The sequence below is a fragment of the Schistocerca cancellata genome, chromosome 3 (assembly GCF_023864275.1).
Source record: "Schistocerca cancellata isolate TAMUIC-IGC-003103 chromosome 3, iqSchCanc2.1, whole genome shotgun sequence".
Classification (NCBI taxonomy): domain Eukaryota; kingdom Metazoa; phylum Arthropoda; class Insecta; order Orthoptera; family Acrididae; genus Schistocerca; species Schistocerca cancellata.
In genome coordinates this window covers 693,622,627-693,694,715 of record NC_064628.1, presented here as the reverse complement: position 1 = coordinate 693,694,715, position 72,089 = coordinate 693,622,627, and the positions used below count along the sequence as shown (strand labels likewise).

Here is a 72,089-nt window from a genome sequence, read left to right as displayed (position 1 = left end):
ATACTGATGCAGTGTTTCGTGACAGTTTAAGGAAAAGTTAGTTTTCATTTATCTCAAAACTTTATTACTTTGTGAGCGATTTTGTTTGTCTTTGTATGTTGTAGGTACTCACAACACCATGATGTCACTGTCAGAAATGGCATTGCTTTGTCCTTTAACTTGTTGAACCTACATCATTGTAAAGGTTCTGATATTTGACTCATTGTATCAGATTTGACAAAATCCATATGAGGGAAGAAAAAAAAGCACAAGATAATCTTGCTGCCATATGATCCATTCTTAATGTGTTTGTCTTCAACTGCAGTGCTCCGTCAGAAAATGTTACTTCGGACGAAATGCTCGTTCAATACAGAGGCAGATGCAGGTACAGGATGTATATCCCAAATAAAACTTCAAAGTATGGGATCAAGGTTTACATTCTGGTTTATGCTAGAAAGGTTCTATGTAAAGCATTTGGAAGTCTCTGCAGGTGCACAACCACATGGAGCATACAGAGGCAGTAATAAGCAGACGATGTTGTTTTGCATCTTGCACCCAGGAAAGGAGTCTGGAACAATTCTGACAATAGACAATGGGTTTACGTCTTGCTGAATCGTCAAAAAAAGAAAAGTATATTACTGTTGTTGGTATGTCAAAAAAAAGAGTGCTCAAATGCGTTTGGATTTCAGGAAGACATGACATTACTTTCATATGTACCAAAATGAAACAAATCAGTACTATTTATTTCGTGAGTGCATGATGATGATGAACCAGACAGTGACAGAGGCGAAAAGAAAAGTACAAGTATAATAAAGCAATATAACAAAACAAATAGTGGCGAAGTTATCGTTGACACTATCTGTGCTGAATATACTGTTGCTAGATAGACAAGAGAATCCAGCCGCTGTCTGCTTTTTCAGTTGTTGAACATTGCAGCTCTCATTGGATACATTGTATTCAAAACAAACAAAAACGTTTCAGTTAGAAGAGAATACCTCAGAACTCGAGGAAAGTCTCTCATAACACCATATTCGACAATGTGTGCAACTCAGCCAAACCTCCCACACGGGATTGACAGGCTTTTCTCTAAGCTCACAGGCACCTAACGACGAGGAATAGTTGCAGATACAGTATCAGGGAAAAGGGGAAGTTGCGACAAATGCAATGACAGTGCAACTAAATAGTTTCGCAACATTTCCAAGGTGTGGTTATGCTTTGCTTGTGCTGAAATGATTTGCAGTGACTGTTTTGAAAATTGATAATTTTAGAGGACTACATCTCACAAACTGTTCATTATATTCACAATTTCTATTTACATAATGGGAATTCAGAATGTTTGCTTCTTAGTTACAAGTCTTATTTACATTTGTATTTCAATCAAATTTATTTGTGTTATCAAATTTACTTGTATTTCCAGTTCACTTACATTTAGTTCTACAAAAAAGTATGTTTTCAGTTTTTTTACAATTATTGTATAATTCATAAAGTAAAAATAAAATCACTATAACATTTAATATTACCTGAAGGAAATAAAAATACGTCATTTGATGTAAATACACTGTTTGTCATTGGTTATAAGTGTTCTATTTATTGGGTCCCACAAACCTGCCCAACCATTCTTGAAAGTATTTTTCGCCTGACCTTTCTAGGGTTAGAAAAAGCTGGTACTCACATTAGAGATGCAGTAGTTACTGGAATGAAATGGCAAGTGACACTTTGATATGATAATCTGTTATCTCACCAACATTTGTACCATATCCTCAACACTACAATTGCAGTGTTTTGTTTGTGGTGCTTTTTACAGTGCCCTTAAGACTCATTTTAAAGTTAATATTTTCACTCTTACACCCGAGGTGACTTGAATAAGACAAAATATAAAAATTATTCTCACTGAATTTTGGAGCTACTCTTTGTAAACGTGCACTAAAAGATAGAACAATATAGTTTATTTCCTGTTACAAAAGCGACACTGAATCTGAAATTGTACTGCCACCAAAAACCTAGTTATGTTCTTTCTCAAATCCAAGTGTTAAAGAGCACTGAACTTGGCAGTAAGGCTACTAGAATCTGAATATACCGTCACTATTGCATTAACTCCTACCCCCATGAACCATGGACCTTGCCGTTGGTGGGGAGGCTTGCGTGCCTCAGCGATACAGATGGCCGTACTGTAGGTGCAACCACAACAGAGGTCAGACAAACGTGTGGTTCCTGAAGAGGGGCAGCAGCCTTTTCAGTAGTTGCCGGGGCAACAGTCTGGATGATCCGGCCTTGCAACACTAACCAAAATGGCCTTGCTGTGCTGATACTGCGAGGGCATGCAGCTTTACTGTATGGTTAAATGATGATGGCGTCCTCTTGGATAAAATATTCCGGAGGTAAAACAGTCCCCCATTCGGATCTCCGGGCGGGGACTACTCAAGAGGACGTCGTTATCAGCAGAAAGAAAACTGGCGTTCTACGGATCGGAGCGTGGAATGTCAGATCCCTTAATCGGACAGGTAGGTTAGAAAATTTAAAAAGGGAAATGGATAGGTTGAAGGTAGATATAGTGGGAATTAGTGAAGTTCGGTGGCAGGAGGAACAAGACTTTTGGTCAGGTGAATACAGGGTTATAAATACAAAATAAAATAGGGATAATGCAGGAGTAGGCTTCATAATGAATAAAAAAATAGGAGTGCGGGTAAGCTACTACAAACAGCATAGTGAACGTATTATTCTGGCCAAGATAGACACAAAGCCCATGCCTACTACAGTAGTACAAGTTTATATGCCAATTAGCTCTGCAGATGATGAAGAGATTGAAGGGAGACGAAAATTTAATAGTCATGGGTGACTGGAATTCCAGAGTAGGAAAAGGGAGAGAAGGAAACATAGTGAGTGAATATGGATTGGGGGAGAGAAATGACAGAGGAAGCTGTCTGGTAGAATTTCGCACAGAGCTTAACTTAATCACAGCTAACACTTGGTGCAAGAATCATAAAGGAAGGTTGTATACATGGAAGAATCCTGGAGATACTAAAAGGTATCAGATATATTATATAATGGTAAGACAGAGATTTAGGAACCAGGTTTCAATTTGTAAGACATTTCCAGAGGCACATGTGGACTCTGACCACACTCTATTGGTTATGAACTGTAGATTAAAACTGAAGAAACTGTAAAAAGGTGAGAATTTAAGGAGATGGGACCTGGATAAACTGACTAAACCAGAGGTTATACAGAGTTTCAGGGAGAGCATAAGGGAACAATTGACAGGAATGGGGGAAAGAAATACAGTAGAAGAAGAATGGATAGCTCTGAGGGATGAAGTAGTGAAGGCAGCAGAGGATCAAGTAGGTAAAAAGACGAGGGCTAGTAGAAATCCTTGGGTAACAGAAGAAATATTGAATTTAATTGATGAAAGGAGAACATATAAAAACGCAGTAAATGAAGCAGCCAAAAGGGAATACAAACGTCTCAAAAATGAGATCGACAGGAAGTGCAAAATGGCTAAGCAGGCATGGCTAGAGGACAAATGTAAGGACGTAGAGGCTTATCTCAACAGGTGTAAGATAGATACTGCCTACAGGAAAATTAAAGAGACCTTTGGAGAAAAGAGAGCCACTTGTATGAATATCAAGAGCTGAGATGGAAACCCAGTTCTAATCAAAGAAGTGATAGCAGAAAGGTGGAGCGAGTATATACAGGGCCTATACAAGGGCAATGTAGTTGAGGACAATATTATGGAAATGGAAGAGGATGTAGATGAAGATGAAATGGGAGAAACGCTACTGCGGGAGGAGTTTGACAGAGCACTGAAAGACCTGAGGCAAAACAAGGCCCCGGGAGTAGACAACATTCCATTAGAACTACTGATGGCCTTGGGAGAGCCAGTCCTGACAAAATTCTACCATCTGGTGAGCAAGATGTATGAGACAGGCAAAATACCCTCAGACTTCAAGAAGAATATAATAATTCCAGTCCCAAATAAAGCAAGTGATGACAGATGTGAAAATTACCGAACTATCAGTTTAATAAGTCACAGCTGCAAAATACTAACGCGAATTCTTTATAGACAAATGGAAAAACAGGTAGAAGCCAACCTCGGCGAAGATCAGTTTGGATTCCGCAGAAATGTTGGAACAGGTGAGGCAATACTGACCCTACGACTTATCTTAGAAAATAGATTAAGGAAAGGCAAACCTACATTTCTAGCATTTGTAGACTTAGAGAAAGCGTTTGACAATGTTGACTGGAATACTCTCTTTCAAATTCTAAAGGTGGCAGGGGTAAATTACAGGGAGCGAAAGGCTATTTACAATTTGTGCATAAACCAGATGGCAGTTATAAGAGTCGAGGGACATGAAAGGGAAGCAGTGGTTGGGAAGGGAGTAAGACAGGGTTGTAGCCTCTCCCCGATGTTATTCAATCTGTATATTGAGCAAGCAGTAAAGGAAACAAAAGAAAAATTCGGAGTAGGTATTAAAATCCATGGAGAAGAAATAAAAACGTTGAGGTTCGCCGATGACATTGTAATTCTGTCAGAGACAGCAAAAGACTTGGAAGAGCAGTTGAATGGAATGGACAGAGTCTTGAAAGGAGGATATAAGATGAACATGAACAAAAACAAAACGAGGATAATGGAATGTATTCGAATTAAGTAGGGTGATGCTGAGGGAATTAGATCAGGAAATGACACACTTAAAGTAGTAAAAGAGTTTTGCTACTTGGGGAGCAAAGAAACTGATGATGGTCGAAGTAGAGAGGATATAAAATGTAGAATGGCAATGGCAAGGAAAGCGTTTCTGGCGAAGAGAAATTTGTTAACATGGAGTATAGATTTAAGTTTCTGTAAGTATTTTTATGGAGTGTAGCCATGTATGGAAGTGAAACATGGATGATAAATAGTTTGGACAAGAAGAGAATAGAAGCTTTCGAAATGTGGTGCTACAGAAGAATGCTGAAGATTAGATGGGTAGATTACGTAACTAATGAGGAAGTATTGAATAGAATTGGGGAGAAGAGGAGTTTGTGGCACAACTTGACAAGAAGAAGGGACCGGATGGTAAGACATGTTCTGAGGTATCAAGGGATCACAAATTTAGCATTGGAGGGCAGTGTGGAGGGTACAAATCGTAGTGGGAGACCAAGAGATGAATACACTAAGCAGATTCAGAAGGATGTAGGTTGCAGTAAGTACTGGGAGATGAAGAAGCTTGCACTGGATAGAGTAGCATGGAGAGCTGCATGAAACCAGTCTCAGGACTGAAGACAACAACAACAACCTTGCATTAACTTACACCATTGGCAGAATTAAGTTAGCTGCTGTGAAACTGCAAATCTAATTACTCAGTGAAACACTTGCTTACTTACACACAAATCTTGTATACATGAATTCTGTAATAGAAACAATATATTTCCATCACATAAATCAACAATTATGTGCCCATGAAGGTTTTTCATACTGAAGTCACACTTCCTTCCTCTGTAGTACAGCAAACCATATTAAAAACGACGCATTTTGGAGATATCTTTAAGGTGGTGCATCATTGAAACAGCATTTTTCACAATATGAATGTTTTCCTTTGTGGACACTGAAATGAAGATGGTGGCTGCTCTATTTGCTTCTGACGCTGATTAGTGGTGTGAGAAGGTAAGTGGCCTTACAAGTTAAAACGACTATTGTAGTAAGGCTACAAATGTCACAACAGGAATACTCAACTTCATTAACGCCACTCGAGTCGTGACCAAGTGGCGTCACTTTTGTTACTTGTGAAACCAGGCTTAAGTTCGTCGACTGAAAGCTGCACAAGCATGTCAACTCTTGTACGAGGGGAGAGATGAGTGTCACCCAAATATTACTTGTAAGGATTGCTTACTTGTATGTAAGGGTAGTGCTGGAGGCATGCCGATGGGGGCAAAGCCAGGTTCACACATGCAACTAAATCGATGCCACGGCTCACGGCATTCTATGGTAGCATTGTGAGTTACCATGAACACAGGACGCGACAAATTCTAAACACTTGCGTAGATATTAGTTATTGTATCATGTGTACTCATATTGGCAGATACTACTGTTAATACTAGAGGTTATGGTATATCCCATTTGAGCCGTGACAGGAGTTAACAAGGAAAACAATACGCAAATGTTGGATCTGACAATAGATTTCAAACAAGAATAAAATGGGGACAGCAAACATATTTATAAAAGAATAGCACAAAAAAGCAGAAACGCTGTCTGGTATGGCAAACCAACCAACAGATGGTAAGTTATGGTCAATAACATTTCGTTAATGTCGGCATTTCGGATACAGTATCTCAACATCTTCGTTTCACAGCAGTTACACATCACTTGGGGGGCCATTTCCTACATAAAATGCACAATGTTTACGGTGTTTTCTAACTACAAGATTTATACAATTCGCATTTTTGGTTACTGTATATGTTAAGGTAATTTATTTATTCATTCATAAACCTTTAAAGATTGTGAGATATATCATTCATTTGCAGATACTGTGTATGTGGGCACACACACACTGACACACACACACATACATACACACACACACACACACAATTGTTCTTGCTACATAAAATTAGATTATAAAAGGTGTTCATTTTAACTGAAGAGACTGAAATATCTCAGAAACTGCACTTTGGATCAAAAAAAGTTATAATTCCAATACGTTTGTCTCAGAGGGGTACATCCAATGATACCACACTCGAATTGCCACCCTATCCCATGTGTGAGAGGTGGGGGGCAACTATGAAATCTTCAGTGGGAACCCACAATTTTTATTGCAGATTACGATGCTACAAAAAAATGTACGTACGTTTTGCCTGAAGCATTTTCTTCGGTTCTACATCTACGTGACATCTACATCTACATCTACATGACTACTCTGCAATTCACATTTAAGTGCTTGGCAGAGGGTTCATCGAACCACAATCATACTATCTCTCTACCATTACCACTCCCTAACAGCGCGCGGGAAAAACGAACACCTAAACCTTTCTGTTCGAGCTCTGATTTCTCTCATTTTATTTTGATGATCATTCCTACCTATGTAGGTTGGCCTCAACAAAATATTTTCGCATTCGGAAGAGACAGTTGGTGACTGAAATTTCGTAAATAGATCTCGCCGCGACGAAAAACGTCTTTGCTTTAATGACTTCCATCCCAACTCGCGTATCATATCTGACACACTCTCTCCCCTATTACGTGATAATACAAAACGAGCTGCCCTTTTTTGCACCCTTTCGATGTCCTCCGTCAGTCCCACTTGTAAGGATCCCACACCACGCAGCAATATTCTAACAGAGGACGAACGAGTGTAGTGTAAGCTGTCTCTTTAGTGGACTTGTTGCATCTTCTAAGTGTCCTGCCAATGAAACGCAACCTTTGGCTCGCCTTCCCCACAATATTATCTATGTGGTTTTTCCAACTGAAGTCGTTCGTAATTTTAACACCCAGGTACTTAGTTGAATTTACAGCCTTGAGAATTGTACTATTTATCGACTAATCGAATTCCAACGGATTTCTTTTGGAACTCATGTGGATCACCTCACACTTATCGTTATTTAGCGTCAACTGCCACCTGCCACACCATACAGCAATCTTTTCTAAATCACTTTGCAACTGATACTGGTCTTCGGATGACCTTATTAGACGGTAAATTACAGCATCATCTGCGAACAACCCTAGAGAACTGCTCAGATTGTCACCCAGGTCATTTATATAGATTTGAACAAGTATTTTAGCCAACATATCGAGGGAAAGTTGAAGTCCCCACCAACTATAACTGTATGAGTGGGGTATTTATTTGTTACGAGACTCAAGTTTTCTCTGAAATGTTCAGCAACTATATCATCGGAGTCTGGGGGTCGGTAGAAGGATCCAATGATTAACTTAGGTCGGCTGTTAAGTATAACCTCCACCAATACCAATTCGCACGGAGTATCTACTTCGACTTCACTACAAGATAAACCACTACTGACAAACACAAACACTCCACCACCAATTCTGCCTAATCTATCTTTCCTGAACACCATCTGAGACTTCGTAAAAATTTCTGCAGAACTTATTTCAGGCTTTAGCCAGCTTTCTGTACCTATAACGATTTCAGCTTCTGTGCTTTCTTATAGCGCTTGAAGCTCAGGGACTTTCCCAGCACAACTATAACAATTTACAACTACAATTCCGACTGTTCCTTGATCCAAACACGTCCTGTATTTGCCATGCACCCTTTGAGATTGCAGCCCACCCCATACTTTCCCGAGGCTTTCTAACCTAAAAAACCGCCCAGTCCACGCCACACAGCCTCCGCTAGCCGTGTAACCGCCAGCTGAGTGTAGTGAACTCCTGACCTATTCAGCGGAACCCGAAACCCCACCACCCTATGGCGTAAGCAAGGAATCTGCAGCCAACACGGTCGCAAAACCGTCTGAGCCTCTGATTCAGACCCTCCACCCGGCTCTGCACCAAAGGTCTGCAGTCGGTTCTGTCAATGATGCCGCAGATGGTGAGCTCTGCCTTCATCTTGTAAGCAAGACCGGCAGCCTTCACCAAATCAGATAGCCGCCGGGATCCAGAGAGAATTTCCTCAGATCCAAAGCGACACACGTCATTAGCGCCGACATGTGCCACCACCTGCAGCTGGCTGCACCCTGTGCTGTTCATGGCATCCGGAAGGACCCTTTCCACATCAGGAATGACTCCACCCCGAATACACACGGAGTGCACACTGGATTTCTTCCCCTCCTTAGCCGCCATATCCCTAAGGGGCCCCATTACGCGCCTAACATTGGAGCTCCCAACTACCAATAAGCCCACCCTCTGTGATTGCCCAGACCTTGAAGGCTGAGAATCATCCTCTGAAACAGGGCAGGCAGCTGCATCTGGCTCAGCCAGAGACAGTGCCTGAAACCTGTTTGTCAGACGCACCGGGGAGGCTTTCTGATCAGCCTCCGGGGACGTCTTTCGCTGCCTGCCACACCTTGGAACGACCTCCCAATCAACCACAGGCGAGGGCTCAGCCCCACTGCGAGCAGCAACCGGGGAAACCACAGCGGCAGACCGATCTGGGGACAGACGGGACGAAGTTGACATCCCCTTGATACCCAAGTCCGTCTCCCCACAGTGGTGCCCATTGGCAACACCCTCAAGCTGTACGACCGAAGTCAGCGCCGCTTGCAGCTGTGAGTGAAGGGATGCCAACTCAGCCCTCATCCAAACACAGAAATCACAGTCCCTGTCCATTCTAATCGATGTTGAACAACAGTTACTGAAACAAGAGTCCGTGCCTAGAAAACGCAAGGGAAACACACAAAGAATGTATTAACTAACCTGTACAAATGCCTAACGACTGCGCTACAATCTGCCTGAATTTACGGTTACAGTAACTAAAACTCGAAATTACACCTCCTATGCGAAACTCACGCGCAATTTAAGTAAGAATCTACGAAGTAAACACTAAAGCGCGATGCTACAACTCTCAAATACTATAATACGCCCAAAAATTATGAATTAAACAATGCAAGTACCCAAAAACACGCAAAGAAATTAAGAATTAAACTATGTAACAAATAAGTAAGCTAGGGGTATACGACTTGCTGCTGCAGCTGCTTATCCAACGGTGGCAGGAAGCACACTCCACAGATGATGCTGTTATCTGAGAAACAGAAATAGTACACAATCATAATTTTCGACATGCTACTCAGTGGCCCTTGAATAGCCAATGGCCCCTGGGGTTCCCACCTCCATGCTGCGACGATGTCTTTACAGCTTGTTGGCACTTGAGCAATCGCTGGTACACCTTATCTTTTAAATATCCCCACAGAAAGAAATCCGGTGATCTAGCAGTCCAGTTAATATGGCCATCTCTTCCGATCCACTGACCAGTGTGAACATGGTCTAATACCTTCCTTGCTTAGATATCGTAATCCTCTGGGCAACCATCATGCTGAAACCACATGTATTGTAGAACGTCCAGAGCAACATCCTGCAGTAATACCGGTAGTTCCTGTTCCAGAAACGTTCGATATTTGCGTCCATTCAACATGCCGTCGATAAAATACGACCACTGAATTTTTTTCCGTGATGCCACACCATACAGGGTGATTCAAAAAGAATAGCACAACTTTAGGAATTTAAAACTCTGCAACGACAAAAGGCAGAGCTAAGCACTATCTGTCGGCGAATTAAGGGAGCTATAAAGTTTCATTTAGTCGTACATTTGTTCGCTTGAGGCGCTGTTGACTAGGCGTCAGCATCAGTTGATGCTAAGATGGCGACCGCTCAACAGAAAGCTTTTTGTGTTATTGAGTACGGCAGAAGTGAATCGACGACAGTTGTTCAGCGTGCATTTAGAACGAAGTATGGTGTTAAACCTCCTGATAGGTGGTGTATTAAACGTTGGTATAAACAGTTTACAGAGAATGGGTGTTTGTGCAAAGGGAAAAGTTCTGAAAATGTAGCACGCATCCAGCAAGCATTTGTTCGCAGCCCAGGAAAATCGACTCGCAGAGCTAGCAGAGAGCTGCAAATTCCACAATCAACTGTATGGAGAGTCCTACGAAAAAGGTTAGTTATGTACGTCAACTACCCGAGGCGATGGATCGGCCGCCAGGCAGCCCGTGACAGAGCACTTCATCACTGGCCTCCAAGAAGCCCTGATCTTACCCCCTGCGATTTTTTCTTATGGGGGTATGTTAAGGATATGGTGTTTCGGCCACCTCTCCCAGCCACCATTGATGATTTGAAACGAGAAATAACAGCAGCTATCCAAACTGTTACGCCTGATATGCTACAGAGAGTGTGGAATGAGTTGGAGTATCGAGTTGATATTGCTCGAGTGTCTGGAGGGGGCCATATTGAACATCTCTGAACTTGTTTTTGAGCGAAAAAAACCTTTTTAAATACTCTTTGTAATGATGTATAACAGAAGGTTATATTATGTTTCTTTCATTAAATACACATTTTTAAATTTGTGGTATTCTTTTTGAATCACCCTGTATATTAACCGACCAAGGACTTTCTTTGGTGGTCAACTTGCCGTAACCAGCGCGGAGTGTCTACACTTAATTAACGCTAGTTACGTCGGTTAACGCTACTGTCGTTTGTGGTATCTGTAGATTCATCGGAAAATAGTATCCTGGCAAAGAACGTGTGGGTCGTTTGCAGTTGTTGACATGCCCATTCACAAAACACTACCCGGCTATGGAAATCGGCGCCATGATGTTCTTGTTGAAGTGACATGTGGTATGGATGTTACTTATGATGATGCTGTACTCTCATAACACTACCTACAGACATACCGGAATCGCTTATTCATGGTGCACTGCTGCTAGTACAACTATTTCATTAGCTTCTCCTGCAACATGTTTGCTTCATTTCCTTTTTCCAGTCTATACACTGCCATCAAACATAAAAGCATTCACGATCTTGTAAAATAACGAACGAGAGAGAGATTTCTCTGGAAAACATTCTGCATACGAGGCAAGACAGCCTCGCCATATCTCATGCATTCTTCGCAAATCAGGACCATTTCAGTTTTGTTTTCTGTGGTTGCAGCATTCATTGTACATTTGCACATCTTTTCACAAAATAATAGATAAGTGTGCAGGCATTAAAGACTGCGCAATTCTAGCAATGTTTAGCTGCTATCTGTCCTATGTCTGTACAATACATGAGCTCCCGTTACAGTGTACTGCCTATTAAGAAACGTCGTAGCTCGCTACATGGCCACAGTGGCATGGCGAGTAGTCCCCTGTTCGATATGTCGGTGGAATTCAACGTTGCGAAATGGGTTTCCAATTAGAAGTTCTGAAATACTCGTCTGTCCTACCCTCGTAGCAGGGATGTGGGATACCACATGCCATTGGATATTCAAGGGCCATTGAATGGCATGTCATAAATTACGATTGTGTACCCATTTCTATTTCTCAGATTATAGCGTCATCTGTGGCGAAATAAAGAAAATGCTTGAGACGAAATTATGTATATTTTGCTGTAGTATCGCAATTTGCAATAAAAAACGGGGGTTACCGTTGAAGACTTCCTGGTTGCTCACCACCCCGCGGGGGACGGGGTGAGGGTCGAGTGTGGTAAAGTTGAAGGCCCCCCCACCCCTCCCCCCCCAGAGACAAAAAAAATTGGAATTATAACTTTTACTGATCCGATATTTCAATATCTTCATTTTAAATGAACACACTGTATATCACATTGTTATTATTGTATTTTCAGAAGCTGCGAAAGTGTATTTACAGCCCACTGTTTCAAGTTCTTTTGCAATAAGAAAATAAAAACACACTGAAATCGATGATGTACAACAGCAATTATTCCACGAGAACTGCGGTAGGATGTGATATTTCGAGATATAGCCACCAGGGAACAGTCAAAAGGTGACATTCAGAGGTAGGGAGAAGACTAGTTGCGAAACGAAGTACACTCGAGTTGGGACTTCTTGTGGCGTGAAGGAAGTTGCGTTTCTTGAGTGATACCCCTGAAAACAGGTTGCTCCCACAAGCAACTGTGTCACTTTAATTACGTTTGTGAACCCGGCTAATTCAGGTCTGCGGAATCCTGGTTTAAAAGCACTATAGTTTTGAAATTTTTGCTTGCGCAATGTTCATTCAGATATCTGTGGAAAAAGTTCTTTGCATGAGGTCTGGTTTTGCAATCGCAGTGGCATGTTTTTGCTGCACAGACTACAGACTTTGCTGCTAATGTGTTCTTAAGGGTGGGGGAATGAGTGGAACATGTGGTGAAGTGTAATGTGGTGGAATCTGTAGATAAAAAATAAACTTTCGGTAGTTATCGGAACTGTTGTCCAAAAATCTGTAAACATGGCGATGTATAATTTTAAAAAGATTGCTGTCGTACCGCCAGCAAAGGTAAAATATACTTTTAATTGGTGCAATGTCAAAAATGATAACTTGTTTACGTCGAAACACAAAGTGAAATATACTACTGTTTTGCATTTTAGGATTTTATAGATATTACCCTCTCAAAAACACAACGGAAGACGCCAACTGTTATTCACAAGAACTACAAAATATCAAGAATAAGGCAGTTTTATATGCGCAAGGTGAAATTCACACAACAGAATTTCCACGATAGGCTCTCAGAGATTATACAGGACTTTCCGAAACTTGACGTAAGTTTTTTTCCTTTTGCTTTATTTTAGATTACAGAGTGAGACGAACTGAATAAAAATTTTTGACTTTTAATTTAAGACAACAAACATGCCTGAATGATTCCTAGTATTTAAGATTCAATGACTGTGTGTGTTTGCATATGTAGGTTGAAGGAAAAAAAATTTGAACACTGTAGTGTTTGTCACAGCTTTTCGAATTGAAATTATTTGGACGACACTTAAAATTTCTCTTAAAAGTTTAGTGTCAAGTGCCTCGCTCGATTTTGTTTTAGTCTACATTTTAATTCCATTTAATTTATTATTATTATTAAGCTTGTTCGTCTACACGTTTTAGTTTTGTGAAGTATTGTACAGATATTTAATGTGTCCCTTTCGTTAATGGTTGCTTGCCCAGTGTTGCGACACATTTACATGTTGCACATTTAATAAGAGATGTTTCAGTGAAAGTTGGTTTTTCAAGTCAGACTGTTAGCAAGTTCATGGGTGGTTTTCAGATGGAAGGTATAAAGTTGAATACTCTGTGAATTAATTTGGATAATTCGTTTATTATCAGTTCAAGGGCAGTCTCATGTTCCAGACAATACATTTGCATGAAATCTGTCTATAGAACTTTGCTCTCCCCACCTTCAAATGGCTGTATTGGACCACATGATGTCACACAGTGTGAGGGCACCACACTGCAGTTTGATACCTGCAGTGGTGATTGAAATTTGCAATGGTTTACCAACCACAATCCCGTGTGTCCTGATTTTGAATGTTATGTCTGTGGTCCACTTCAGCCAAATGTCAGGATAGACTTGTAAGTTCCTCTGAATTTGTGCTTCATCAGTCAATAAAATATTAAATCCTTACAAGGAAAGAGTCTCGCACCTGTTGGATTGTTTTGACCCATCTTCAGATTTGTTTTTCTCTTAAACTCATCTTGGAGATGCTGTATAATTTGAAAGATGCAGGTTTTCCTATGAGTTTGCTCTTTTAGTATCATATGTACATTTTCTTTGATTAAATTACTCTCTAATGAACTGAGTACCTTCAAATTTCTAACTTATCCTGCAATTCTTTTGACTGGGATGTTGATGTTTTCTTACTTCTCTTATGCTCAAATTTCTATTTCTTTTCGCGTAATGTATTCAGCATGCTTCATGATATATGTGGTTTTGAAACAGTAACTTGAGTGTGACTGTGTTTACCAGGTTTCTTACATTTTAACCTTCTGTTTCAAATCTCATAGCAATTTGAGAAAAATGTGAGGGTCCTACATTCTCAGGAAGGCCCAAGTCGGGTCATTGTCACGCAAACTGCAACAAGGATCTTAATTGGGGCTGCTTTTCTGATTCATGGTGATGTGCAAACAATGGGGCTGTCGTATCTCCAGGACCTGTGGGATGATCTGTAGCTTATTCTTTTACAACTGTGTGTATGGTATCCTTATATGCTGTTGCCTGATTTATAGTCCCAACCACATAACCCAAGTGGGCCCCTACTAGGGATTGCCACTTTACTTTATACACTGCCATTGATATTGCAATCATTGTTGTATGCACATCATTCTTGTACAATAATTGAGTACTTTTTATTTTTCCAAAGCGTAATGTAAATGTTCAACACATTTTCCCACTAGTTTTGGCCAAGTTGACAAATGAAAGTCAGCAGATCAAATATTGCCTCAGTGAAGAGTATTACCGTATATTACATTATATGTATGGTGAGAGTATGTGTGGGTGCCTGTTTGGTTGTGATGTGTGTTTTTCGGGATTACAGAAGCGTCTGATTCCACCTGTCTGCTTTTACCCCTGATGTCATCAGTATGGCGGAAATGACCATTCTCAGCGTGTCCAATATGGTGACAATGATGTCATTACATAAACATGCCAACAGACATGAAAATACATATAAATTCGACAATAACATCTCCCTCCAAATATATAATCTAACTAAATATAAACATATAAAAACTCACACATGATCCCAAACCACACAAAACGATGAAAAACCACACAAAATTCCCACATTCCACTACACCCACAAAATCCAGAGGAAATGGTCACTTCCTTTCACCTGCATACCACAACTGCAATTGTCAATACCTCAAAGTAAAAACCTACAACTACAAAAATTAGAACTGGATCACAAAACCAACATTTAAAACAACAAAACTTAGAATTGAACACTTCACTTGACCTATATAGGTCAACAATAGCTGATGATACCAAAACACATACATATACAATGATAAAAATTGGAATCAGACACTTCCGTTAACCTACGTAGATCAACTACAGCTGACGATACCAAAACACATACATCTTCAATGACAAAAATTGGAATCTGTTACTTCCCTTGACCACAGCTGACAGCAACAAAAAACAAACACCTACACTTGCAAGATATAGAACCAAACCCACAACACATCAAAAACCCCACAAAACATCACAACTCGTGAAAAGTAGACCCATAAAAAACGACTACTTACCACAAACAAATTCCAGTGCTACACACTAGGTTAGCACTCCAGTCTCTCTCTCTCTCTCTCTCTCTCTCTCTCTCTCTCTCACACACACACACACACACACACACACACACACACACACACACAAAGCCAAAAGAACTCCCCAACCTCCCCCCCCCCCCCCCCACACACACACACACACAAAACAGATCCTCTGCAACATAATCATTAAACAGCATCCCCCCCCCCCCACCCAATCCACCTACATTCACCACCATTCCCTGCTCTCCACACATACAAAAACCCCTCAAATAACCACCCTTGGCCTGTACATCTTACTCACTCAAAAAAATGTGAAAAGTACAATACTCATCTAAATGAGATTGCAGGTTAGAAGAGCACCTCTTTCCCCTCCCCATGACTGATTTTACTGCCCCCCCCCTGCAAAACCCTCTATTATATTGGTACATGCCCCAATTTCATAATTTTTGAACTCTAAACTATGAGTAACAACTAAATGATCATAACCCCTCTTTCCTAACTCCCTATCCAACGAAAAAGCATCTGACACTATAGTACTCCCCTTCTCCATATACTCTTCAATTAACCCCACCAATTCCCTCTTAGTACGTCCTTCTAAAACCCTGAAAATACAATCTACATACCCACCTCCCAAAATAACGGACACCCATAAACCAGCCAGAGACTTTCCCCTCCCATACTTTCTCCTCCCAAACTGAGATTCATCCATCGCGACCATCAGCCCCGGCCCTCCCAACTTACCCCTATACTTCACATATTCCAAACACACGTCCCTACAAAAAGAAAACAAGTCTAAAACCGTCCTCTCACTCACTCCAGTCTCATGTGTGCAAAAACTGATGGAGGACATATAACAAAAATAATAAGTCATCAAAGCAATCACACTCATGGCCCGAACCAGGTACCGTGTCTGATGGAGTGCCAAAGGCTATCCTTTCGGCTCTACCATATATAACAGACCCTGATGTGAGATGCCGGAACTCTCGCCAATCTCATGTTTTCCCTGCATACGCTACCATTTCACAATTTCTGGAGTCTGAACATCTGGAGAAACTTGATGAGATACATCATATCCTCGCTCATCCCCATGCGTAACCTAGAGCTATGGTATCTCATAATCTTATCAATACCTAACAGAAGAAGAAACTCAATAACACAATAAAATAGTGTCTCACTGCACAGCAAACGAATAACACCTATCGACAATGCAATCACATAAAAAAAAAAATTAATCAATAACTCACTGAAACCGATTTCAATTCTTCAGTCACAAAAAAAAAAAAAATATTGCACACTGCTGTCACCAAAGCTCAAATACCCTTACGTCACTGGTCAAAGCAGGAGGGTGGGATTGGGTGCCTGTGTTTACCTGTACTTTTGTAATAAAAAGTGCAAGAGTGAATATGATCAGCTGTTACATGTTTCTATGCACCAAATATCTGTCTGCTATAGGTGAGTGGTTTTCTGTAAAGTATATTATGTTAGCTACATAATTTCAACAATACGGTTTGGTTTAAATTTTATAACTACAGTTCAGAGCAAGCCTAGATGAATAAGGTTAGTTTCTCAGAGAGGTATGACTAAATTCTCTAGAAAACTGATATCTGCATAAATATGTATATAAAGCACTCAGGTGTGATATATTTCAATTTAATACGATGTCAGGTTTTAGCTGTCGACAATTTTCCACTATACGTGTGTATTTAGTGTGCAAGTTCCAAAGATGTAGGGACATAAATTGTGATGTATTTGCTTGCCTCATTGATTATCAGAAGGCATTTGATTGTGTGAAGCATGAACAAATGATAGAAGCACTAAAGGAAACAGGAATTGATGGGAAAGATCTAAGAATAATAGCCAATTTATACAGGAACCAATCTGCAGTCATGAGAATAGATAAAGACCACTCAGAACAAGTGAGAATACGGCAGGGCGTCAGGCAGGACTGTATAATATCACCGATACTCTTTAACCTGTATTCAGAATACGCATTCAAAGAAGCCTTACTTGATGTGGAAGAAGGAATCTCAGTGAATGTGGTCACACTCAACAATTTTCGTTATGCAGATGACACCGTGGTGTTTGCTTATACAATGGAAGGGCAGCAGAAGCTGATAAACAAAATTTTTAAGACAAGCGAGAAATATGGCTTGGTCATCAGCACAAACAAAACAATTTAAAATAAAATTTATGATCATCAGCAGGAAGAACATTCGAGGTGTGAATCTGTGCATTGGTGGCACAAGCATAGAGCAAGTTTCACAGTACCCGTATCTGGGCACCATTGTTAACGATGTGTGGGACAACTTGCAGGAGATAGTGTTGCATCGGAAAGGCAAGGAGCACTTTCAGCTCGATGAGCTCGGCCTTCAATCTTACCATGAACACAAAAATGCGGCTTCTCAGGTGCTATGTGTACTCAGTTCTCTTACATGTTGTGGAAACATGGGCCCTTACAAAGGCAACCACTGCCTTTGGCTGTACAGAAGAATGTTGAGAATATCATGCACTCAAAAAGTGACAAACGTCGAGGTTCTGCGTTGAGTTAATAAAAGCCGAGAGCTGATCAGCATCATGAAGTGTCGCAAACTACAATACCTTGGCAACTTCATGAGGAATCAAAAAAGATATGAACTACTTCAATGTATCCTACAAGGAAAAATCGAGGGAAAGAGACCTCCGGGATGAAGAAGAATATCCTGGCTCAACAACCTTAGATCTTGGTTTAGTATTAGCTCTGAAGAACTGTTACGCATTGCAACTGATAAAGACAGAATAGCCATGTTGATCGCCAATGTCTGAAGCGGACAGGCACACTAAGAACACCACCACCCTTGTACCTTGCAGTGTGTGTACATTTCATTACAACAATCGTGCATAACACATTCTATAAACACAAAAAAATTAGAAGCATTGAGAACACAATACTGACAAACAAGTATTGACTAATCTTACTTACTTTGAAGACATTGTTTCTCAGTATCCATAATTAACCTCTTATCAGCAGGAAATTGACACAGGGGATGGGAAATTTTACTTAATGAAATCATACCAGCATTAAAAGTGACTTTCAAAATGGAAAGTGTCTCAAATGGATCATGGAATAAATCACACTGCAAACAATTTTAATTGATTCCATTACCATTTTGAGTGTTAAAGGTAGTTCAAGCAAATGGAAATTTTTAAATGTGAGTGCTACATCTTTGGTTGAACTAAACGAGTAAATCACACAATATGATTTTTTAAAGAAATGGTTGGTGAAGATACTTTATGGAAGACAATGATCTCACAGATGAATATTCATAACACAATTTTGCTCACAGTTCTGGTGTGCTGGGCAGCCTGGATGTGGTTTTTAGCCAGTTTACCTCATCCCATTGTCTGGTGCTCACATTTTGCTTCAGATATAGACTGTGCAAACATGTAGAAAGCAATCTCACATTTGCAAATAGAGTTTATTCTAGGCACAAACAGATGGGTACACTAGTTCCATCTTGAGGTGAATAGGAGACTGATCGTTGCATCCAGTGAGTGGTCTGGACCTGCATTTCTCAACCTTTCCTTCCTTTGGGCCACAGCAGAGTGCATTATGCGCACACTTACATTTGATTTGTTTTCGTAGACACAAAAAAGCAAAAACATTAAATACAAACAACACATTTTATTATTATTATGTTTATAATCGTGTATAATGATAAAGCTTCTTGCAAATCAGGCTACTCCAAGAAACGAGTTGATGGTCAATTTTTTACTCCCCTTCTCCATATACTCTTCAATTAACCCCACCAATTCCCTCTTAGTACGTCCTTCTAAAACCCTGAACATACAATCTGCATACCCACCTCCCAAAATAACGGACCCCCACACCCATAAACCAGCCAGAGACTTTCCCCTCCCATACTTTCTCTTCCCAAACTGAGATTCATCCATCGCGACCATCAGCCCCGGCCCTCCCAACTTCTGGATATTTTATCTGTGGAAGATGAGAACACACACAAAGTCTCATGGCACACCAGTGTGTTGTGATATGGTGGTTGAGAAACAGTGGTCTAGACACTAAATGGTACATTGTATTGGGAAAGGTCTGTTCAATCAGATATTTGTGGTGTTTGATAATTGAATGTTTTGTGGAATTTCGTTGGGAAATCTAACCAAAATACAATACTTGGACAGAAACAGCATTTACTGCTTGTCTGAGCAAAGTGAGTGAATGAATGTAGACTATTCCTGTCTGTACTAACTGTAAATACCCCTGGGGGGATGTATGTGACTAAGTATTAACGCAGGCAGAGCAAACTTCTAAGTGCATACCCTGGGGCCTGGCCTACTCGGGCTACTGACTATTTCAGCTAAGTTCCGTGAACTCTAACTTCTTAGTGCTCTTAAAAAGTCCAAACCCTAGGCCTGTCTCCTTAGAGGATCTCTCTTGGGATGACAGTGAATTCTTCATTGACTTGTGGGTGGTGTGCCGCTGTCCTATATTCTCCTGTGGCAGCTGTGCCCTTCCGCCCAGCTGCCCCCCCAGTGGCATGTGTGGTCAAACCAACGGTGGCCTTAGACGAGTTCCGTGTTGGCATCTGGCCGATTCGTAGCCAGCTACCTTCCTGTGGTGGCACATTTGTATTCTCAATCAGAAACTGCTTGCCCTGCCTCCTGCTCTTTTTTCATTCTGGTGTTTCATTATTCATATACCTTCTTTCACTCAAATAAAAATTTTCGAGGGAGTGTCCTCAGTGACTACAAATTTTTAGAAAAGTTTTATTTGGTTATTTTTAAAATAAGTTCTGTTACAATGGTGACAAAAAGAAGTACATAATCGCTTTACGATTCAGTTTCCTGGAAGAGAGAGACATCCACTTTACTATAAATGTATACTTTCTCTCATGATTACAATTCTGTTTCCTGGAAGGATGAGTATATGCTTTATTTACAATTGTATTGACAATGATTTTACTCTTCCTATCATGACTGTATATCTGCTTTTACCATTTATTAGTTTTGCTACAAAATTTAAAGGTTGTGTTTTATCCTCACCTCTCAAATATCTTGCATCACTTTGCACATGCCTAGCAGATATTTTCCCACAATAAACGTCACACACTGCTTGAATGCAGTGCTCTCTACAACACTTATGCTATTTACAAAGACAATATATAATAACTGTAATCGCTATGCCAGAGCTCATGGTACTTCTCTCGGTCTCTGTTCAATTTATCAAATTTCTGTCCAATAACTTTAGTTTCTACGTGCAGTCCTTTGGAACTTTTCAGACTGATTGCAGCATCTTAGCTTCACACATTTCATGGTCAAGTATAAATATGTCAAACAATGGAAAATCCAGGATGGAATGTAACAGTATATGAAAAAGGAAAGTTGCCACTCACCATATAGCAGAGATGCTGAGTCGACTCTGCTATATGGTGCGTGACAACTTTCCTTTTCATAGTATAAATACTTCCTTACAGACTCTGAGTTTTTTTTTTTTCCCCCTGTAGTTGCACACTGTTAGGCTTCACATATTTCTGTTTTGCATCACCAGTTGACAGTATCTCCTTTTCATGGGCAATGTGTATAAAGAAATGCCTCCGATCTGTCCACTTCCAACAGCAACGTTAGTATTCTGTACAGGTTATTTACACCGTCTTTGATTAATGGAATATTTAACACACAACTTTAGATGTTCCCGGCAATGAAAATATCCTGGTGAATAATTCTGCTCAGTTGGTAACAGCTATCTAGCGTAAGGGTGACAGGGAACCTTTCATCCTTGATGTCATCCTTGATCGGTTCTAAGTACTTTACAATCTGAACTGGATTGATCAGATAAGGGTTTAGAATACCTTTCTGTGTATTTACTGTTGCTGATATTAAAGTGTCTTATTCCCATTCTACTTCATTGAAAATTTCGGTAAGTTGTATAAGCTGTTTATTAACAGTGTTAAATTTTTTTTTTCTCTCGGCAACCATCTGTTGTCGCTGCTTTCATGTTCTGCTGTGTCAGCTCAGTTGTTTCACTCGGTCCATTAAAATTTCTTCATTTTTTTCTGTGGAGGTAACAATTCGATTAAGACCAGTTAAGGTTGCTTTAAATGTTGCCACGTGCTCCTTTTTAAGTCTGAACAACTGTTTCCATTCCCCTTCTACTACATGTGCCTTCATCTTGAATTAAGTGGTGTCATCCTCATCTAATGTTCTGAACAATATTTTAGTTCCTTCTCTCACAAAGTTTAAACATACATCGTGCCAGTTGGCACCTTGTTCTTTTTCTATTTTTCCTACATTCAGATGTGATACCTGTTCCACTCTTCTACGTTCTGCTGCTCTCATATTCAGCACCACCAGTCTTCCTTTACAGAGTTAGGTTGCTTGTCTCACAAGAATCTGTGTGTGCTGAATGTGTGCTGAAATTTCTCCTGCTGCTCTAGCAAATTGAAATAACTCGCTGTTCTCCAAGCAGCACTGTAAATTTTAACTTTGCCTATACTGTCATAATACAGTCCAGTTGATTAATGAAATTTCATTGTCTGTGTGAATGGCAATATCTGGAATTAGAAAAATTTCTTCAGTCTGTTAGCATGAAGCTTAAGATACTTCCACTTCAGGCACTTCATAATGTTGGGCTCCTTCATTCATGTTACTGTGTACTATCCTCTCTGTTGTTTTGTAGTTAACATGATTTGCCATATTGTATGCTTTCATCAAACAACAGAACTTTAATACCAAAACAGAATTGTGTAGGATTCTGTGTTTTATGATAATATTCCTTGTTTTGCATTACACATTCTGTTCTCTCTCACATTGGTGCATCTCTTGCATGCACTCCTTCAGTTCTACCACATAATGATCAAAATTATACATCAGTCCAGCTGGATCTTTTTGTAGTATCCCAGGAATGTCACGCAGTCTTCCAAAGAATAGTTGACGTGGCATGTATCCTGTTGTAGTGTGTGGTATCATATTGTACACAAAAACCACATACAGAACCCAACTGTCCCAGTCTGATTGCTTTGTATTTACATAATGTTGTAACATCTCTGTTAATGTTCAATGCGACCCCTCTAATGCTTCTTTTGTTTGAAGGATGGTAGCTGTCAGTCTTGTATTTTCTAAGTCTACAACAATTTGCATATTCTTTTTATGACTTTGCTTATAAAACTGCTTCCAGTGTCACTTAACAGTGCTGACAATATTTTGTATGTTACCGTAATTCTCTTGACTTGCACCTGCACTGATGTGCTGTTAAATAGGTTCAGCTGCCCTAAACTTGGTCTGCGCATCCTGAAACGTATTAATTTATTTGTTACCTTGGCTCATCTGGTTCAAAGAACCTACTCAATAAATGTCACACCTCTCAAATACGTGTTCAGGAGAATTTCTGATCTTTAAAGGCATCTTTATATGGTTCTTAGTGAGTTTATTCTTCTGACACCTCTCACATTCCTAGTTATATTTCTCTATATCCTCTTTCATACTGCTCCATACTTAGTGCCATTTTATTTGTTCATAGGTTCTCTCTATGGCTTGGTGGCCTCCCACTGGAGGGTTGCAATACTGTTTCAATATTCCAGCTTTTTTGTGCAGAGTTTTTCTCCCACCGATTTCACGTCAGCTGTCTCCCGTTGTGGGTCCTTGGTGTTAGGACCTGCCACGTGTTTTCACATGTTACAGTTTCACTGTCTTTGCTTGGTTAACACCTCTGTCTCAGTCGTACTGCACTGTCTTTCTGTTTTATTCAGTGCCCTCAAGGTGTACAGGACAGGTAGGTCGCTTCTGATGTTTCCTTTTACCTAAGACGGCCCCAATAGGAATCTGACTGGCATCTGCGGTAATTATGAAGCCCTTTTCAGAGTATGGGTACAGTAGTATTGGTGGACTGATCTGCTTCTCTTTCAGATCCAGAGCTTCTAACTCCTGGCCAACAGGACTCTTAGTGCACACTGCTTTTTACAAAAATTCACATTTGTCATCTTGTACCTTTAGATTGCCATTCAAACACTTCTATCAGCTGCACATTATGTTCCTCGAAGGAGATGCCAAATATCATGTCATCCAAGTAAATGAAAAGGTAGACTCCTTGTAGCCCTGTCAAAATGGTATTCTTCAATTTCCGAAATGTACTTGAAGATGTTTTAAGGCACATCAGAATTCTTTTGTAATTGTAATGGCCCATATGGCATACTGAAAGCCATCTTTTCTTGATCTTTTTCATCTAATAAGACCTAGTAAAAGCCTTTTGCTAAAGTGAAGGTTCAGGAGTATTTTGCCTTTCAAAGATCAAGAATTTTGTCTATCCTCAGCAGTGGATAAACTGAGTTTAGAGGGATGTCATTTAGTTGCCTGTGGTCAGCAACTGTTTGCCATTTTTACTTTCCAGTGCCATCAATTGCTTTTGGAAGCGTTATCAATGGAGAGTTCCAACCAATTTCCTTTGGCACAGTGACGTCATCCTCTTACATTTTTCTTTAATATCTTGTTGCAACTCCTCTTTATGTGCTTGCTGTAGTGTGTGTAGTCACAAACTAATTATTCTGCCTTCCATTTCCGGTAGCAGGTTGACATCGTACCCACCATTATACATAGTTCAATAAAAATTGTGGTTTCTTCCACATTGAAAATGCCTCACAAGGATAATTTTTTAGCTTGCTTATTTGTGCTTCAGCTGTGTCCTATCTTTACCAATGTAACTCCCTCTGAATGATTCCCACTCCAGTTTTGCCTCTATCAGCCATAAAAATTCTACTGACACATTCTTATTTATAGTGTTCTGTATTCGTTATGCGGTTTCCTGCTGGTAATTTCACCACATGCTCATTTATCTCCTGTTTCTGAATGATAGAGGCTATCATTCCATTCTCCTCCATTCTTAATGTATCTGCACACCCCTAGTTTTCGAATTCATACTATTTTTTTCAGTTTGTTCAGCTACTGTCTGGTGATAGGGATTGCCTGGTTGTACTGTAAGTTGACAGTTTTCTCTCTCTCTCTCTCTCTCTCTCTCTCTCTCTCTCTCTCTCTTTCTTTCTCTCTCTTGACTTCCACTTTTCTATATGCATTTTGCTTCATGCACAAAACTATATGAAATAACCTTCTCTTTCCTGTGCATGCTCTATGTGGAGCTCACTCTCTTGCTCTGTCTTTGTTCCTCTAGAGCCTTTTGTGCAGTGTCTGCCTATTCCAAAATGTCCTCTTTTCTATACATGCATGTGCGTAGCTCATACTCTTTCTTTTGTCCTACCCCTGATGGCATAATTGATTATGACTTGATTTTCCTTAAAGAAGTCTCTCCCCACCAGCCTGTCAAATGCCAGATCCTCCTCTTCCCAGATTACGTGGTAGCAATGCCTCACTTACATTCTACTTCTCGTCCACAATTTGAAGGATGTAGCTGTTTCTGTCTTTGTAACTCTCACAGCAGCTTTGCTCTTTTTCTGCCTGGTCCTAGTGGCATCACCATGTATGACCAGCCCAAAATGTGGCTGAGGCTGTAGTGATTTGAGAATTTCGGTATAAATTCTAGAACCACTCGGCCTTCTGCCGTCTCGAACACGATATTTTAAATGAGAGTGTGGAATGGTAGAATCCTGCCTACTACGCATCACATGTCTTGTGTGTGTGCGTGTGTGTGTGTGTGTGTGTGTGTGGGAAGTTTTAGTGAAAGTGTAAGGAAGAACCATGGAGCTTCTATGTTATTCTGTGCTACTTGTGTCAGTGACCATTGTTATGATAACGAGAACAGTTGAGAAGGTACTCTTGAGAAAAACTTTTGTATTTAGCCTTGTTGAAGAGAAGACGTGTATTACGGTTCATGTTGAGAGTGGAAATGGCGTTTAAGCCAACTTTCTCTTATATGTAAATTAGTTTTTTTTATGTTTGGAGACAAGAGAGGCTTACGAAGCATTATATATTTATATGAAGAGTGAGATTTATAATATGTCCGTAGGTCAAATATATGTCGTTAGTTGAAGCAGATGAAATTGGTATGTCAAAATTCAGTGTCCTCTGTGATAAGATCTGCCTATGGTTGATGTTGGTCGGGAATATACTCTGAATGAAGGAGTGGTCAGCATAATTGTCCATTGTAACTCCTGATGATCACTAACTCTTTGGGGTCCATGCACAGGTCTAAGTATTGCTGAAGTTGAGATATACAGTATGGACTGTTGTAATGAATGTGAGTTGCGGAGGGAAATAGTCTTGCACTGTCTGTGCAATACAGTAGTTCGTTGGAATGCCGCCTACCGGCAAGAGTAACACTTGCGGTGGAGGCATCCTGTGTTCCCAGCAATAACAAGCAATTTTGTTATTACTGTCATTGTGCCAAGGTGTAATATACCTTCACTCTTGTGATTTAGAGAGAGCACGCGTCCATACAGTTCACAGGGCTGCTCATAGAAGCCACTTGGGTTAGCCCCATGGCGCACTCTGATGAGACACCAAAGGAACAGCATTATTTAAGCGATTGCAAATTAGTGGTCAGCGTATTCTTTATGCTGTATCATTGTTGTCCAGTAAATGTATTCAATGCTATATGCAAATTGTATCTTATGTATTTCTCTGCAAAATATTGTGTTCCATATATCGTGTTTGTTCTTGCTATAACAGCCTGCTACCCAGACTCTGTTGTGGTCGTAGCTGGCCTGTGAATGTCTGTGCAGCAAGTGGGCAACACCTAGGGCCAGGCCACCCCCACAGGATGTAGGTGTGCTTGCTGTTGCTGTCCAATCATTGTGTTGGTGCTGTTGCTGCAGTGGCAGTATAGTACTGGTGAACTTGTAAGGTTCCCATGGTAGTTAGGAGTCCATTGGGTTGGTCAAAAGTCAGAAATTGGATGCGGATTATGGTGTCAATTGCTTTAGACATTAAGAGTGGCAATCATGGCCAACTAGCATAGCCATAAAACTAACATGTCAAAATACACAAACCAAGCAATGGAACATAACAATGACATACTGTCAGAGTATGTATTTGAGGTGGCTTTTTATGCAAACTGCATATAGTAGAATGAAATAAGCAGTAACATGTTACCTGCAAGCAGACGAACTTAAAGAAAGAGGAGGAGAAGAGAGAAGTAAACTGTAAAGTAACATGAAGTTAACTGTTCTAATGAGTTAGTGTGTAGTATAGAACAATTTCACAAATTTTTGTGGTATGTTTTGAGATAAAGATAATTGTATTGTGTGTAACATCCACCATTCACCTATTATTGGATACTCTCTTATTACATGTAAACATTTTCTTGTGCTGCAGTTAAGCCTCACAGTGATTTTGTGTGTGTGTGTGTGTGTGTGTGTGTGTGTGTGTGTGTGTGTGTGTCAAAATAGCTAAAAATTTTATTGTACTTGTCGAACTAGTAGCAGTACGATATTCTGCTGCTAGATGTCTTGAGGACTTGTCTTAGCTACTGTAGCATAAAGTTGTGTCATCTTTGGAGCATGCAGTTGTACATTGTAGTGGTGCATGTCACAATGTGTTTCAGTGCTTCTGGGAATTGTAAAATGGATCACATGAATGAGCAATGGCTTGGCATCAAATTCTGTTTCAATCTGCAGCTGAAACCCACACTTGCTGACAGAGGCATTTAGTGAGAGTGCACCAAGTCGTGCAAGAACATTTGAGTGGTTCAAGCGCTTCAAGGAAGGCTGGGAAGGCTGAGAATCTGTGAAAGATGACAAACACTCTGGGTGACTCATGCACAACACCAGAAATATCATGAATGTGCATGAGCTGATTCACGAAGACCAAATGCAGACAATTCACTATGTTTGTAACAGACTTCGGCTGTCATATGGTACTTGTCAACAAATGCTAGCCAATGAACTGAACATGAGATGAATTGCAGCAAAGTTTGTCTCTTGCCTTTTCAGTATCAACCAGTGAAACCTCAGGATTCAGATGTGCACTGAGCTGCAACAAAGAGTGGAAGAGTGTCCAAAATTCTTATCCAGAGTAATAACTGGTGATGAATCTTGGTTATATTGGTTTTATGACCCTGAAACAAAGCAGCTGTCATCACAATAGAAAATGCAATCTTCTCAGAGGCCAAAAAAGGCTTGACAACTTTGCAGCAACATGATGTCAGTGGCGATCATTTGTTTCAACATTTGAGGAACGGTGCGTAAAGAGTTTGTTCCACTTGGTCAGACTGCTGATGGGTAGTTTTACTGCGCAGTTTTGAAGTGACTCAGGGAAAATGTTTTGTGCAAATGGCTGGAGTTGTGGAAAAAGAAAGGCTGGTTGGTTATACAGTGACAATTCACATGCACACACTTTGTTCATCGTGAAGTAGTTCCTCCAGACCTAGTCCTGTGAGACTTCCGCCTGTTCCCAAAGATGAAAATTGCCTTGAAAGGGCGACGTTTTGACCCAAGTGAAGACATCCAAGTGGAATCACAATGAGTCCTGCACACCCTTCACTCTACTGGTTTCCAGGAGTGCTTCCAAAAATGCGAACAGTACTGAGATCATTGCATACATGCCCGAGATGACGGAGGACGTCAGTACAGTTTACCAATTTTTACAGTGAAATTCTCGTATATTTTGGGTAGCGCCTATTATTATTTAATTTATCCTGTAAATTATTCTGTACATGGTAAAGATCTACTACAGATTTAAATAAATTTTGTCAAAGCTAAATAATTATGTGATATTGGTATGCATGGTTTCTAATGGTAGAAACAGGGTTCAAGTCGGTGTTTGATATAAGTAATATATATTGCGTAGTTTCTGTGATTGTCAGCTATATTGTAGCCCATTTGCAACATGTGGCATGTAATGTTCTTTGGTATCTCCTGCAAGTGGAGCTATGATCTACAGGAAAGCCGTCAGGGGGAAAGCATGGGAGTCTGCTATTTTTTGACTTGCGCAATATTTGTGTTATTCTTCACTGGTGTTAAGCAATATTTTTTGCCTTGTTATTCTTCATTGGTGATACGTAATATTTTTGTCATGGTTTGCAATAAAACTGGTGTATTTCCCATAATGCATTGGATGAGAATGGCCATTATGATAAGTACTGCCCAAAATCATTCAGTTTAGGACAATCTGCTATGATGAATATACACTTCATTTTGGATTGAAATGATTTAGTCAGTTGTAAATGGTCATTAGCTGTACATTACATCAGTTCTTTCCAGGGTGATTCTAAGTAGTTTCTTATGCATCCTCTCACATTCAGCACTGAGACATAAATGTGAGCTACATTCAGCCCACTCATTGTTTTTTTATACTGTATTAAATACTGTTGCTTTGTTGGGAGATCTATTCCAGCACCATAACATGTAAAATTTTGCAGACCCGTATCTTTATCAGTTAGTTGTTTTTGTTTTATTTTTCAGGATATTCATCCTTTTTATGCTGATCTTATGAATGTTCTCTATGACAAAGATCATTACAAATTGGCACTGGGTCAGCTGAATATGGCGCGTCATCTTATTGACAAGTAAGATTAGCTTTTATTTATAATTTCCTAGAATAACTTGTGAGGTGAGACAATTAAAAGAGTAATGAGAATAAGAAGTTAAACAAATAGAGCAGCAAAAATTTCTTTTATAGAATTACACACTAAGAGTATACTGGTATGTGCAATATAATGGAGATGCCTGATAGTCAAGCAGAAACATTAATACCAGTGCTATATTCCCACAGGTGCATCTGTCTCCCCCAACTTGTGCTTTTCACTCACCAGTGCTGTTTCTTTCTTTGCCTATTCTCTTGCACTTAATGAAAAAAGATGAGTTGGCCACACACTTTTGAATTTAAATCTGCCCTCTTATTGATGCCTGGTCTTTGTAGAAATCTAACGGATGCTCTCTTGTCAGCAAATAGGAGACACCACTGGAAAAGATAGATAGGATTTGCAACTGGTGAGTCCTCTTTTCTAAGGAGGTAATTGTCAGATGATAAAGGGGCCCTCACATGCTTAATGTTTATTGAACAATAGTACTGTCAACACATTGTCTGAAAGTGGGAGGCCAAAAAGGTACGATACTATGGCACATTATTTTTGCTTGGGGTATGTCAGTTAGAACTCTGCATTTGTAGCAAACTTGTCGGCACTTGGCAATTTGGAATTTGTGTGTATTGCAAATGCAATCACTAAATGCTGCAAAAAGAAAAACAAAGGGAAGTGACAATGGGTGAAAAAGTGGCTTGGAAGGTGTTCTACACACAGTCACACTAATAGGCTGAAAAAACCATGACCATACTACATGATGCTAAGAGAACTTGCAGCATTTTCTGAGTCTGTTCATATACTTGTCAGATTTCACTTTCCACAATGCTGGAAGTGATCAGTAAACCCGAAGAAAGTAAGATACACCATTGTAGAGGGTGGGTGAGTGGTTGGGTAAGTAGGTAGGCAGGTAGGTATTTATTTCTGCTATAAATAATTGAGGCTTCTGAAATGAACAAAGAAGCAGTGGTAGTGCCATTTCCCTGCACTTAAAGGATTTAGTGAATGTTTCTATACCCAATTACTGAAGATCTATTAAATATGTAATCAAACTACTCACCTAAATGCACTTCAACAGATGATTTCGTTCATCTGTCTTTCATGATGTATTAATATTCATACCAGTTGTTCATGTCCGTATATCATGAAGTCTCGACAGGAAGTATCTCTTATCGCAGGATACCACCTTTGCAAAGTACAGTGTATGGAGTGAGCGTAAATATTTTTAAAGCTCTGCACTCACCTTCAATATATTGCATGAACTGCTCTTTGCTAGTCAGTATTATTGTGCAGTACTGAGTATTGTACAATAAATATTGAGTGTATGAGAGGTCCCTTCATGGCCTATTGTAAAGGTCACTTCCTTCCATCCATGTAATTAGAATTACATAAGTCACAGTTAAATAGTTGGCTTTATTTTATCTGTCAAGCGTTTTCACTATGATCATTTAATAGTGTACTTATGGGTTTTATGCCAAGTTGTTGTTTCCATTTCATGCATAAGATGGAAACACCAACTCGACATCACCCTAAAGCACACTGTTACTTGTCTTCATTGGTTTTAGCTTGCTGTTTGCCACTTGTGATGATTGTTCTTCCCATACTCATTATTTTCCCTTCTTGTCAGTTAGAGGAAAGTATGCAGGGGAGATTTGCTTCCACCAAAATACCCATCAAAATGTCTGTATTGCCGCTTTGGTAAAATCATATCCCCTAATTCCTCTAGGCCTTGGCACTCAAAACTTCCTTGTACCCACACTTATGATTTTTTTTAATTTTTTAATTTTTTGGATGTTAAGGAGAGTCACCCCCCCGCCCCCCCCTCTGTAGTTTATTTCTTCTCTGCACTTGATGAGTTCCATTACTCGCTCTCCATTAACATGTTGCATGCACTCATCATCCCCCCTCACTCATTGTCATATGTGAATTGTAGGCGATACGTGTTTGAAGATGTATTATCTACAGGGTTTGAACATACTTATTTTGTTTAGAATATGAAAATTTTTTTTAGTTTGTTTGGTTCCTTTGAAAGTGGTGAATTTCAATCAGTTTTAGATGGTTTCGAACATTGTGGGTTAGTAAATGTATGCTAATAGGCTTCCAAACAAATGCTTTAATTTTTCGTTTTTATGTAACTACTTGGATGCCTGCATTCAGTACAAAAGTTTTTGTTTTTTTTTCCAGCGTTGCAAAGGATTATGTACGCCTGCTGAAATTTGGTGACTCGCTATACAGATGTAAGCAACTGAAACGTGCAGCATTGGGACGGTAAGGCTTATGAATTTTTACAATTTTTACCATTTTCAAGAGCAATAAGTTCAATGTTCTCCTGTGAGCTAGAGAGAGGTATGTCATACAAAATAACAGTAGATTCCTACTTGAAATTTAAAAAGTTACAATATTACAGTATAAGTAACAAGTGGGCTTGGTGTCAAGAGTTGTTGCTCTGTATCACACAAAATTGGAACCGTAGTAACATTTATATGTAAATATTTTCAAATATCTCTTTTTATATTCTGACTGATGCAACTTTGTTGATGTCTAGCATACTGGTTGTGCAGAGGCACTGTAGTGGTATACTGTCTTCTTTCGTATGCAGTTGAACTGAACCTTTCAATATTGGATCTTGGCTTCATCTCGTAACTTAATGATTTGGCATTTGCAAACAGAAAGAGAACCAAACCCTGGTGATACTCTTTTGTGCCAGCATTAGTTTTTGCAAAGTAGGTTGTAATGACACCAATCTGTAGCATAGTCTGAGGTCAAGTTTTGGGTGGAAGGTAACAGTTTGGTTGTGAGTCAGAAAATTGGTATTGATCATTTCTGATTATCCACTTATGTAACATATGCAATAACAATTTTACCATTTGAATCTAACTTGACACCTCAAATGGAGGGAAGAAACTACATCTCACATTCCGTGATTATGGATATACAGGCAGCTACTCAAAAATATCTTATATGTACGAGGGTTGTTTTTTAAGTAAGGGCCGTTCGCGCGTATAGTCCCGTAGTTCGTGCGGACGCCGCAACAAGCCACCGCGCCAGTTGCCAGCATTCTTCCCGTTCACACTGATGCAAGTTGCAGCTCTGTAGCTGATGTATACGCATCGCTGTGCTACTTTATAATGTTTACGATTTTTGAATCGCCCGCCGTGTGTGAGATACGGTCAGTGATACGTTTTTTACCGCGAGAAGCCTACCAGCTGCAGAGATTCATCGTCAGTTAACAGAAGTTTATGGCTTGAATGCAATGAGTGAAGGTAAAGTGCATCAATGGGTTAGAGAGTTTAAAAATGGCCGTCAAAACTTCCATGATGAAGAACGCTCAGGCCGGCACTCTGTGATCACTGATGATTTGGTGGCTGCAGTCGAAACAAAGATTCGTGAGGATAGAAGATTCACAATTTCCACTCTTTCTTTGGAATTTCCACAAGTTTCAAGATCGGTTTTGTACAAAATTGTGTCTGAAAACCTAAACTTTAAGAAACTGTGTTCTTGGTGGGTACCCCGACTCCTCAGAGGACTACAAAGGGAAGAGATTTGCCACTTCATTGGACTTTTTGATTCATTACGAGGAAGAAGGGGATGACATGTTGAGTCAAATTGTCACTGGAGATGAAACATGGGTATCCCATATCACTCCCGAAAGCAAGCGACAATCGATGGAATGGCGACACACAACCTCACCCATCAAGGTCAAAGCCAAACAGACGCTGTCAAAGCGCAAGATTATGGCAACTGTGTTCTGGGACCAGCGCGATGTTTTGCTAGTTGACTTTATGCCACGAGGAACGACAATCAACTCAGATGCCTACTGTGCAACTCTAAAGAAGCTCCGCAGAGCAATTCAAAACAAAAGGCGCGGCATGCTGGGAAAGGAGTTTTGCTCCTGCACGATAACGTTAGGCCTCACACCTCTCAAAAGACTCTGGATTTGATTGATTCTTTTGGCTGGGAAGTTTTTGACCATGCATCATACAGCCCCGACCTGGCTCCTAGTGATTTTCACCTTTTCCGGTACCTGAAACACCATCGTGGCAGGCAGCGCTTCAATGACGACGATGAAGTGAAAGCGGCCGTGAACTCTTGGCTGTCGGAGTGGGCGGCTGAATTCTTTGAAGAGGGAATTAAAAACTTAGTTGTATGGTATGACAAGTGCTTAAATAAACAAGGCAACTATGTAGAAAAATAGGTAAAAGTGTGTAGAATCAGAAAATAAAAGTTTTTTTACAAAAGTATTTGTATCTTTTTTTAAAAATAAAAAGGGCCCTTACTTAAAAAACAACCCTCGTAAAATGGTGGCACATTAGGTAAGGTGCTGGACTGGAATTTGTGGTGATGGCAGTTCAAATCTCGATTTGGACATTTGATTTAGGTTTTATATGATTTCCTTAAGTTGTGTAATTTCCTTTGAAAAAGTTCTAGCTGATTCCCCACCCCAAACTTAGGTTGTACTTTGTTTCTTGTGACTTCATTGTCAATGGGTTGTGAAATTCTAATCTTTCTTCTTTCCTCAGAAGTATCTCAAGTATTATATAATTAAAATTACCCCAAGCTGTATTGATTTGCAATGAAAGATTTTTGTCCTTTACAGTGTGATGTGTACCTGTCAGATTTCCAACATTATTCTTTTAGTCAGTCAGATACATGTTCCATAGATCATTTGGATGATTCTTTTATCGAATGATGTGTAACAAGTTAATTTACAGGGTGTGTATGTGTTATTAGTAGAGACTGGATTATATGCATTATAAAAAAACTTAAAATTTGCATGCAAAATACTTTAAAATGCATGAAAAGTGTCAAAATATGCGGGATCTAATAATAATAATAATAAACCCTGTGGAGGCCCGGGAAAATAATAGGCCTCCGGTATGTTCTGCCAGTCGTAAAAGGCGACGAAAAGAACAAACCACTAATAGGGCTAACCCCCCTTTTAGTGTGATTAGTTGGTTCAGGACAGAACTAAAGAAGCCTCGGACAAGCGCCGTCATGGTCGGGGACGACGCTTGAACCCTATGCCCGTCCACAATGGTAACGACACTGCTAGCCAACTGGAAAATGATTTAAATCCAAATAGAGGTGTTTTGCAGGATATGCTTCCTGCAACCACCCTAGAAGGAAAACAGACAGAGGATGAGATGGTCAGATGAAGTTAATCGACACCTCATGTTCTGTTATTACCAAGCAACAAACCTAGGAACCAACACAACTGGATACAGATCACAAGTATACACAACATTTGTTACCAGATACCCGGAATTAAAATTTTTAACAGAAAAACGACTAGCTGATCAGATACGTGTAATAATAAAAAATAACAGGATACCCCAGTCAGAATTAGAAAACATCAAACAACAAGTACAACAAATACTGGAACAAAATAATGTGCAGTTAGAAGAAGAGGAAAATACAGTAATGGACTCAAACATCCAAGTAAAGGACTCAAACATCCCAGAGCAAACAAACAAAGACCAACACGCATCAATTAAACAATCAGAGGAAAACGAAATCTTAAGACAGCCACCAGAACAAGCACAAATAGAACACGAAGTGACACACATGTTAGATATAGAAGAGAAATTTCACCTGACATATATAGAATACAAAGACACAAATACAGACATTAGACCATTCTTGCATATATCACCAAATAACCCACAAGTCGAAACAATAACAACTATCAACACAATCATACACAACAAAATAAATGAAAACACAACTATGGAAGAGTTAAAACTACTGGTTTATGTAGAAGCACTCACTACACTAAATATACACACTAGGCAGAAATCAGAACCAACCAACACAAAGAAGAAACCCACAAAACCAGCATGGCAACACAGGCTACAGATCAGAATAGAAAAACTGAGAAAAGACATCGGACAGCTAACACAATTTATAAGAAATGAAATATCAGACAAAAAACGAAAAAGGTTAGGTAAAATGTCACAACAAGAAGCAATAGAGCAATTAGATGAAAAGAAGCAGAAATTACAAGCATTGGGTAAATGACTTAGAAGATATAAAAAAAGTGAAAATAGAAGGAAACAAAACCAAACATTCAACACAAACCAAAAGAAATTTTACCAGACAATAGATAACACACACATTAAAATAGACAATCCACCAAACATAACAGACATGGAACACATCTGGAGCAACATATGGTCAATCCCGGTACAACATAACAGGCATACACAGTGGATACAAGCAGAAACAGACTCATACAAGATGATACCACAAATGCCTGAAGTGATGATTTTGCAACATGAAGTCACCCGAGCAATTAATTCTACGCACAATTGGAAAGCCCCTGGAAATGATAAAATAGCAAATTTCTGACTAAAGAAGTTCACCTCAACACATTCACATCTAACTAAATTATTTAACAGTTACATTGCAGACCCATACACATTCCCTGATACACTTACACATGGAATAACCTATCTGAAACCTAAAGATCAAGCAGACACAGCAAACCCAGCTAAATATCGCCCCATAACATGCCTACCAACAATCTACAAAATATTAACTTCAGTCATTACACAGAAATTAATGACACATACAACACAGAACAAAATTATAAATGAAGAACAAAAAGGCTGCTGCAAAGGAGCACGAGGATGTAAAGAGCAACTGATAATAGATACAGAGGTGACATATCAAGCTAAAACTAAACAAAGGTCACTACACTACGCATACATTGATTACCAAAAAGCTTTTGATAGTGTACCCCACTCATGGTTACTACAGATATTGGAAATATACAAAGTAGATCCTAAATTGATACAGTTCCTAAACATAGTTATGAAAAACTGGAAAACCACACTTAATATCCAAACAAACTGTAATAATATCACATCACAGCCAATACAGATTAAGCGTGGAATATACCAAGGAGATTCATTAAGTCCTTTCTGGTTCTGTCTTGCTCTGAACCCACTATCCAACATGCTAAATAATACAAATTATGGATATAATATTACTGGAACATACCCACACAAAAACACACATTTGCTATACATGGATGATCTAAAACTACTGGCAGCAACCAATCAACAACTCAACCAATTACTAAAGATAACAGAAGTATTCAGCAATGATATAAATATGGCTTTTGGGACAGACAAATGTAAGAAAAATAACATAGTCAAGGGAAAACGCACTAAACAAGATTACATATTGAATCACCACAGTGACTCCATAGGAGCGATGGAAAAACAGATGCCTATAAATATCTAGGATACAGACAAAAAATACGAATAGATAATACAAATATTAAAGAAGAACTAAAAGAAAAATATAGAACAAGACTAACAAAAATACTGAAAACAGAATTGACAGCAAGAAACAAGACAAAAGCTATAAATACTTATACTATACCAATATTGACCTACTCATTTGGAGTAGTGAAATGGAGTAACACAGACCTAGAAGCACTCAATACACTTGCACGATCACAGTGCCACAAATATAGAATACATCACGTACATTCAGCAACAGAAAGATTCACATTAAGCAGAAAGGAAGGAGGAAGGTGATTTATCGACATAAAAAACCTACATTATGGACAGGTAGCCAATTTAAGAAAATTCTTTATAGAGCGAGCAGAAACTAGCAAAATACACAAAGCAATCACTCATATAAATACATCGGCTACACCATTACAATTTCATAACCACTTCTACAACCCTTTAGATCACATAACATCAACAGATACGAAGAAAGTAAATTGGAAAAAGAAAACACTACATGGCAAGCACCCGTATCATCTAACACAGCCACACATCGATCAAGACGCATCCAACACATATCTAAGAAAAGGCAATATATACAGTGCGACGGGAGGATTCATGATTGCAATACAGGATCAAACAATAAACACCAGATATTACAGCATATATTATTAAAGATCCCAATACCACAACAGATAAATGCAGACTTTTGCAAACAACAAATAGAAACAGTAGATCACATCACAAGTGGATGTACAATACTAGCAAATACAGAATACCCCAGAAGACATGACAATGTAGCAAAAATAATACATCAACAGCTTGCCTTACAACATAAACTTATAAAACAACACGTTCCCACATACAAGTATGCACCACAAAATGTACTGGAGAATGATGAATACAAATTATACTGGAACAGAACCATTATAACAGATAAAACAACACCACATAACAAACCTGACATCATACTCACCAATAAAAAGAAGAAATTAACACAACTAATCAAAATACCCATACACAATACAACAAATATACAAAAGAAAACAGGAGAAAAAATTGAAAAATACATCCAACTGGCTGAGGAAGTCAAGGACATGTGGCATCAGGATAAAGTTGACATTATACCAATTATACTATCAACTACAGGAGTCATACCACACAATATCCACCAGTACATCAATGCAATACAGCTATATCCAAACTTATATATACAATTACAGAAATCCGTAACTATTGATACATGTTCAATTACCCGAAAGTTCCTAAATGCAATATAACATATACCGTACAATTAAAAGGAAGTCACGCTTGATCAAGGTCCGCGTCACTTTCCATTTTTAACCAGACCTAAGGTCTGAGAAAGGAAAGAAGATGATGATGATAAAAAGATCATAGTTACTGCATGCATTATATCTCAAATTTGTAAACCTGTGCATATCAGTTATGAGGAAGAGTGCCGGCCAAGCGAAAAATTGGTACATTTAGAATGCCGATACCATTTTCTAAATATTTTCTGGTAGAGGTTAAGAAGGGGGCCTTTCTGGGATTATTTTCTAAAAACTTGTAAAATGGGGACACATACTGTGTTTAAAGAATTGTTCCTTCTTTGCTATTGTTGTCAGTAACAAGAGCATGCGATGCAAGTGAGTTGCAGTGAAACAGTTGATATGTACAGGGCCAACTTCGAGTTATATCACATGCAGAGGGGCATGCTCAAAAACTCCATAATACTGGGTTTAAAAAACAACATATAATTATGGATTATTGGAACAGCATTAACTATTAGTTAGTACTATTGGACCAAAGCATCATTTACAATTTATTTTACTTTTTCCTACTATAGTAAGCATGAGCGACCAAGTACTGTTCCAGATGTTCAGTAGTAAGATTGTGTCTTTGATCATCAAAACATTTTTATAAGCAAAAAAGGACAGTTCTACATCAACTGAAGTAACTAGACAGTATTTGAATTTGGGTGCTATGTTAGTTCATTTATTGTTTATGGTAAAAGTTCACCCGATCCACTAATAAAACTATCAATTTGGCACAGTGGTTCAAAGCCTGGATTATTATTTAAAATGTTTTCAAATTTTTCTTTAAGTTTTCTTGGGAATATCTCCGGCAATGAGGACTTCACTACAATAGTTTTATTCATTAACTGAATAGATTCATTCAATGCCAAACCTTGAGTTTCAAGCTTTGTAATACTTGCAGTTATATGGGAAAAATGAGTGCTAAACACAGCAGTACTTTTTTAGTACCAGAATCATTAAAAACCACCTTGCACTGGCAAACTCCCAAAGCCTTTGCACTATTGAAATTGTTTACTACTCCTCTAATGCCCTCAAAATGTTCATTTGTAAAAAAAAAAAAATACAGCTTCGACCCACATACCCCAATGGATTACTACTGGTTCAGGAGGTAAAGGCACATTTAGTAGTTTTTCTTTGTAGCTCTTGGTGTGAGCAGGTGCTTTTAAAGATACTTTCTTTGTGGAGGAAATCAGTTTATTTACATTTACAAATGTGGAATGTACTTCTTCAGCAAGGCGATGTACTCCAAGAGCAAAGCATGTCACATGAATCAAATTGGGATAAAACACTCAGAGGGGAGGGCTTTTCCTGCTTTGATCATATAGGGAGCAGCATCTGAAATAAACGCAAACACCCTTTCATCTGCAGAAGATTCTGGAAATATTTTTCTAACACCCTTTTTCACAAATCTGGTGATCATAGAATCATTTAAATTTTCAAGTTCTTTACTGGCTGCTAAATAGGAAGAAGGAGGCTCTTCTTTTAAAGCACCAATAATTAAAGTTCCAATTTAACAGGCCAAGTGTCTGTAGTTTTGTCAACTGAAATCCAGATAATGCCATCCTGGAATTCATTGTGTATTTCTTCTAGAATATTTACGTACATTGTTAGTATGTAATTTTTACAAAATGTTGATTCATCTGGTATATTTGGATTTAAGCAATATTTGTGCAGGAAGCCTTTGAGGATAGGATTTGTAAGTTTATGAAGAGGAATATTGCTTGCAGTGAATACTTCATGTAGATCCATGTTAAAGCAACTCTTTTGGTTGACTTCGGACAAATCCCTGCTATTGCAACTTGCTGTTGTCAGAAGTTGTCGTGATCCATTCATCTGCATTCCTGCAATATGAAGACTTGTCTGGACATGCTGGCCTATTTGAAACTTTTTTTGCATTTAATGTTTCTCTCACAAACTCAACAACATAAAACAATTCTGTCATATGTAAATGTTCCAGGATGGTCAGCTATCCATGAACCGGCGTTTCTTTTTCTGGCGGCATGGTGCACAACATGTTACACACTTCATGTCATAAACACGTTCAACTGTGTACAAGTAAATAGAAAGCTAAACTGAAACAGTGCATGTGCGAGTAAAAGCTTGCATAGTTTAATTTAATTGTTGCCAACACGACGGTACGACAGTGGAGGGGATTAATTGGGGGTGCCGGTGCAAGAGCATTGACTCTGTCTGCCTATTCCTGTTCGTCTTCTGTAATGATTTCGCTAGGCAGTGGCCTCTTGGTTAGCGATTGCATGCAGTTCCTGGTCGCGTTCAATCTGTGAGACATCAAAACTAGATCAAGCTAGAGCCGCCCGTCTAAATTTTTAAAATATTGCAAACATAGTGAATATGTATATCTAAAAACAAAGATGATGTGACTTACCAAATGAAAGTGCTGGCAGGTTGATAGACACATAAACATACACACAAAATTCAAGCTTTCGCAACCAACGGTTGCTTCATCAGGAAAGAGGGAAGGAGAGGGAAAGACGAAAGGTTGTGGGTTTTAAGGGAGAGGGTAAGGAGTCATTCCAATCCCGGGAGCGGAAAGACTTACCTTAGGGGGAAAAAAGGACAGGTATACACTCGCATACACACACATATCCATCCGCACATGCACAGACACAAGCAGACATTTGTAAAGGCAAAGAGTTTGGGCAGAGATGTCAGTTGAGGCAGAAGTACAAAGGCAAAGATGTTGTTGAATGACAGGTGAGGTATGAGCGGTGGCAACTTGAAATTAGCGGAGGTTGAGGCCTGGCGGGTAACGAGAAGAGAGGATATACTGAAGGGCAAGTTCCCATCTCCGGAGTTCTGACAGGTTGGTGTTAGTGGGGAGTATCCAGATAACCCGGACGGTGTAACACTGTGCCAAGATGTGCTGGCCGTGCACCAAGGCATGTTTAGCAACAGGGTGATCCTCATTACCAACAAACACAGTCTGCCTGTGTCCATTCATGCGAATGGACAGTTTGTTGCTGGTCATGCCCACATAGAAAGCTTCACAGTGTAGGCAGGTCAGTTGGTAAATCACGTGGCTCTGCCTTTGATTGTGTACACCTTCCGGGTTACAGGACTGGAGTAGGTGGTGGTGGGAGGGTGCATGGGACAGGTTCTACACCGGGGGCAGCTACGAGGGTAGCAGCCAGAGGGTAGGGAAGGTGTACACGATCAAAGGCAGAGCCACGTGTGAAAGCACCCACGTGATTTACCAACTGACCTTACGCAATCTGTTACCCCCAGAAACCATTCTTGTAACCATTGATGGCACTTCTTTATACACAAATATTCCGCACGTCCAGGGCCTCGCTGCGATGGAGCACTTCCTTTCACGCCGATCACCTGCCACGCTACCTAAAACCTCTTTCCTCATTAACTTAGCCAGCTTCATCCTGACTCACAACTTCTTCACTTTCGAAGCCCAGACATACCAACAATTAAAGGGAACAGCCATGGGTACCAGGATGGCCCCCTCATACGCCAACCTATTTATGGGTCACTTAGCGGAAACCTTCTTGGTTACCCAGACTTGCCAACCCAAAGTTTGGTACAGATTTATTGATGACATCTTCATAATCTGGACTCACAGTGAAGAACTACTCCAGAATTTCCTGTCCAACCTCAACTCCTTTGGTTCCATCCGATTCACCTGGTCCTACTCCAAATCCCATGCCACTTTCCTTGACGTTGACCTCCATCTGTCCAATGGCCAGCTTCACACATCCGTCCACATCAAACCCACCAACAAGCAACAGTACCTCCATTATGACAGCTGCCACCCATTCCATATCAAACGGTCCCTTCCCTACAGCCTAGGTCTTCGTGGTAAACGAATCTGCTCCAGTCCTGAATTCCTGAACCATTACACCAACAACCTGAAAACAGCTTTCGCATCCCACAACTACCCTCCCGACCTGGTACAGAAGCAAATAACCAGAGCCACTTCCTCATCCCCTCAAACCCAGAACCTCCCACAGAAGAACCCCAGAAGTGCCCCACTTGTGACAGGATACTTTCCGGGACTGGATCAGACTCTGAATGTGGCTCTCCAGCAGGGATACGACTTCCTCAAATTCTGCACTGAAATGACATCATCCTTCATGAAATCCTCCCCACTCCACCAAGAGTGTCTTTCCGCCATCCACCTAACCTTCGTAACCTCTTAGTTCATCCCTATGAAATCCCCAAACCACCATCCCTACCCTCTGGCTCCTACCCTCGTAACTGCCCCCGGTGTAAAACCTGTCCCATGCACCCTCCCACCACCACCTACTCCAGTCCTGTAACCCGGAAGGTGTACACAATCAAAGACAGCCGCCTGTGAAAGCACCCACGTGATTTACCAACTGACCTGCCTACACTGTGAAGCTTTCTATGTGGGAATGACCAGCAACAAACTGTCCATTCGCATGAATGGACACAGGCAGACTGTGTTTGTTGGTAATGAGGATCACCCTGTTGCTAAACATGCCTTGGTGCACGGCCAGCACATCTTGGCACAGTGTTACACCGTCCGGGTTATCTGGATACTCCCCACTAACACCAACCTGTCAGAACTCCGGAGATGGGAACTTGCCCTTCGGTATATCCTCTCTTCCCGTTACCCGCCAGGCCTCAACCTCCGCTAATTTCAAGTTGCCACCACTCATACCTCACCTGTCATTCAACAACATCTTTGCCTCTGTACTTCTGCCTCGACTGACATCTCTGCCCAAACTCTTTGCCTTTATAATGTCTGCTTGTGTCTGGATATGTGCGGATGGATATGTGTGTGTATACCTGTCCCTTTTTCCCCCTAAGGTAAGTCTTTCCGCTCCCGGGATTGGAATGACTCCTTACCCTCTCCCTTAAAACCACATCCTTTCGTCTTTCCCTCTCCTTCCCTCTCTCCTGATGAAGCAACCGTTGGTTGCGAAAGCATGAATTTTGCGTTTGTGTTTGTTAGCGTCTCTATCAACATACCAACGCTTTCGTTTGGTAAGTTAGATCATCTTTGCTTATATATTAGAACAATGAGTTGTCCAGAAGAAATAATTTTATTTTAGTGTATACAAATTACTCTCTGTGTCCTGTATGATGACTATATCTATTGCACTCCATCTTCTATTCCGTTCCTACCTAGCTATAAGAGATATTGCATCCAAAGAAATTACAAATTATTTGCCTGTGCTGTTTTATTGGCTGCTACTTTATTGCTCAGGCTTCTGTGAACCATTACAGACTGCTGATAACAGAAAATTTCTCCAGATGCCTGAACTGCACTTAAGTGGTGCATTGATTAAGACACTGAACTTACTTTCAAGCGGAACACATTATTATCTTAAAGTAGGTGGAATTTCTTCTTCTTTTAGTGTTCAACCTTGAGGTTGGTTTGCAGCAGAGCACCATTCCTCTCTTCTGTCTGCCTTCCTCTTCATTTCCATGCATGTCTTACATCCAATGTCATTCGTGATCTGTTGCATGTATGATATCCTTGGTCGGCCCCGCTGATTCCTTCCCTCAGTAGCTCCTTCTGCTATTGTTCCAATGATGTTGTTGTGTTGTAGGATGTGGCCTACAAGTTTGTCTCTTCTTGTTTGGATGTGCCTCCACAGAGATATAGTTTCCTGTACTCTTCTAAGCACCTCTTCATTTGTTACTTTGTCTCTTCAGCTGATCTTCATCATCCTTCTATAGCACCACATCTGCAGGGCCTCTAGCCGTCTTCTCTCTTCTCTTCCAATCGTCCAAGTTTCACATCCGTATAGGGCCACACTCCAAACGAAACCTTTCATGATACGTTTCCTTATTTTCAGACTGATGTTGTTGCTGGTGGATAAGTTCCTTCTCTGATTAAATGCAATTATGGTCTTTTGTATTCTGGTTGCAATTTCTTTCTGGCTTCTACCATCTCTTGTGATTTTGCTTCCCAGGTAAGTAAATTCCTCTATCACTTCCAGCTTCTCTCTTCCAATTCTTATTCTCAAAGGTTCGTATTCTGCTCCTGTACTGCATACCATCACTTCAGTCTTTTTCTTGTTTATTCTCATTCCATACTGATGTCCGCCCCCAGTAGCTGAGTGGTCAGCGCGACAGACTGTCAATCCAAAGGGCCCGGGTTCGATTCCCGGCTGGGTTGGAGATTTTCTCCGCTCAGGGACTGGGTGTTGTGTTGTCCTAATCATCATCATTTCATCCCTATCAACACGCAAGTCGCCGAAGTGGCGTCAAATCGGAAGACTTGCACCAGGCGAACGGTCTACCCAATGGGAGGCCGTCGTCACACGACATTTCATTCCATACTGATGACATAGAATTTTTTCCGTTGCTTTGAGGACATCCTCTAGATCTTCTTTTGTCACTGTGACTATAGCAATATCATCTGCATAATGTAGATGTCTATCTTCTGCCCAACAATTTTGATCCCCACCTCAGTAGTTTCTCGAACTTGGTGTATAGCTTCCTGGATGTAAGCATTGAATATAAGAGGAGAGAGATCACATCCTTGCCTTACCCCTTTTCTAATATTTGCTTCTTGTTCATGATGACAGTTCCTAATCACTGCCACCTCATTCTTATAGAAGCTGAGTCCGCCGCTCGTGGTCTCGCGGTAGCGTTCTCGCTTCCCGAGCACGGGGTCCCGGGTTCGATTCCCGGCGGGGTCAGGGATTTTCACCTGCCTCGAGATGACTGGGTGTTTGTGTTGTCCTCATCATTTCATCATCATCCAGGAAAGTGGCGAAATTGGACTGAGCAAAGATTGGGTAATTGTACGGGCGCTGATAACCACGCAGTTGAGCGCCCCACAAACCAAACATAATCATCTTATAGAAGCTGAGTATCACATGGATGTCTTTGTACTTTATTCCACTTTTCCTCAGCACTCTGAACATCTCTTGCCAGATAACATTATCAAATGCCTTTTCCATCTCTACAAAGGCAATATAAGTTGGTTAATTTTTCTGTAATTGCTTTTCGATAACGCGTCTCAGTGTCAGAATCGCCTGTCTTGTTCCCAATCCCCTTCTGAAGCCAAACTGGTCTTCACTCAGCAAATCTTCCACCTTCTTTTCAATTCTCTTCAGAACTATTTTTATGAGAATTTTTGATGCACGTGATGTTAGGCTTAGAGTTCGGTACTGTTTGCATTTTGTAGCTGCTGCCTTCTTTGGTATAGGAACAACGATACATTTCCGGAAGTCTGTCGATATCTCTCCTATGTTATAGATGGACCTAATCAGTTTAAGCAGCATCATTTTCATGCTGTCACCAGCATTCTTTATTAGTTCTGCAGCGATGTCATCATTACCTGTTGCTTTGTTGTCCCGTAGTTCTTTTAGAGCTCTTGTCAAATTCTTCTTGCAGAATCTTATCTCCCTTGTCTTCGTCTACTTGCTCTTCTCTTCCTATTACTTCCTCCAAAAGAGGTGTTCCAGCATACAACTCCTCTATGTATTCTTTCCATCTTTTCACCATGTCTTAACCAAACAGCATTATCCCCTCTTTATTTTTTATTGTGCCTGAGACTGTTTTACGTTTGTTAAAAAATTGATTTACTGTTCTGTAGGCTAAATCAGTTCTTCCGTTTTGCATATTTTCTTCCACTTCTTTGCACATTTCTTCAAGAAAATTTTCTTTTGCTTTCCTAGCTTCTCTATTAACTAAATTCCTTAGTCTTCTGTATTCAACTTTTCCTTGTTCATCAGTTGCATTTTTGTATAATCTCCTCTTTTCTATAAGCTCAATAATATCTGCTGTAATCTGTTTCCTCTTGTTTTTTGGTTCAGTTCTTCCAACTATCTTTTCTCTGCTGCTTTGTATATACCAGATTTAATTTGATCCCACTCTTCATTTACTCCAACATGTTGAAAAATCTTAGCTAGGTTATCTGTTTCATGAGCATAGCGCTTTGCCAGTCCCTCAGTTTTCAGTTTTTCTAGTTCCAATTTAAGTTTTACTGGCTTCTTCTTCAAATATTTGGATCTCAATGAACTTTTCATCAGTACCAGGTTAAGATCACTGCCTATGTCTGCAGATGGATAGCTCCTGCAATCTTTTAGCTGGTACCTAAAACATGCTTTCACTAGAATGTAATCAATCTGTTGTCTCCTCAGGTCTCCAGGGGCCTTCCATGTGTATCTTCTTCGTTTTTGATGTTGGAAAAGTGTGTTTGCAACAACTAATTGTTTCCTCGAGCAGAACTCGATAAGCCAATCTCCTCCTTCATTCCTTCTTCCAAGTCCATATTTGCCAACAATTCCTTCCTCCGGTTCTTCACCCACAATCGCGTTCCAGTCCCCCATGGCAATCAGGTTTTCATCTCCCTTAACATTTCTCATTGCATTACTTATTTCTTCATATATTTTGTCAATGACTGCATCTTCTTCTTTGGATGTGGGCATGTATATTTGTATTATCATAGTGTCCTTTGGTTTAGTTTCAAGTTTGACTGGTATTGTTCGAGAGCTATATTGCACATTTCCCTTGACACATGAGCCATAGTTTTTCCTCAAAATTATTCCAACTCTTCCCATTCCTGGTCTATCTTGGTCAGTTCCGGTGTGAATGAATGACTGTATTCTCCAGACCAGAAATCACCTGGCTGGGGCCATCTCATCTCTGATATGCCTAGGATATCGGTTTCCAGTCGTTCGAGTGTTCTCACATTCCAAGTGGCTATGTTAAAATTGGAATTCTTTTCCTTCACATTGTCTGTATCCTTTGCAGTCCCCACCCAGAGATCCGATTGGGGGACTATTTTATCTCTGGAAAATTTTACAGAAGATACTGACATGGTTTACTGCTGATACTTGGGATAACCGTAGTTCTTTAATGTGGTGGTTTCCCCGTTGCCTTCCACGTCCTATGCCATTGACCATCACCTGGTTCTTCTGCCTTTGGAGACGATTTCTCATTTCCTCATTCCTGTCCAGCGAATGCTGGGGTGATGACTTATCCAGGTCATCCCTCGGTCCCTGTCTACATTAGCCATCACATGAAGTGAGGTTTCCCATTCTCTACCGCGTGGAGGTGTAGATAAGGAGTTTCCCTTCATTGGGTCTAGGACCTTAACAGCATTTCCTAGTCCCCTCCACTACTTTAGAGAGCTGGAATTTATTGTGGTAAAATGGCTGCCATCCTTCTAATTTGACGTCAGAACTTTATACAGGGCTATTACAAATGATTGAAGCGATTTCATAAATTCACTGTAGCTCCATTCATTGACATATAGTCACGACACACTACAGATACGTAGAAAAACTCATAAAGTTTTGTTCGGCTGAAGCCGCACTTCAAGTTTCTGCCGCCAGAGCGCTCGAGAGCGCAGTGAGACAATATGGCGACAGGAGCTGAGAAAGCGTATGTCGTGCTTGAAATGCACTCAAATCAGTCAGTCATAACAGTGCAACGACACTTCAGGACGAAGTTCAACAAAGATCCACCAACTGCTAACTCCATTCGGCGATGGTATGCGCAGTTTAAAGCTTCTTGATGCCTCTGTAAGGGGAAATCAATGGGTCGGCCTGCAGTGAGCGAAGAAACGGTTGAACGCGTGCGGGCAAGTTTCACGCATAGCCCGCGGAAGTCGACGAATAAAGCAAGCAGGGAGCTAAATGTACCACGGTTTGGAAAATCTTACGGAAAAGGCTAAAGCAGAAGCCTTACCCTTTACAACTGCTACAAGCCCTGACACCCGATGACAAAGTCAAACGCTTTGAATTTTCGGCGCGGTTACAACAGCTCATGGAAGAGGATGCCTTCAGTGCGAAACTTGTTTTCAGTGATGAAGCAACATTTTTTCTTAATGGTGAACTGAACAGACACAGTGTGCGAATCTGGGCGGTAGAGAATGCTCACGCATTCGTGCAGCAAATTCCCAATTCACCAAAAGTTAACGTGTTTTGTGCAATCTCACGGTTTAAAGTTTACGGCCCCTTTTTCTTCTGCGAATAAAATGTTACAGGACACGTGCATCTGGACATGCTGGAAAATTGGCTCATGCCACAACTGGAGACCGACAGCGCCGACTTCATCTTTCAACAGGATAGTGCTCCACCGCACTTCCATCATGATGCTTGGCATTTCTTAAACAGGAGATTGGAAAACCGATGGATCGGTCGTAGTGGAGATCATGATCAGAAATTCATGTCATGGCCTCCACGCTCTCCCGACTTAACCCCATGTGATTTCTTTCTGTGGGGTTATGTGAAAGATTCAGTGTTTAAACCTCCTCTACCAAGAAACGTGCCCAGAACTGCGAGCTCGCATCAACAATGCTTTTGAACTCATTGATGGGGACATGCTGCACCGAGTGTGGAAGGAACTTGATTATCGGCTTGATGTCTGCCGAATCACTAAAGGGACACATATCGAACATTTGTGAATGCCTAAAAAAACTTTTTGAGTTTTTGTATGTGTGTGCAAAGCATTGTGAATATATCTCAAATAATAAAGTTATTGTAGAGCTGTGAAATCGCTTCAATCATTTGTAATAACCCTGTAATACAGGTCATTTTTAGACACAGCTCATACTCTTTATTAGATTTTTTTTGCTATCAAGTTCTTGTAGCTACTATAAATCAGACCATCTTCAGTCATATGAGAATTTATAAGTTCAACATTCCAATGTCATTTATTTATTAATTATTTATTATTTATTAATTATTTGTTAATTTGATATCGTATAAAGAATCACTTCCTAGAGATTGGGAACAGGAACTGAAAGTGCAAAATGCTATTGATATGAATTGAAGGTTCGATTGTACATGTTTCTAAGAAATCAGTCTTAACTTTTAGCAATAAAACCACTCACATTTAGTGTTTTCAGTGCACTTGTAAACACAGTTTCACTCTCCAGTATGTGAGTAAAAGGGATATGTGAAGTACACTGCATCACTACTGGGCCAGGTAGTGCAGAATTAGTTCTTTATTCGAAATTGTGTAGATGCTTACTAATCTGGTGATACCAGATTTTTTAATGTTTCTTAAATGTAGTGTAGACACATAGGGAATATACTTTATTAAATTCAAAGATATTCATTTTCATGTAAAATTTAGTCCTTGAGTGTGCACGTATACTGTAGTATCATTCATTATAAAAAATGTCCCGAATTTTTAGTTGTCACAATGATGAAATGTGATGTTATTATGCTTTATCACATAATGGTTTTACAAGCATTACATTGGTATTGCATATTTCTGAGTGTTGGATAATGTGCTTAAGATGTCTGCAGCTTCAGCACCAGCAATGCGAGATATCTTCATGTTCTATCCTCCTGTGTTCTCTTCCTCATAACTTCCCTTTAAGATTTTGATTATCTCTTCGTCTGTTAAATTTTGTCATAAATAGTTGCTCGTCCAACATTGTACTCAACAGCAATGTCTTTCTGAGAAGAATATCAGTTCAACTTATCTCTAATTTTGAGTTTCTGCTTGAGGTGTAGTGTAATGTGTTTTCTTTCAGAAGCCATGATTCTGAAAGGTTCAAACTTGTATAGCATTGAAACTTCCTGGCAGATTTAAACACTTGTGCCCGACCGAGACTCGAACTCGGGACCTTTGCCTTTCGTGGGCAAGCGCTCTACCATTGTTTAACAATGTGAGTAACTAACAACATCGCTGTGCACAAGAGTTCATTTTTGTCTGCTTCTTTTCCACTTCAGTGAATGGAGGCTTGATGTGGGCCGGATTACTGAGAAGTCAGACTACCAATGGGTGGATTGGCGAGAGTTTACTGTAAAAGACTTTCCACTTTATTGTAAAGATTATATTGTTACTTGGTTATAGTTCTTTTCTGTTTGTGGGATATTGATGGTTACATCTGTTTTACATGTAATTCAACTTATATTTCTTCTTTTAGTATGGCAACCATTATGAAACGACAAGGTCCAAACCTGCAATATTTGGAACAAGTGAGACAACACTTGGCAAGGTTACCTTCTATTGATCCGTTTACAAGAACAATCATAATTTGTGGTTTTCCAAATGTTGGAAAATCCAGCTTTATTAACAAGGTAAGTGTATTTTGGAAACAAAAAGCATATGTATTTTGAAAAAATAGAAGTCATAATTTTGATAGATCCTTGTTGCATGACGATAATATCAAACGCACAATTTCCAGTCTGCGTTGTGTTAGTAACTATGTGTTTACTCTGTTGTTCTGTGTTTCATTGTTATTGCTTACTTACTTTCAAGATCCAGGAGTGTGTCCAATTTTTGTCCAAATTTATTTTATTAAATAAATGTTTTTTTTAATGTAAAAAAGCTTTTATGGCCTAGATCATAATTTTAATTGTACAATCAAAGCAAGATGACTAGCTTTGGCTACTGTCTACGACCTTCTTTACATTGTTCAAATCATAAAAAGAATTAGAATATTCATTGAAGAACCCACATTGCAATGATGTGCATTTTTATTATGAGCCAACAACACCAAGAAAGTATGTAGTCACAAGCTTTATCGCAAAAGAGGTTGTAAACCATAATGTTGCAAGTTGCAGGCAATAAAGAGGGATAATGGCCAATTGTGTTAGTAAAAATTGCATCAAATGCACATTATTTGCAAATCTTCATTTGTTTTTGACCAAATGTTCATATCAAGAATTTCATTTCACAGGGTGTTAGTCTTTTCCAATCTCTTGCCTTTATTGCCCAGGCTTCACTGCCATAGCACAGCACCGGTCTTGCTAAGGTTTTATAAAGTCGTGTTCTGGCATGTGCTGAAATAGCGAAGGTTTTATTACATTATTAATAACGCCCTTTGGTTTTGTATACCTGGTGGGTTTTTCAGCTAGGTTTGTTTCTTCCAGGAAGGCTAGTTCATAGGCTAAATATATGAATGTGACCACTCTTTCTAGAATTCTATTTTTCAAACATAGTAATCTGTAATGGGTATTTTCCGCAGAAGGCCATAGTTTTTTTTTTTTTTGTATTGGTGTTAAAGTTGTTTTCCTCATATATAACCTGTCAGTTGTATACAGAGTGCTGCAAGCCACCCCTGGAGATGCTACAAAAGCTAAATCATATTCAAATAGTAAACCAGTTAGCTTTATGTTTCTGTTGACTTGAATGAAGCTGCTGGCATTGTCTCAACTCTTCGATCATTTTAAACAACAATGCCGAAAGGCCACATCCCTGTTGGTACTACTGCATGTATTTTGCCCCATAGTGATAATCTGTCCTCTCCTTGACACTGATTAAATTCATTCTACAAATCGTGCATGTATTATTGATAAGATGGTGGGGAACATGATCATCTGCCAGAATATGTAACATTTTGTTTTTATTAACTTTATCAAAAGCTTTTTTGAAGTTAACAAAGGCAATTTGTGTTTCTAGATTTTTTCTATTAGCAAATTTAGTGGAAAAATGGCCATCACAGCATGATCTTCCTTTACAGACATTTTGTTCTGCACCCATGTTGGGTTCGTAGTGTCTGTACAATTTGTTTTTGACCTTGTTGGCAAAAATTTTATGTGCTAGATTCAATAAACTTACTCCACTGTAGCTATCATCATTTTTCAGGTCTCCTTTATGAAGATAGGAATAACAGTTCATTTAGTCTAGTTCTCAGCTATATCATCTCCTGACCACATCATATTTAAGTAGTTAATGAATCTGTCTATAAATGACTTGCTTGCATATTTAAACAGCTCTAGATTGATTGAATTTTCTTTTTTATTTTGCTTAACACTTCTCTAAGTTCACACTTAGAGATGGTTTCTCTTGAATAATTCCCTGTGAGTTGGATTGTAAGAGGCTCTGATGTTTGAGACCATAGGTTCTGAAAATACTGCAACCATATAGGCAAAGAGATGAGATTTTTTCACATTCTTTATTGTCTCACTGTTTAGCTTTTTAAATGCTGGAATAACAATAATATTGTGAAAAGAATAGGTAGCTATTTATCTTCCTGTTTCCTTGTCGATAGATGTTTTATAAATGTATGTATATATTTTCCCTTGCAAATAAATATTGTTTGGAAAGTCTGTATGATAGTTGTCTGTCTGAGTTGTTCGACGGATGGCACTGTGGCGCAAAAGTTCAATGGAAACGAAATACATTTTGCAGTAGCATCAGCTGGTACTTTTCCTTCACCCTTATTCAATAACTGTTTTTAAAATGTGGCTGCTGATGCACATACTGCAATGTATGTGCATATTGGTCTTTAGTATGAGTTTTCACACGTCTCCAAAGATGTGATGCTTTGAGGCAAGCATTGAGCTCATCAGCTGGTGTTGATGTAGGTATCATTGGAAGAGTTCGTCTAAAGTCGCCAGATAATAAAATGAGAGCGCCACTGAACAGTGGTCATATAAATGCACATATGCTCTTTCAAATGCTTTTGCCAGTATGGCACGCGTACCACCTACTGTAAGTTGATTGCACTACACTTATAACCTTCACACAAGTGCAAGCAATTGGTTGACAAAGTTTTATTGCAATTGCATGCATTGTATGGCAGTGCACAAAATATGAACAAACGAACAAATAAATGCAGTTTTTTTTTAGTCTGAAAATCTGATAAGGGTGTTGCTGGGAGGAAATATTATTTGTCAGCACAACCTTCCCTGCAACACCCTTGGAACATAAGCTTTTCAGGCTGTTTCTGACTACCCTGTAGAGTCCAACAACACATTATGCAAGAAGAAAGTGTGGTTGCTATATATGACATCTGTGCAGTAAGTAAGTGCTGTAGCCAAGTGGACCTTATAATGAATTGCAGATGTCATACAAAGTAAACTGTGCCCTCAGATCAATGTCATATTTTATTAATCTCATTTGCCATAAAATACAGTATTCATATTAAGTAGAAGTTTTCATGCTACTACATTTCTTATGCATTTGACTTATGGCTGTCCATATTTTGCTATTATTTGGTTTGCTAATGCATCATGGTGAATATCAAACTAAAAATTCTTCTGTAATGAATGCTGTACACTAGCCTGTACCATTCTAATTTTGATCATTCTTGGCAGTGACTGAACATGTCAAATTATTTTCAGAATATACATTTGACATACTCTAAGAGCTTCTCTCTCAGTAGTTTATGGAAAATGTATCTTAACATCCTATGCAAACCATCTGCAGCCAGGTAACAAAACAAGAAACAATCTTTTCGATCCTGAAGAGGAGACTATTTGAAAATCCTGTACTATGTGATAATGTGGTAATGCTGTATTAATTGAATGTGTCTGAATTGAAGTGTTGACAGTTCCACTTAATTTGGAAAAAATGGTACTCATTAAATAGCACCTGTAGTGAAATTGACCATGTATTGTTTGAAATACTATGAACTTAAATGTTTTTAACAGATTACAAGAGCCGATGTGGAGGTTCAGCCATATGCTTTCACAACTAAATCACTGTATGTTGGTCACACTGACTACAAGTATCTGAGGTGGCAAGTTATTGATACTCCTGGAATTCTGGATCATCCTCTTGAAGAACGTAATGTTATAGAAATGCAGGCGGTTACTGCACTTGCCCACCTCCGTGCAGCTGTGCTTTACATTATGGATTTGTCTGAGCAGTGTGGACACACTGTAGAAGAGCAAGTATGTACACAACTCTCACTACATTTAGAGTGGCATGCATGTGTGCCTCTCTCTCTCTCTCTCTCTCTCTCTCTCTCTCTCTCTCTCTCTCTCTCTCTCTCTTTCTTTTTTTCTCTTTCTCTTCTCTCTTTGTAGTTCTAATGCTGTTATATGCAATGAACAGAATAATTATTCTTAAGTCATTAGCCTTTAAAGAGCTGGGGTCTTAAATGAGATAGCTGTTTGGGTAAGACATATTGATTTCCTTGCTAATTCGTCTCCAATTTGAGCTAATGTTTGGTCTCTGCTCTAGGGACCATGCATTGAACAAGGTGGTGCAATGGTTAGCACACACTACTTGTTTGGGAGGCAGAGTATGCAAACCGCAACCCATTGATCCAGATTTAGGTTTTCATAAATTGGTTAGGGTGAGTGGTTACATTGAAAAGGACATAGCCAATTTCCTTCCCCATCCTTATCACGTCTGGATTGAGTTCTGTCCTCAGTGACCTGCTGACAGAGGAGACAAAGAACTGGAAACAATTTTCCTATGACATATAGGAAAAGAAGGGCAGTTACATAGGGCATAAAAATCTCACTGTTGGAGAGCATCTAAAATTGCAGAAAGCCCTTCAAACATACTGTCTGAAGTTGATTCCAGCCTAAAAGCCTGTGATGTTTTCTGCACACCCACTGAAGGTTAGTTGGATTATATTAGCTGAATCTGAAGCAGGAAAGTTTCAAGAAGAAACTGCACATCACAATGAAGTGTAGGCCTGGAAAGATATGTAGCACCAAGGAAATGAGAAAATATTGACTTACAGTTTGATCATCAGCATTATGGTTATATGATGACTGAAATGTGACCCAGCTCTTCATTGCATCTTTGGGATTAATAATGCAAGTTGTGGAACGTACAAAAATAAAGTATTATGTTTTTAAAGTGTGATGATTGAGAAAATGTTTGTAGTATTGGAGGAATTAAATTGAATTTTTGCATATTTTTGTGTCCATGGAAATTCATCCAATGAGATTATCTAACATGCAAATAATTGAGATCTTTGTTTTTTTCAGGTTAAACTCTTTGAAAGTATTAAACCGCTGTTTGCCAACAAGGTAAGAAAATGTCTGTTTTAGTTGTGACATGACCATTTCAGTGTTGAGATAGGTGGTTTTACTTCCTGATCCATGTTTTGCTCACATTTCAGCCACTGATGGTAGTCCTGAATAAAGCAGATGTTGTTAGATTAGAAGAACTTCCTCCAGAGAAACAAGCACTTTTGAAGCCATTGGAAGATGAAAATGTACCAATAAAGCAAATGAGCACAATGACAGATGAAGGTGTGATAGAAGTTAAAACAGAGGTATTATTTTCCATAAGTTATAGGTGGCTCTATTTTGTTATTGCATTTCTAGCACGTGCTTATTTAACTTTATTGTGAAATTTTAGGGAAAGTTATTTTTCGTTTATGATGTTTGCGATGTTGGTTGTGTTTGTGTACTAGAGCTTGGGGGGTTATTTCTGTTCTCTCTCTCTCTCTCTCTCTCTCTCTCTCTCTCTCTCTCTCTCTCTCTGTGTGTGTGTGTGTGTGTGTGTGTGTGTGTGTGTGTGTGTGTGTGTGTGTGTGTGCCCTGCTACTCTAGTGCTTTTTTATTGAATGTAACATAGACAGTCCTCTTTATATGCACAGCTCTAAGCTTTAAATTATGAAACGTATAACAATCAGGCAGAACTTGTTCATTCACAGTAACCCACAATCTAGTAATCTTGCGACATCCTGAAATACAGATTGTCGAGTATGCCTGTGCAGAGTGGAAAGTTGCATAGGTCGCACCAATATTCACGAAAGGTAGTAGGAGTAATCCACAAAATTACAGGCCCAAATTGTTAACGTTGATATGCAGCAGGATTTTAGAACATATATTGTGTTCGAACATTATGAATTACCTCAAAGATAATGGTCTATTGACACACAGTCAACAAGGGTTTAGAAAACATCTTTCCTGTGAAACACAACTAGCTCTTTATTCACATGAAGTGTTGAGTTCTATTGACAAGGGATTTCAGACCGATTCCGTATTTCTGGATTTCCAGAAGGCTTTTGACACTGTACCACACAAGCGGCTCTTAGTGAAATTGTGTGCTTATGGAATATCACCTCAGTTATGTGACTGGATTTGTGATTTCCTGACAGAGGTCACAGTTTGTAGTAATTGACGAAAAGTCATAGAGTAAAACAGAAGTGATTTCTGGCATTCCCCAAGGTAGTGTTATAAGCCCTTTGCTGTTCCTTATCTGTATAAACAATTTGGGAGACAATCTGAGCAGCTGTCTTCGGTTGTTTGCAGATGACGCTGTCATTTATCGACTAATGAAGTCATCAGAAGATCAAAACAAACTGCAAAACGATTTAGAAAAGATATCTGAATGATGTGAAAAGTGGCAGTTAACCCTGAATAACGAAAAGTGTGAGGTCATCCACATGAACCTGCCTTGAAAACTTACTGTTATCGCAAGAATAATTGAGTCTCATGCCCTTGAATATAATATGGTAATCACTTTTTTCTTTGAGTGTAAAAAACAAGTTTTCTAAAAAAAAAAAAAATTCATTCTGTTCTAGGCCTGTGAGAAGCTTCTTTCATATAGGCTTGAAATGAAGGTCCGTACGAAGAAGGTAGATGGCATTCTCAACAGGATACATGTTGCCATGCCATCACAGAGAGATTCAAATAGAGTGCCTTTTATACCAGGTGATGTCCATTGCTTTATTGCAATTTGCATTTGTAGATAGTTTAATTTATGTAGAAAGATTTGTGACAGCATAGAGTAATGATATGGTTAATGAAATGTTCTGTACCAAATCATACTCTGCTGAAGAGTGAAAATTTCATTCTAATGAAATGTTGTTTGCATCATACATGCTTACATATTCTTGGACTAATATTGGCCATGAAGATAGCAAAACTTGGCCTCCAAAGACTGCTGATTATTATAACCTCTACTTGTTTGCCATTAATCAACTGTTTAAGTTGCAATATAATTTTTCGTATTTTCAGAAAATGTGTTAAAGCGACGACAAGAGAATGCTTCTCGTAAACGAAAACTTGAGAGAGAAATTGAAGAAGAGGAAGGTGATGATTATGTATTGGATCTGAAGAAGAATTATGACCTTCCTGAAGAATACAAGTATGATATTATTCCTGAAATCTGGGAAGGGCATAATATTGCTGACTATATTGATCCTGAAATATTTAAGGTACTTGATTTTTCATTAATATGTAAATACAGATGCGAAGAATGTTATGAATATTAGGTTTATGCTTAAAATTGGACCTATGGTGTGGTGAAAGTGTGTGTTTGTGGGGTAGGTAAGATGATTTGCTGTAGTAAAATTACCTTGTGAAACACCATCAGTCATGTCATTTTGCTGATACTATCATACACAGTTTGTGCTGCATTTTGGGATTAGCACTGTCTTTTGTGTTAATGTTCATGTGATGTTGTGTTTTTTGCGAATGTAGTAATACTTCATCAATCTTGAAAAGTGGTTTTTGCTGCAATGTGTGTATGTTGAGGCAAAAAGCCATATATTTATTTATTTCTTTTTTTCTGTGGTCATCCCTCAATTGATGGTCCATGGGATTTCGGCCTTTCACTTATGTAATAAAATGAAACATTTGCAGCCATTGTTTTGATGTTATTTTATTATACTGCAACCAGTTTTGGTGGCTCAATATAACATCTTCAGGCCTTAACTGATGCTGTAGGGTTGAATTCAGATCGTACACATGATCCCATCAGCAGCCAACATCTATAACTGGCTTCTGCAGGATACTGTTAAAGTGGTGTTGTGTCTGCAGCCATAAACTTCTCTAACTTAAGCTCATAGTTGATGCTTGCAGATAAATCATCACTGTTACAGTATTGTTTGGAAGCCAGTTCACAAATATTGCCTACTGATGGGATCATATATTCAGTGTTAAGGCTTGAAGAAGGTGTATTGAGTCACCACCGAAACTGGTTGCAATATAATAAAATGACAACAAAACGATGGATGCAGGTGTTTCATTTTAGCTGCAATATTAAGGAGCATTTTAAAGAGGAAAACATCTATAATCAATCTTTATTAAGAAAATGGAGGTCTCAGTTATGGTGGAAATCTGGGAAAGTCTAGTGCAGTAAATGATGAATGCAAAACAGATGCTCCATGAGCTTGTTTCATCAAAAGTGTGAGATAAAATTGAGGTTTAGTAGATAAATTCTTGAAAGTCTTTGACTCTTGACCTAGTTTCTGCAACAAATATTTATGAGCAGAAGAAATAATGAGCCATTAAGAAGCTACATATTAGCAATTTTTTCCCCCTTAAGTAATTGTTTTCACATTGAAAAAGTGACCATTATGCTAATTGTAAATGTATTGTACCACCTATCAGAATGCTGCATTTAGCATTCATTTTGTCTGCATAGGTGTTTAACATTTCAAGGGAAAAAGTTTTCGACCTCGGTGTCATTCATTGGCTCAATTCTCCAAAGGGTAGGAGGTTTCCTGAACTATTTAGGCCTATCGATATGGTAAACTGCAATTTCTCACCAAAACTACGGATAATTCCATTGATTGATCTGCAGTTAAATATCAGTATGTGTGTGTGTGTGTGTGTGTGTGTGTGTGTGTGGTTTTTTTATCATGGTGCATTAAATAATAAAACTGCAACAATACTTGTTATTCCTGAATTGTTCCTGCTTATGCAGGCATAGTTGTAGCACAAAGTGTTAAACAACAATATAGTGGAACATCGATTTCTCAATTCTAAGTTCTTACTGAATGTCTCACTTGACTTTATCCCATATTGACATTTGATGTGATTGAACAAGTTATAGGTGGTAGAAAAGCAGATAGTTTGCAACACAGGTGGTGGTGGAATTAAAGGAATATTTTAAGTTATTGTGCAGAGGGGAGATGTGAGAGAGGAAATGGTGACATAATCCACAATCGGTGCTGCCAAAACAACATGCAACATTTAGTTTCACCACGCTCTTAAGATACAACTATTGCTAGGTTGCAGCAGTAATGGAGAAACAAGACAGCTGGTGCGAAGTACTCTGGACCAAGCCAATACGTGACAAAGGGGCCCAGCTATCAGCTTTTCTTGTGCCACTTATAACTCAGCCTCATCGTTTTGCATGTATTTCTGATGTACTGTATTCAGCAACAGTATCAGTCCTCAACCTTTTAAATTCAGACACTGATTCTCAAAGAATATACTCGGTCATAATTGAGTAAACATTGCTCATTTCTGGTTAGTGAAATCTTATTGGCTGGCGACTTGTCAAGTCACTCTATAGCCAGCGCAACCATCACACCACACTAACACATGTAAAATGACCTCACCATACTGGATGTATGGAGAGGGGAGTGGCCCTTCAATGACCAGAGTGCTGGTAGGGATGGAAGCATTTTATGAAGTACTGAAAATATACTTTCTGTGCAGATGATGTGCTATGACAGAGATTTCACATGGAAATAGAACAAGGGTTTTGCAACAGCACATTGTAAAGACTTCCTTGTTCAAATCTGACACAATACAGTTCCAACAACTACATACACTTCTCACATATGTTCTTTGCACCACATGCTGTGGATCATAAAGATTGGCAGTAGTGATATAGGGCATGAAGCGAAACTGTAGCATCTGAGTTTTCCTTCAAATTTACATTCTAAACAGTGTACAGAAATTGACTAAGCTGACTTCTAAGAAGTTTGTAATGTCAATTTTCATGTCTGTTTCTCTCATCAAGCCTAAAATAACACTTTAACAGTGGTGAACATATGAGGTGTTGCTTCTAAGAAAAGCATTAAAAAATAACTGTAATGGTGACAAAATTTGTCATTAAGCAGATGTCCACGTATATACTTACGGTTTAACCACTTAGCTACTGTGATGTTTTTGGTTTCATTCAACTTGTTCATCATTTCTGGTTTTTTTCCTGGGTGAGTACAAAAGATGATCTCTCAAAAACATACATTTTGAATGTATAATTTGTGGTCGTAGCATGTTGGAAAATAGCTCGATTACTTTGTACTAGATACTGATTTCAACTTTTTATGAGTTTTTACTTGCTGTCACACATCTGTGATTTTTTAATAACTGACTAAATCCATTAACACAAATTATTCTATAAACATTGTATTGCACATTTAATTTCCTTCACTTTGAATAAAATCTAAGTTTTGGAGAGCATTGCAATCTTTAATCAAATGTGCCAAGTATGTGTGTTTTTACTCTTATTTGGGGAGGGGTTAACATTTTCCTTGATTCTGCATTTTCATCAACCTTGCATTTTTAAGTCTGGACCACACGAAAAAATAAAAAAGGGATTTCACTGTATTATGAAAAGGATAGATTGTTACTCACCATATATACTCAGAAAGCACAACATGAAATGCGTGTTCTGTCCATCTAGAAAGCTTAGAGTACTACTGGAGAATGTGAAGGATCATCTGGGACTATGAAAACCATGAATTAATCACATACCGTGCCAATGTGACATGTCATACATCGGCCAAACAACCAGGATAGTAGACACCAGATGCAGAGAACATCAGAGGAACACCGGACTAATACAAGCAACTAAATCAGCCATTGCCAGGGATTGTCCGATACTCAATCATTCCATGAATTATGATGAAACAAGGGTTCAGGCACTGACCCCCCTATACAGGGAGAGTATTAAAAGTGAGTCAGTAGAGATAAAGCTGATGGGAAACCTCAAGAATTGTGACACTGGATATCATCTCAGTATATGTTGGGATTCCGCGCTGAAATTGCTGAAAACAGAACAGGGCAGCAGGAGCACTTCACAAAAAGAAGAACTGGAAGTGTGGACATAGGAAACACCAGGTAGAACAGCAGGCGCACCGAACCAAAGGTGGAATGCCTCAAATCGCTTCCATTGGATGCGAACAGCAGAGGGAACACCTAGAACTGCACCAATGCCAGCACACTGACAGGCACACCAGACCAAAAACAGACTGCCTAGGAAAGCATCCGTTGGTTGGGAACAACAGAGGGAACACTGAGAACCACACTGGACCGAAAACTGGATGCCAGCACACTGGCAGGCGCACCAGAGCAAAGATGGAATGCCTAAGAGTGCATCCAGTGGGCATAGACTGCAGAGGGAATGCCTGGAACCAACTATGGAGGGGGAAGACTGCAGGTATAAATACTGGACCCGTTCCATTTGAGGACCTTATCTATCACCAGATGAGCACTTATTAGTGGTTAATCATAACCAGATGCATACAAATATCACAGTACCCACATACTGCAATACCTCACTCAGTGAAAACTAACCAATATACAGAATGGCAGTAGATCTTTTGTATTGGTCATCATGATGGTGTGGGTGTGGAGATGCTCTACCCTTAATTAAATTACTTGAGGAGTAGTCTCGGGTAGCAACTGATAAAGACAACGAGTTACGTTATTGAAATATTGTGCAAGAAAAATGCTGATGTGTGGCAGAATATCCCACACTTCAAATATGTCATAAAGAGTCATATCACATGTTGGCTATAACATTTAGAAGATACTGTATCCTTCATCACAGATACGTAAAAATATTTGTACTCCGCATAACCAGAACACATGGGCAAAAGTTGACCGTCTAAGTAAAAAGTTTTAGCAGATGTCTGTACATAAATCACTCTGGATCTTGTGTGAATTTTGTTCGCAGATTCATTGGTATGGAAAGGTGTATATGAGATTATGAGACTGAATACTAAAAAGTACTAAGGAAATAACTGAACACAGTTAGACATCCTTTCTAACTTTGGTGGAACAACTATGACAATATTTTAAATGCTAATGTGAAAAATAAAATATCGATTTATGATATCAGTTACAGTTTCATGCTTGTTGTATAAACATTGGTATTTGAAAGCTGTATTGTATACAGTTGAAAGTGGGTATCAATTATTAGGGTTTATAGTAAAATTAATTATCTGTAAAGATAGCTAGATAATGATTATTATTGTGAAAGCTGAAGGAGAAAGGATAATGTTCATAATATATAAAAAGTTGTAGGTTTTTATTTATTTATCTTTTAAATTTAGTTCAGTACAAACAAATTCTCTCGCCATGGTTCTTAGAATATATAGTTTTTCCACCTTCTTCAGATCTCTTTGTATGTGGAGAGCAGATGAAAAGCTAGTACATGGAGAAAATGAGAATGTGAATTTATGTAATGGGAAAATACACCTGTTCCTTTGTTAATGTGTTGTTCTTCAGTGAAATGTTTGACAATTTGAGATTTTGAACTATGGAAACGATTACAAGAATACAAATTGAAAGACTGAAATAATATATTCACATAGTAAAAATTGAATTGGGTTGTCATGTATTGTGTATTTTGGAGGAGCCAGAAAAATGATTCATTTTGACTAATGTGCTTCAATGGTACTATGTAACACTAACACAAAAGGGAAATATTCTTGTATTGAACCCAGTGACTGTTCTGTAAATGAAATTTTTGCATTGTATTCTTCAATCTCAGGTCATACAAATTAGTGTGACCTGAGGCTCAGAAATATAATGAAGTAAATGTGCTGCACTTTTGACTTACCCAAAATATTTTTCTCTGTTATTGCTGATTTTTAATGTGTAATACACATTTGTCATTTGTTTAGGATAACATTGACTAGTTTGAAAATTAAGAAGCATTAGAAATATAGTTGAGTTTTAATTCCTTGCAGAAACTGGAAGAATTGGAGAAGGAAGAAGCTCTAAGAGAAGAGGCTGGCATGTATGTGGTTCCAAAGATTGAGCTAGATGAAACTATGAGAGAGATCAAGGCACTAGCAAAACAGATTCGTGATAAGAAGGCCATCATGAAACAAGAGGCAGCAATTCTGAAGAACTCTACCAAGCCAGTAATGCCACGCACTACAGCTGCTCGAGCACGTGATCGTAGTGTTTCCCGTTTGAGAGCTGAAATGTCAGAATTAGGAGTTGACATGAGTGGCACAGAGGAGGTAAATACAAGGAATTTATTAGTTGCTATGATATTAAAAATATATCAGTACTAGTTTTAAAAGATAGAGGAGAGGTACTTTTTTTTTTTTATTAAATGTGAGCATCAAATATCTCATTCCTGAGGCTGTTTTTAATGTAGGCACATACGTCATAACTGTATTTAAAAATCTTTTCCTAATCCTATATTTTCAAACAGTGCTGTTCAGCTGTGCTTCTTCTACCATTTGCATAGATGTGGGATGTTATTAGGTCTAGCAGTGCTTAGCATAATCTTCAGAAATTAAACATGTTGTCATATTTGCTCATTCTTTTCTATTTTCAGACCTGTATGTTATTCAAAATTTATTATTGAGTGTTGTATTACAGGCAAAAAAGTGTTGCCGCAATGACACTGGTTGTTAGTAATATATCTGTTTCATTCAACCAAACAATTGAAAATCCATGAAAAGTATAGATTAAATAACAATGGAAAATCCAGGAGGGAATAATGACAATATTATGAAAAGGATAGATTGCTATAGAGCAGATGTTGAGTCATGGATAGGCTCAACAAAAAGACTGTCAAACAAGTTAGCTTTCGGCAGCCAGAGACTGTGGTAGAGTGCGTGGAGTGCTTGTGTGCTTCTCTCTCTCTCTCTCTCTCTCTCTCTCTCTCTCTCTCTCTCTCTCTGTTTGTGTATGTGTGTGTGTGTGTGTGTGTGTGTGTGAGAGAGAGAGAGAGAGAGAGAGAGAGAGAGAGAGAGAGAGATTCTGATTAAGGCCTTTTTGGCTGAAAGCTAACTTGTTTCACAGTCTTTTTCATTGTGCCTGTCTGCAACTCAGCTTCTCAGCTATATGATGAAAAGGATAGATTGCTACTCACCATATATGGGAGATTTTTAAGTCTTGCACAGGCGCAACAAATGCACTGCTAAACAAGTAAGCTTTCCATAAAAAACTTTCTTCTGAATTTAACACACACACACACACACACACACACACACACACACACAAACTCGACAACTCGCTCGCTCATGGCCACTGTCTCTTGCTGCCGAGGCTGGTCTGGTCTGTCATGTGTAATGTATGTGGGTGAGCTGTTTTTGCATGATTGTATGTTTGTGTATGTTGTCTAATTTGGAAGAAGGCTTTGTGACCAAAAGCTTACTGGTTTAGCAGTTTTTTTGTTGTGCCTGTTTGCAACTCAACACCTCCACTATATAGTGAGTAACATTTTCATTATATTGTCATTTTACAGTACTGACTAAGGAAAAGCAGTGGGAACTAAAGTGCGATAGAATAAAGTTCATACAAAGATAAATGTACTAAAACTACTCATGAGAGAACAATATGGAAAGAAGCACCAAGTTGGAGATAAAGTAAAAGCATTACTGGACACCAAGAGAGAGTGGAAGGTGTCTGTCGGCAGGAGGGGGGTGGGGGGTTGTGTAAACAGTGTAACATACTGGGTTCTATCAGAGAAAATTTCTTCGCATGTTTGCATATTAAGTGTGATATTATGTCGACTGTCAAATGACAGTGTGGTATATTGTAAGGCATCTTTGTGAATTCTACAAAGTCAGAAGCTCCTTCCTCACCTGCATTCTCATAATATCCTGTTGAGTAAATTAAGGCAATTGGAATTTAAGGTAGATTGTGCAGAATCTGCTGCCACTACTGTGTGTCTTGTATTATGAATCTGAATAAGATGAGGAGCAGACAGACCTTTCTCTCACACCATTTGTGAATGGAACAGGACATAAAGGCTATATTGTCTGCTCCCCATCTTATTCAGATTCATAATACAAGACATACAATAGTGGAAGCAGAGTTTCTGCACAGTCTACCTTAAATACTAATTGCCTAAATTTTGCTGACGGAACCCAGTATGTTACACTATTTACACCCCCCTTCCCCTGCTGACACACACCTTCCACTCCCATTTTGTGTCCAGTACTGCTTATCTCCAACTTGGTGCTTCTTTCCTAACCGCTCACATCAGTAGTTCTAATACCTTTATCTTCGTATGAACTTTATTCTGTTGCACTTCTAACAGATCACCTTGCACGTCTGTTCTCACCCCTTTCCTTTACTCAATATTGTAATAATGCATAGTCTGGTTCTCCAACTTGGATTATGTTTCGTTGCTTGAACTTTCCTCGGCTTCCAACTGAGGTAATAATGCCTTAGTGCAGGGTCTCCCATATTGTGTACCACGGGAAGAGAATTAGTGCTCACAAAAACCTGTTATCAACATGATGTGTGTGTCACTGACCAGTGACCGTACTTGTAGTAACACGGTTCAAGTTTTCCGTCGCACTTCAGAGTAGACCGGGAACTGTTTCATAGGCATGCCCGATGTGAACTCACTGGGCACGGCCCGTGCTGCCTGAGTTATTGTTGTTGTTGTTGTTCCGCTGGCAGAGGTCACGGCCGAATTCCCGCGTGCCCTCTGGTGGACGGGACTATTTGCGGCAACTACCATCCGTGCCGCGCCGTGCCGATGTGCGCCTCCCGCGATCTTTCTGGTGGCTACTGCACTCCTCCTCCTTCGGGGGGTGAAGCCACTGTGATCCACTGTGTCGGAAGGTGGAGCGTCGTGCAGGAGTGATGACCTCCACGTCCATCGGAAGGCTGGAGTCGAGGGGATCTGACAACCCTCGAGCTGGAACCTTCAAATACGGCTGGAAGTGACCCACACGAAGAGGCCCCCGTCGTCCCACCACCGGAACCCGGGACAGAACTGGAGACAGGCCGTCGAACTCTGGATCCTGGTCCACCCCGGGAGGGGCAAGACCCAGTGGCGGGGACGATGTGGAAGGGATGACCACAGGTGAACCAGCCTGCTGAGAAACTGGGCCTGCGAGGGGGGCCGGCTCTCGCTGGGGCATCGCTAACGATGGCGATGCCGGTGCTGGAGCTACTGGAGGCTGCCAAGGCTGAGAGCCATCACAGGGGGGAGGGGTGGTAGCGTCCCCTGAGAAACCAACACAGGTGCCGGCAATGGGGAAGCCGGTGCCCGAGGGGTCGAAGGGTGGGGCCCAAACGTGAACGTAGCTGATTTTGGTGACGACGTACCTCCCGGTCCCCCGTCTGCAAGGTACATAGCCGGCGGCCATTTCGGCACAGGACCACCGCCAGTATCCAACGTGGATTGTGACCAAACCCACGTGCCCAGACCAACATACCCGGTGGAAAGCCGGGTACTCCGTTTTGCGAAGACTGGCGAGGACCGAGCCGAAGGAGGTGCAGCAGAATCCTAGGTTGGCGCCCGTGGAGGAGCTCTGCGGGGCTGTGTTCTCCCATAGGTGTGGTCCGGTATGTCGTCAGGAAAAACGTCAATGCCTCCTCCGCGGGAAATTCGTGCACATACTTTTTCATCTGTCTTAAATGTGCGCAACATGCGCTCGGCTTCCCCATTCGATTGTGGATTAAAGGGGGGGAGAGCAAACGTACCGAATACCGAAGCGCCTACAAAAATCCTGGAAGGTCTGAGACATAAACTGAGGTCCATTGTCAGAGACCAGGGTGACTGGCAGAGCTTCCACAGAAAAGATTTTTGTTAGTGCCTGGATTACAACCTTTGAAGTGGTTGAGGAGCAGCGAACCACATATGGAAATCAGGAATAAGCATCAATGACAATGAGCCAAAAGCCATTGAGAAACGGGCCCGCAAAATCCATGTGAACACGTTCCCATGCCTGGGTTGCAGGCGGCCATGAAGAGAACGCTGACCTGGGAGATGCCTGTTGGCTCGCACACTGGGAACAGGCGGCCACCAAGTGCTCAATTTCTCTGTCAATACCGGGCCACTACACATGTCTACGAGCCAAGGTTTTAGTATGGGAAACACCCCAGTGCCCCTCATGTAATAAGATGAGGACTTCCCTTCGCAAACTTGCAGGAACAACCACGCAAGGAGCTGTATCATCGGTAGCCAGAAGGAGAACTCCTTCCAAGACGGAGAGGCAGTCTCGCAGAACAAAATAATTACGAAGAGGGTCCGAGGCCCGGCCTGAAGGTCGGGATGACCACCCCTGCTGAATGAGGCGAACTACTTGCCGGAGAACCGGGTCAGCTGCCGTTTCCCTGGTGACTCTAGAACTAGTGATCGGGAAGCCATCAACCGCTTGGCAGGACGCCACATCCAAATGAAAACACATAATCTCCTCTCGAACGAACTTAGGATCCGGGCCCACCGAAAGACAGGAAAGAGCATCTGCATTGGCATGCTGTCCGGTAGGGCGAAAATGAATGTCATAATGGTACTTAGAGAGGAACAAGACCCAGCGCTGTAGTCTGTGGGCCGCCCTATCCGGAATCTGAGAGGCGGGGCCAAATAACGATATTAACGGCTTATGGGGGTCAAAAGTAGCCAAACACGGCGCTGACGTGAGGAGGCCTTTCAACGAGGTGAACGCTCGTTCACATGCAGGCGACCAATCAAAAGGAACACCCTTGCGCAGAAGGCAGTACAGGCACGGGCGATGGTGGAAGCCCTGGGAATGAACTGGTGGTAATAGGCAATCTTGCCTCAAAAAGCTTGTTACTCCTTCAGCGAAGCGGGCCGCGGAAGGTCGATGATACCTTGGACTAAACTTCCTAGCGGCTGGACGCCGTGCCGAGAGATTGTGTAGCCCACATACTCAATGGACGGTTGGAAGAAGTTTGACTTCCACAGGTTGCAGCGCAAGCCCACGGACCTGAATTTGAGAAAGAGGGTGCGAAGGTTGTGCAAGTGTTCCTTCGTGCTGCGGCCCGTGACAATTATGTCGTCCAGGTAATTAATACAATGAGGGATTGTCGACGTGACGTGCTCAAGATAACGCTGGAATATCGCCAGGGCACTGGATATTGAAAAGGCCAACCGCTGGTATTGGTAAAGGCCAAACGGGGTGTTGACAACCGCCAGCCATTTGGAGTCCTCATCAAGAGGTATCTGATGATAAGCCTCCGAAAGATCGATTTTCGAAAAATATTGGCCTCCCGCTATGGCGGAGAACAATTCATCAGCACGAGGCAAAGGATAGGTGTCCACCACCAATTGGGAATTAATGGTGGCCTTGAAATCGCCACAAAGACGTAATTTTCCCGAGGGTTTTCTGACAATAACGAGGGGAGAAGCCCACTCACTAGAAGAAATGGGAAGAACGACCCCTAGGGTTGTCAGCCAGTATAGCTCTTCCTTTACCTGAGGGCGGAGAGCCAAGGGGATCTGCCTCGCACGTAGAAAACGCGGGCGAGCCGATGCCTTCAATGTTAAGTGAGCTTCAGAGTCTGAAACACGCCCCAAGCCCTCCTCAAAGATATCCGGAAAGTCAGAGATCAAAGTTTCTAATGATTGATAGGGAACGTCTACAGAGACCAACTGTATGGTGTCAGTGATAGAAAACCCGAAAGCTTGAAAGGCATGCAAGCCAAAAAGGTTAGCGGAGCTCGCATCACTGACAACAATAAAAGTAATAGGCCGAGTGACTGATTTGTAAGTCACATCGGTAGTGAATTGACCCAGTAGGGGAATGAACTGTTTACCATAACCGTGTAGACGCCGGTAAACTGGCGCCAACGGGGGCGACCCAAGGTCAGAGTAAGTTTGTGCATTCAACAAAGAAACTGCTGCGCCCGTATCTACTTGCAGTTGCAATCGGTGCGACCGAACCGACACCTCAATAAAGAGTTTGTGGGCCGATGCGCCGGGAGCCTGGCCCGATGAAACTTCCTGAATGTCAACGTCCATGTCCTCTGTAACTGCTTCCTTCGATTCTTTCGAGGCTGAGCGGCAAACTTTAGCAATGTGTCCTTTTTTATTACATTTGCGACAAACGGCCCAACGCTGGGGGCACTCCGACCGATCATGATGTATATAGCACGACGCACAGGACAGTAACAGGGGCCGTAACGGCCGGATTGTACCCCTCGCGAAACTGGAACACCGACGCAACATGCGAAAGAACGACCCTACTCGTTGCCAATTGTGTAGTAACACGGTTCACGTTTTCCGTCACACTCCAGAGTAGACCGGGAACTGTCTCATAGGCATGCCCGATGTGAACTCACAGGGCACGGCCCGTGCTGCCTGAGTTGTTGTTGTTGTTGTTGTTGTTGTTGTTGTTCTGCTGGCAGAGGTCGCGGCCAAATTCTTGCGTGCCCTCTGGGGGACGGGACTCTATTTGCGGCAACTACCGTCCGTGCCGCGCTGTGCCAATGTGCACCTCCCGCAATCTTTTTGGTGGCTACTGCAGTACTGTTTGGTCTCCCCCCACACCCACCGACATTTTGACGGTACTGATTATTTGTTTAAAATTTTTTAGGTGTCTATGGTATTAGTTATGATTTAAAATTGAGTAATCACTGAATAAAACAACTTTACTCATTTTTAAAAACTTCATTAACCTTTAAAATAAACAATGTTTTCCATGGCAGTAACAGGATTCTGAAGGTGTTCCATCTGAGGAAAAATTTGGGAACCCCTATCTTAGTGAACAACATGGATTTATTTTGTACTCTAATCAACACTTAACTGTTTTAAAATCCTTTGTTGTGGCCATGTTTTTTTGTTATATTTGATTTGCAAATTATCCATGTGACTACCTTATGTATAGTAAACTGTTTCCTGCATTTTAACTCATCTATAGATACGAAACTGAAAATGTGGCATCTATTTTTGGCAAAATTTGTATCTATTCTGGCAAAATTTGCCTTCATCTTGGATGTACAAATTTAAAAGATGTCACACTAAATGTCTGAAGATGAAGTATCAGTGCTCTGAAACTGATTGTTAAAAAAGGTGCGGATTTGGGAGCATTTTCAACGAAGTGTTTGTATTTGCAATAATTTCAGCAGCTTTTCCCAAAATGGTCTGTTTTCTTTTTTGGGTGTATTTAAGCTTTCAATAAAACTTAGCACTACAGATGGACCTGACAAGGCATGCAGTGTAGAAGTGGAACCAAAAATAATTCCCTTCACAGATTAGGGGAAGAAATTTGGCGCGGTCGAAATACATGGACAGGTTGTGTTTTTCTGTTGCTATAGTGCAGACTGCAGATGCTGTGCCTTGGCCATGAGTGTAAGAAAAACTAGAGCTATGACCATCGGAGGGGGAGGATAACAGTTGTAAGAGGGGGTGGGGAATGAGCCCCACCTTCCTCTCACATTTTCACGCAATTTTGGTGCATAGATCCTGAGAAATCAGGACCTGGAACAACAACCTCTGGCCATAATAACGGCCTTGATATGCCTGGGCATTGAGTCAAATAGAGCTTGGATGGCATGTACAGGTACAGCTGCCCATGCAGCTTCGGACCTGCAACATGAGGTCGTGCATTATCCTGCTGAAATTTTGGATTTCGCAGGGATCGAATGAAGGGTAGAGCCACGGGTCGAAACACATCTGTAATGTAAAGTCCACTGTTCAAAGTGCCGTCAATGTGAACAAGAGGTGACCGAGATGTGTAACCAATGGCACCCCATACCATCACGCCGGGTGATATGCCAGTATGGCGATGACGAATACATGCTTCCAATGTGCGTGCATCACGATGTCGCCAAACATGGATGCAACCATCATGATGCTGTAAACAGAACCTGGATTCATCCGAAAAAATGAAGTTTCGCTATTTGTGCACCCAGGTTCGTCGTTCAGTACACCATTGCAGGCGCTCCTGTCTGTGATGCAGCAAAAAGGGTAACCGCAGCCATGGTCTCTAAGTTGACAGTCCATGCTGCTGCAAACATCGTCGAACTGTTCATGTAGATGGTTCTTGTCTTGCAAACGTCCCCATCTGTTGACTCAGGCATCGAGACGTGGCTGCACGATCCGCTACAACCGTGTGGATAAGATGCCTGTCATCTCGACTGCTAGTGATACGAGGCTGTTGGGATCCCACACAGCGTTCCGTATTACCCTCCTGAACCCACAGATTCCATATTCTGCTAACTGTCATTGGATCTCGACCAATGGGAGCAGCAATGTCGCGATACGATAAACCGCAATCGCAATAGTCTACAATCCGACCTTTATCAAAGTCGGGAACGTGATGGTACGCATATCTCCTCCTTACACAAGGCATCACGACGATGTTTCCCCATGCAACTCCGGTCAACTGCTGTTTGTATATGAGAAATCGGTTGGAAACTTTCCTCATGTCAGCACGTTGTAGGTGTCGCCACCAGTGCCAACCTTGTGTGAATGGTCTGAAAAGCTAATCATTTGCATATCACAGCATCTTCTTCCTGTTAGTTGAATTTTGCGTCTGTAGCACGTCATCTTCGTGGTGTAGCAATTTTAATGGCTAGTAGCGTATTTAGCTATTGTTTGAATATACTTCTCATAATTACACTCTGTGCACCACTTCATCATTATCTGATTCTCAGCCACACATACTTCTTTCATTCTGTGAAACTCTCTTTGTGTTGCCTTTCACTCAGGATCTCTCTGTGGTACCAGAATAAAAATTCAGATTGTAGCTAAATTTTCATATATTCTGTGTTTGTCCTGACGTGAACTTAATTTTACCCATGACAATAAATGTAACTACAATTTACACAGGGCGTTTCCAAAACACCAAAAATTAGTGAAATGAATTTCTTACAACAGTCTTTATGAAGCATTATTCACTTCTACTCATGAGTCGCTGGTGTCCTTAGCCATATTAACACATTGCTTGATTTATGCTTAAATTTTAATGACAAATTTAATTTCAGGCACACTTCACAAAGACACGTAGTCGGTCACGATCTACATCTCGTCCAGCGAAAAGAATGAGACTGAGCTCTGAAGGTTTATCTAGAAGCAGCTCTAGACCACCGAGGGATGAAATGGGTGTCAAGGATGTTGTTGTAAGTCTATAATCAAATTTCTCAATGTTTCTGATTCTGTGATAAACTTCTATTGAAATGTCTATTTTGTTAACCGTGAACTCAATATCTCATTAATTTATAAGAGAATTAGTCTTGCTGTGTTTGTGTGTTTGAATAAAAATGTCTGTTTAAATTTTCAGATGAAGGAGAAACTGAAGAAGATTGCACATAAAGCTCTGAAGAAAAAGATAGACAAGAAAGGGCTGAAAGGAGAAGCAGACAGATTTATTGGAAATAAGATGCCAAAACATTTGTTTTCTGGGAAACGTGGAATTGGAAAAACAGATAGAAGATAATAGAATTGTATTTCAGAATAATTTGCAGTGTTTCTGCAATAAAAGTTGTTCTATTTTGACTTGATTATTTCTCAATAAATTGCTGCTGAGTAAAAAAATCCAACTTGCAAGACATCAGTGGAGGCAGTATTACTACAGTGCACGTGTGCACATGCACGGAAGCGTGTGTGCGCACGCGCATACTTTCTTTACAAACATAGTTTATTTTTATGTGATTCATGCCAATGTTTTCAGATTATCTTAAGATGTATCACCTTCAATAACTCAAATTGATCACCTTCTGAGTGAAACTATATACAGTTTCTAAAATGGGATATTTACTGTAACTTTTCTGTAACTTCCCTGACACAGTACTATTTCAGCAATGGTAAGCAGTACTCTTATCTCAAATATTAACACTAATTTCTTGCCTCATGCCTTCTGTTTCAAAACAAAACGAAAAAATTACAAGTTGAATGTCTCATTGACAATGAAGCCATTAGGAACCCAGCATTAACTTGTTTGAAATAGAATGGCAAAGGGAATCACCTGAAGAAATTTGTTGACTTCAAGCATGGAAAATCTAAATCAGAATGGCTGGATGCAGATTTGGACATAACAAATCTTCGACTACAAATCCAATGTCTTAACCAGTAGCAGTTCATTTCATGTCCTTTCTATTTTCATCTATAGCATTTTGAAGTTTTTTGGGCCTCAAAGCTTTGTGTTTTAAGACTGTTTACTTTTCCATTGAACTAGAGCTTTTGTTTAAATGTCTGTCTAATAAGACATTTGCTTCAAAATTT

General features: G+C 40.1%; 1 protein-coding gene across 1 annotated transcript; it reads left to right on the top strand.

Annotated features, from left to right (window-relative positions):
• Positions 1 to 12,674: 12,674 nt before the first annotated feature.
• LOC126175682 (nucleolar GTP-binding protein 1) lies at positions 12,675 to 71,363 on the top strand. The gene is made up of 13 exons (XM_049922612.1): positions 12,675 to 12,855; positions 12,948 to 13,118; positions 28,944 to 29,047; positions 31,244 to 31,327; positions 49,459 to 49,612; positions 52,913 to 53,155; positions 54,209 to 54,250; positions 54,343 to 54,498; positions 55,756 to 55,885; positions 56,192 to 56,391; positions 61,891 to 62,169; positions 70,853 to 70,987; positions 71,149 to 71,363. Exons 1-13 carry the CDS (start codon positions 12,808 to 12,810, stop codon positions 71,302 to 71,304), a joined length of 1,902 nt encoding a protein of 633 aa, XP_049778569.1. The 5' UTR covers positions 12,675 to 12,807; the 3' UTR covers positions 71,305 to 71,363.
• The last annotated feature ends 726 nt before the right edge of the window (positions 71,364 to 72,089 follow it).

Coding starts and splice junctions, on each gene's coding strand:
- LOC126175682 (XM_049922612.1), top strand. CDS start 12,808: ATGGCGATGTATAATTTTAAAAAGATTGCTGTCGTACCGCCAGCAAAG. Junction 12,856..12,947: donor CTGTCGTACCGCCAGCAAAG/GTAAAATATACT, acceptor TTTGCATTTTAG/GATTTTATAGATATTACCCT. Junction 31,328..49,458: donor AAACGTGCAGCATTGGGACG/GTAAGGCTTATG, acceptor TTCTTCTTTTAG/TATGGCAACCATTATGAAAC.